The 72,089-nt window shown below is 47.4% G+C and overlaps 2 protein-coding genes across 3 annotated transcripts; one reads left to right on the forward strand and one right to left on the reverse strand.

The window, feature by feature from the left end:
* The first annotated feature begins 15,752 nt into the window (after positions 1–15,752).
* LOC122924495 (vomeronasal type-2 receptor 26-like) lies at positions 15,753–42,872 on the forward strand. Of its 2 annotated transcripts, XM_044275685.1 has the most exons (4): positions 15,753–16,650; positions 17,018–17,220; positions 17,590–17,713; positions 41,658–42,872. In XM_044275685.1, exons 2-4 carry the CDS (start codon positions 17,134–17,136, stop codon positions 42,563–42,565), a joined length of 1,119 nt encoding a protein of 372 aa, XP_044131620.1. In that variant the 5' UTR covers positions 15,753–16,650; positions 17,018–17,133; the 3' UTR covers positions 42,566–42,872. The 2 variants fall into 2 exon arrangements, with proteins under 2 accessions (XP_044131620.1, XP_044131706.1); XM_044275771.1 differs by lacking the exon at positions 15,753–16,650 and having other exon boundaries at positions 16,979–17,220.
* Positions 42,873–64,506: 21,634 nt separating this feature from the next.
* Positions 64,507–67,966, reverse strand: LOC122924345. Its single transcript, XM_044275342.1, has 4 exons — positions 67,324–67,966; positions 65,862–67,281; positions 65,608–65,806; positions 64,507–64,511 (listed from the first exon to the last, which is right to left on the reverse strand). Exons 1-4 carry the CDS (start codon positions 67,767–67,769, stop codon positions 64,507–64,509), a joined length of 2,070 nt encoding a protein of 689 aa, XP_044131277.1. The 5' UTR covers positions 67,770–67,966.
* Positions 67,967–72,089: the final 4,123 nt, after the last annotated feature.

Raw genomic sequence — 72,089 nt, forward strand, 5'->3', positions numbered from 1 at the left:
GTGGAATATCCTACACGTGTTATCTTTTCCCTCTCGACCCTGGACAAATCCGGATTGTTCATGTCCTATTAGGTTAGGCAGAAACTTGCTCAATCTGCAGGCCAAAATCTTGGCCCATAATTTCAAGTCCAGGTTCAAGAGGGAAATTGGCCTATAACTGCCGCAATTCAAGGGGTCCTTACCTTCTTTAGGCATTAGAGTAACGTAAGATTCGAGTGTCTGCTTGGGTAGGGGATGTCCCTGCAAGAGCGCATTACACACCTCCTTAAACTTGGGGATGAGAATGTCTTGAAACTTTTTATAATATAGTAGGGGAAGGCCGTCAGGTCCCGGGCTTTTCCCCGGGGGAAAAGTATTAAGGATGCTACTTACTTCTTCTACTGATATTGGCCTAACTAAATAACTTGAGTCTTCTGATGTTATAGTCGGAAGGTGAAGGGACTCCAAGAAAGTTTTTATGCGTTTCTCCTTCTGAGAATCCTCTTCGGGAGCACCTTCTTGATTCAAGTTATACAGTTTTGAGTAAAACTCCTTGAAGGCACTAGCTATTTTCTGGGGTGTCGCTAGTTATGTTACCGTTTGGCTGTTTGATGGAGGTGATGTGAGTGACATTTCTAGCTTTCTTAAGCAAAGATGTCATCAATTTTCCCCCCTTCTATCCATGTGCATAAACCCTATGCTGGAAGTTCATCATTTATTTTGCTACTCTATGCCCAAGCAAATCTCGTAATTTAAGTCTGAGTTCTGTCAGGGTTTTTAGATAGTCATTACACAGTGAAGCTTTATGTTTCTTTTCTATTGTCGCTATTTCTGCTAATAGTGTGTCAACACTTTTTTGCTGTTCCATTTTTACCCCAGTGCCTAGGGAGATAAAGCACCCTCTAATAAAAGCCTTGTGGGCCTCCCAGACCATGGGTTGCAAGCTGTGTGTGGGGGAGTTAAGCGCAAAGTACTCTGTAAGTTGAGCCCTGACCTGATCCAAATGGAGTTGACTGTACAGCAGAGATTCATTTAGCTTCCAGTTCCAATCCCTTTTTGGCAAAGAGGCGAGGGCGAAGGTCGCACAGCATGGAGCATGATCGGACAAGGTGATATTGCCCATTTCTGCCTTCCTGAAAGAGGGAAGAAGAGATGCAGAGGTTAAGACGTGGTCTAGACGCTGGTATGTTTTATGCGGAGTTGAGTAAAAGAAAAAGTCTCTACTAGTTGGGTGGAGGCTTTTCCAAACATCAATCAAACGTAAGTCATGCAGTTTCTTATGGAGTTTGCTAAGAAGCCTTTGTGTCACTTGGGATTTAGCTGAAGATGAGTCAATGGCCGGATTTAGAACTAGGTTTAAGTCTGCTCCTAGAATTATCTCACCCTCAGCGAAGAGTTTGAGTGTATCTAAATCCTGTAGAAGCCATTGTACAGGAGACTTATTTGGAACATATAGGTTTGCTAAAGTGAATTTTCTACCTGCCATTAAGCCTTTGACAAAAAGAAGGCGTCCCTCAGTATCTGTGTGTTGTTTTGACAATGTGAATGGAATGGATTGGTGAATTGCTATCGCTACTCCTTTAGAGGCTGAGGCTGGTTGGATACTATGAAACCAATGTGCAAACGGACGTTTAGGCATCCTTGGCATTTTCTTCTGGCGAAGGTGAGTTTCCTGAAGGAACACTATCTGAGATCCCAATTTTCTGAGAGCTAACATGACCTGGCCTCGTTTCTGTGGCGAGTTTAAGCCTTTGACATTAAATGTCGTAACCTTAATATTAGTCATCTTAGTGAATAAGCAATCCGCTGCTAAAATGAGATTGCGAACTTCAAGGTCTCCTTATAATATCTTTACAAACCTGAGAGAGATATCCACTAGAAGAAGGTGGTGGGAAGGTTTTTAAGGGAGGGGGGTGGGGGGGGGAGAGAGAAAAGAAAAGAAAAAAGAGAAAGGGTAAAAAAAAAGAAGGAAGAAGAATAATTAGTGATTCTAATAGGTACCGGGATTAAGACCGGAAAGTATGCTATCAGAACCGGAACAAATAGTTATGTATGCAGATAGCAAGGGGGAGAACACAAATATGTAACTAGCCTGTACGTGATACATAGACATCACAGCCACAGGGTTTAATACAACATTTGGTGACCTTGTTCTTCTATTTAACGTCTAGATCTCATGGTCAAACATGGAGATGCAAGGCATGTTTAAGGTGCTTTGTATTCAAATGAGTAGCAGAACAGAACATCTATATTGGAATAAGGTATAGAGAAGGGGAGCATATAACTATTGAGCTTATTATATTCGAGTAGACTGGTTCCGTATATAATCCACCAAGTGGGCCAAGCTTGAAGGATAAGGGTTCGCAAGAGCTAGTACTCAAGCCACATTAAAAAAAGGGGGGGGGGGGGGGGGGGGTTGGTAACTATTGGCCTCTATCCAATACGCTCCCTAATCAAGTTAGTCCCAATAGCGTTTACAGTGGGTATAACCTTGCTCTATCTCCCATCATGCGGGTAATCATTCTGTACATTTTGGTGTTACTTATAGCACCCAGTGCCCCCAGTGAGTTTAGCACAATGGGAACCCGATGCTTGTTTGGCACGTCAGGGATGCGGGACCAATCTGGAGTATAGCTCTTGCAGAACTCTGCTCTTCACCTCCTAGTAATTACATGTCTAACAGTAACAGGAATGCCCTGTCTCACTAACTTCATGCGTACGTAGGCGCATGCTAACAGGTCAAGTAACATTTTCTATATAACTGGTAGGAACAGGATCTAATACCATCGACCAAGACTATGTCTAATCTGTATCTCATGATATAGATGCCTTAATAGTCTCATGACTTGTGTTATGTGAGTAGCGGAACATAATATTCCTTAATGTGCGGTTAACAGTGAACATTGCGTACAACAAGTACAACTAAATGTTAAACAATGATAACATGATAGGATTACCACTGACGTCCCTCCATGTTACACTAATACTAGACCCGGAGCTGACAGAGGAGACTCAAGGAGGAAAGTCCATGGCTCCGATCAGTTGCTTCGGCGATTTCCCAGACTTGGTGCGGCTGAATCTTTTCCAGGGCTCTGGTTGCGGTAAATTTGGAAGCGCCGTCGGGTAATTCACAGGTAGCCATGTGGGTATATCGATGGGCTGGATGTCGATATGTTCCCATGCTTTATCCAAGTCGTCCGGTGTATGTATGATGATACGTTTCCCATTCTTGTTAATGGAGAGTCCAAAAGGATACATCCAGGTATATGGGATTTTCTTTCCCCTGAGTGCATTAAGCAGGGGTTTCAGTACGCGCCTTTTAGCCAGAGTTGACGGCGCGATGTCCTGATATAAGGCAATTTCAACATCTCCATATGCGATCCGACTCTTGGCACGAGCTGCTTCCATTATCCGTGCGGTGTCTACAAAGGACAGTAGGCCCCAGACCACGTCTCTAGGCCTCTCACTTGGCTTCGGCTGGGGTCTTAACGCCCTATGAATGCGTTCTATGATGATCGACGCAGCCGAGTCAGGATCCAGGATGTCTGCAAAGATCTCCATAGCTACCTTGCGCAGCGATTCAGCTGCCCAGATCTCAGCTAGGCCTTTTATTCGTATATTGCGCCGCCTGCTACGGTTTTCCTGGTCCTCCAACATCGAAAACGCTCGGTTAAGCTCTTCAGCGTGGCCGGTGAGACACTCGGCCACTCCAGTTGCGTGTGATCTTAAATCTTGCGTCGCTTGCTCCAGAGCTTCTACTCTGTTCCCCACCTGGGAGATCTCTGTTTTAATGTCCGCAAGCTCCGATAGGACTGGTTTAAGAGCTTTGTCTAGAGCCTGGCTAAGCACCTTAGTGAGGCAGGATTTAGACACGGGTGCCGGATTCCGCTCTTCCGATATGCCGCCATGCTCACTGTCTTCCCCTGAGTCTTCGGCTTCAGTTTCTTTCATGCGCACCGCCGCCATTTTGGCGCCAGCTCCCGGTGAGTGAGCGCTTCTCTTTTTCAGAAACTTCTGCATGTCTTGCTGACCTTTATGTGATCTAGGGGTATCTGGGGGGTCTAGGCCCCTATCTCTGCCATATTTGACCATTTCTGGCCTGGTCACCGCTTTTAATAAGGCTGTAGATGCTAGTACGAGGAGGAGCAGGTCTTTCACACAGCCATCCACGCCAACGTCCAGGCTCCGCCCCCAATAAATTAGTTTCGGATATCCTCTATTTTTAAACCTACATTTGAGGTCCGATGCTGCGGCCTTAAATTCACCAATCTCAGAACAGTTCCTCCTGGCCCTGAGATACTGTCCCTTCAGGATGCCACTTCTCAGGGCCAGGGGGTGTCCACTCACCCAATGTAGGAGACTATTAGTGGAGGTTTGTTTTCTGAAGAGTTTGGTGGTAATCCTCCTGTCCCTACCTATGGAGATGGTCAGGTCCAGAAATTTAGTCTGGCTCTCTTGTATTTCACATGTAAAGAAAAGGCCGACCACATTGGTATTCAAGATCTCCACAAATTCTAAGAATCCAGTTTTAGTACCATTCCACAGTATGAGTACATCATCCAGATATCTAATCCATAACTGGATACAGGATGTGTATTGATCCATCGTGTCCGTAAACACCACCTCCTTCTCTCACCAGCCCAGGAAGATGTGTTGGTAAATGGTAAAGAGGAAGATGTTTTGTGTCAGAATAAAATTCAAGAGTTGCATTATGAAGGTATTATGGCGGCGACACTGATCACCCCTCTGTTGGAGGAAAGTCCTCACAGCCTCACATCCAAATCATGGGGTATGGAGGTATATAGGGCTTCAACGTCCAAACTTGCCAGCCATATTCCCTCATCACAATAGATACCATCCAGCCACTGTAACACATCCATGGTATCACAGGCATACGATGGCAGGCTCACTACAAATGGACGCAGAATGATGTCCACATACGTGCTGATATTTGCAGTGAGGCTGCCAATACCCGAGACAATGGGTTTGCCCTTCAAGAGGGGGCCTTGTTTATGCAACTTGGGCAGACTATAAAACGTAGCAAGAACAGGGAATTTCGGTAATAAAAAGTCATACTCTGCCTTGCTAATCAGTCTTTCCTCCAATGCATCACTAAGTATTGTCATGAGTTGGGCCTTAAAGGTAGATGTAGGATCAGACCCCAGAATCTTATAGGTCTTTTTATCCTCCAGGAGTCTGAGACACATCATTCCATATTTATCATGGTCCATGACAACAATATTGCCGCCCTTATCCGAGGGCTTAATGACAATATTGCTGTCACTCTCCAACTGCTCCAGAGCGACCCTTTCCTCGTGGTTCATGTTATCATGTCCCATAGATACACCGTCAAGTTTCTGGAGATCACGAGTTACCACCGTTAGGAAAGTGTCGATTGGGGTGTTGTCGTTGAGGGGTGGGAACATTTTTGATGGATTCTTCAGATCTGTATATGGGCCATTACCTATGTTCCTATCCCCCTCCTCCGATAGACCCACCAAAAGGTTCAGATCCTGAAGGATCCAATCATATCTGGTGGCACAGTACCCTACAGATAAAAAAGCTATATAATTTTTTCTCTGTAATATAATTGCAGTTGCCTGCCAGTGTGTGTCAGGCCCACAGAGTGTACTGTGCCCACTGCCCACCACTCATATAGGGTGGCACAGCACCTTGCAGATAAAAAAGCAATATAATTTTTTCTCTGTAATATAATTGCAGTTGCCTGCCAGTGTGTGTCAGGCCCACAGAGTGTATTGCGCCCACTGCCAGTGCCCACCACTCATATCTGGTGGCACAGTACCTTGCAGATGATAAAAGCAATACAATTTTTTCTCTGTAATATAAATGCAGTTGCCTGCCAGTGTGTGTCAGGCCCACAGAGTGTATTGTGCCCACTGCCCACTGCCCACAACTCGTATCTGATGGCACAGTACCTTGTAGATAAAAAAGCAATACAATTGTTTTCTCTGTAATATAATTGCAGTTGCCTGCCAGTGTGTGTCAGGCCCACAGAGTGTATTGTGCCCACTGCCCACAACTTATATCTGATGGCACAGTACCTTGCAGATAAAAAAAGCAATACAATTTTTTCTCTGTAATATAATTGCAGTTGCCTGTCAGTGTGTGTCAGGCCCACAGAGTGTACACTGCCCAATGCCACTCATATCTGGTGGCACAGTACCTTGCACGCATAGTACCACTAATCTAAAAAAAAAATGACAAGCAGAGGCAGGCCATCCTGCAGGGGCCGTCGTGGTCGTGGTGCTGTGATTTCCTTTGGCCCTAAAATAATGCCCAGTGTTCAGAGGCCACGTACCCTGAACTCAAAAAGTTCTGAGGACATAGTTGACTGGCTAACACAGGACACCCAATCTTCTACAGCTTCCACTCAGAACCTTGATGCACCATCCTCCTCCAGCTCAGCTTCGGGCACCTCTAAATTTACCACTCGCCCGCCCGCTGCCACCACCAACACTAGCACCACAGCCGCTTCACTTGATCTGTCAGAGGAGTTATTTACACATCAGTTGGAAGAAATGAGTGATGCGCAACCATTATTGCCAGAGGATGTAGATAACAGGGATATGTCTCAGTCAGGCAGCATTACACACATGGACATACGGTGTGATGATGATCATGTTGTACCCGCTGCTGCTTCCTTTGCTAAGTTGTCAGATACAAGTGAAGTGGTTGATTATGACGATGTGTCCGTGGATGTCACGTGGCTGCCCGCTCGAATAGAAGAAGAACAGGGGGAAAGTTCAGATGGGAAGACAGAGAGGAGGAGGAGACGAGTTACAAGCAGGGAGGGTCGTCGCAAGGAGCTAGTGGCACAGTCAGACAGCATGTATCGGCACCCGGGGTCAGCCAAGCAGCATGCCAATCAACGCATGCTGTTGCCACCACCAGAATGCCGTCATTGCAAAGCTCAGCAGTGTGGCATTTTTTTTGTGTGTCTGCCTCTGATAACAGCGATGCCATTTGCAACCTGTGCCAAAAGAAACTGAGTCGTGGGAAGTCCAACACCCACCTAGGTACAACTGCTTTGCAAAGGCACATGATCTCACATCACAAACGCCTATGGGATCAACACATGATGAGTACAAGCAGTACAGAAACTCAAAGCCACCATCCTCCTCCTGGTCCAGCATCTTCAGCCATGTCAACCACTGCTGTCCTCCTTGCCCCCTCTCAACCACCCGCCACTCCGCCTCTCACATCCTCAGCAGTTCCTGCTTATCTGCCCACAGTCAAGTGTCTGTCAAGGAATTGTTTGAGCGTAAGAAGCCAATTCATAGATTCACCCCCTTGCCCGTCGTCTGACAGCTGGCTTGTCGGAACTCTTAGCCCGCCAGCTTTTACCATACAAGCTGGTGGAGTCTGAGGCCTTCAAAAAATTTGTAGCTATTGGGACACTGCAGTGGAAGGTACCCGGCCGAATTTTTTTTTCACAAAATGCAATCCCCAACCTGTAGTCTATTGTGGAAAAGGAAGTCATGGCATGTCTGGCACACAGTGTTGGGGCAAGGGTCCATCTGACCACTGATATATGGTCTGCAAAGCACGGTCAGGGCAGGTATATCACGTGCACTGTGCATTGGGTAAACCTGCTGACAGCTGCCAAGCATGGAATGCGTGGCTCTGCAGAGGAGTTGGTGACACCACCACGAGTTGCAGGCACGCCTGCTGCCACCTCCTCTACTCCTCCTACTTCATCCTCTTTGCTAACCTCCTTGGCTGAGTCCTCTTCTGCTGCTGTGTCTTGCTCAACATCAAATGCACTCCCCCAGCTCCCCAGGGGCTATTCCACATCCCAGATACGACAGTGTCACACCATCTTGGGGTTGACTTGCCTGAAAGCAGAGAGTCACACTGGACCAGCACTACTGTCCGCCCTGAACACACAGGTGGATCAATGGCTGACTCCGCACCAACTGGAGATCGGCAAAGTGATGTGTGACAACGGAAGCAATTTGTTGGCAGCATTGAATTTGGTCAAGTTGACACATGTGCCATGCATGGCACATGTGTTGAATCTGATTGTACAACGCTTTGTGCATATGAACCCAGGCTTACAGGACGTCCTCAAGCAGGCCAGGAAGGTGTGTGGCCATTTCAGGTGTTCCTACACGGCCATGGTGCACTTTTCAGATATTCAGGCAAAACAACATGCCAGTCAGGCGCTTGATTTGCGACAGCCCGACATGTTGGAATTCAACACTTCTAATGTTCGAATGCCTGCTCCAACAATTAAAAGCCATCAACAAGTATTTGTATGACCTGGGTGCTAGGACAGCCTCTGCAGAGCTGGGTATTTTTTTAACACGTTACTGGACGCTCATGCGCAATGCCTGTAGGCTCATGCGTCCTTTTGAGGAGGTGACAAACCTAGTCAGTCGCACCAAAGGCACCATCAGCAACATCATCCTATTTGTTTTCTTCCTGGAGCATGCCATGCGAAGAGTGCTGGATCAGGCCTTAGATGAGCGTGAAGAGGAAGAGTTGTGGTCACCATCACCACCAGAAACAGCCTTATCAGCAACGCTTGCTGGACCTGCAGCAACGCTGGAAGAGGAGTCTGAGGAAGAGGAGTCAGAGGAGGAATGTGGCTTTGAGGAGGAGGAAGACCAACCACAGCAGGCATCCCAGGGTGCTCGTTGTCACCTATCTGGTACCCATGGTGTTGTACGTGGCTGGGGGGAAGAACAGACCTTCAAATAGATCAGTAAGGACGAGGAACGGGACATGAGTAGCTCGGCATCCAACCTTGTGCAAATGGGGTCTTTCATGCTGTCGTGCCTGTTGAGGGACCCTCGTATTAAAAGGCTGAAGGAGAACGACCTGTACTGGGTGGCCATGCTACTAGACCCCCGGTATAAGCAGAAAGTGCCTGAAATGTTACCGAATTAACGGAAGTCAGAAAGGATGCAGCAGTTCCAAAACTAGTTAAAAAGTATGCTTTACAAGGGCAATGTCACAGCAAAACTAGAATCTAACAGGGGAAGAGGTGAAAGTAATCCTCCTCCTACCACGACCACGGCGGCAAGGACAGGACGCTTTACAGACATGTTGTTGATGGAGGACATGCAGAGCTTTTTAAGTCCTATGCATCGCCACAGCCCTTCGGGGTCCACCCTCAGAGAACGACTCGACCGACAGGTAGCAGACTACCTCTCCTTAACTGCAGATATCGACACTCTGAGGAGCGATGAACCTCTTGACTACTGGGTGTGCAGGCTTGACCTGTGGCCTGAGCTATCCCAATTTGCGATAGAACTTCTGGCCTGCCCCGCTTCAAGTGTCCTGTCAGAAAGGACCTTCAGTGCAGCAGTAGGTATTGTCACTGAGAAGAAAAGTCGCCTAGGTCAAAAAAGTCTAGATTACCTCACCTTTATTAAGATGAATGAGGCATGGATGCCGAAGGGACTGACAGTGGGCGATACATTTGACTACAAAAGGCCTGATGAGATGAGCTGCCTTGGGCTAAAAATGGTCCACACGCTGCTGTATTTAATCTCTGCATGCCGGATGACTTGCGTGACTTCTCCGCCACCAACTAGGGTTCAAGCCGCAATGTTTTAGTGCACTTTCTGCCTGGAAAACATGATTTTTTTCGCCCGCTGCAACAGCAGCGGCTGCAACAATACCTGATTTTTCAGGCATGTCTACATGCCTAATTCTTCTGGCCTCTGGTGCTGCACTGTGGCTGCAAAAAAAAAAAAAAAAAGGCACATACATGTGTCAATTCCCCTTCGTGATCGTTACCTTGTTGTGGTGAAGGGGCTTGCGTATCACAATGAAGTGACCACCTCTATGAGTGTGTTGGCAATGTTGGCACATCCCAGATGATGAGGTCGTTGCTTCATTGTTAACAGACCAAAAGCGATTGGCTGGATAATTTTGCATAGAAAAAGCAATAATTTTCTTTGTGATCATCTAAGGTGATCATTAAAGCCTACTAGGCCAACAATGGGCTCACACTGCAGAATCATTGTGTTCTGGGTCACTTAACTGTCACTGAACTACCTCAGCACGACCATAGGCTTTGAAAAAAAACCATTGCCTGCAATCCCCTAAACGTGCGCACGAGCACAGTCATCACTACACCAAGATTGACGCATAGAGGAATACAATTTATGTCATGAGTGTGTCAACTATTGACAGATTTTTGCGGTTGTCTAAAATCTATTCGATACAAGTCTTCTGATAGGGGATGTAACAGGGATTAAACTGATAAGAATAGTACTACTTAACACACCACTCATATTGGGTGGCACAGTACATTGCATGACGCACGCGCAGTGCCCCAAATTGGAAGTAGGAGGACCAACCAAGCATCTTTTTCCATATCCCGGTTCCTAAAATCTATTCCATAGACCGGCCCCTGATAGGGGATGTAACAGGGATTAAACTGATAGGAATAGTACAACATACCACTCAAATCGGGTAGCACAGTACATTGCACGGCGCAAGCCCAGTGCCCCAAATTGGAAGTAAGAGGACCGACCAAGCATCTTTTTCCATCTCCCGGTTCCTAAAATCTATTCCATACACCGGCCCCTGATAGGGGACGTAACAGGGATTAAACTGATAGGAATAGTACTACTTAACATACCACTCAGACTGGGATTGCACAGTACATTGCACGGCGCACGCGCAGTGCCCAAAATTGGAAGTAAGAGGAACGACCAAGCATCTTTTTCCATCTCCCGGTTCCTAAAATTTATTCCATACACCGACCCCTGATAGGGGACAAAACAGACATTAAACTGGTAAGAACAGATTTTTTTTAATTTAAAAAAAGAGGACAGCCTCTGCGGAGCTGGGTATTTTTTGGCCGAGTTACTGGACGCTCATGCACAATGGCTGTAGGCTCATACGTCCTTTTGCGGAGGTGACAAACCTGGTCAGTCAAACCCAAGGCAACATCATCAACCTCATCCCATATGTGTTTTTTCTGGAGCGTGCCCTGCAAAGAGTGCTGGATCAGGCCGTAGATGAGCATGAAGAGGAAGAGTTGTGGTCACCCTACACCAGAAGCAGCCTTGTCGTCGTCGATTGCTGGACCTGCGGCAACGCAGAGAGAGGAGTCTGAAGAAGAGCAGTCAGAGGAGGAAGGTGGCTTTGAGGAGGTGGAAGACCAACCACAGCAGGCGTCCCAGGGGGCTTGTTGTCACCTTTTGGGGACCCTTGGTGTTGTACAAGGCTGGATGGAGGAAGAGACCTTCAATGACGTCAGTGAGGACAAGGAAGGGACATGGCTAGATTGGTATCCAACCTTGTGCAAATGGGGGGTTTGCGGTTGTGCAAATGGACTGTTTGCGGTTCGTTAAACAGGGAGTTTGGTCTGTCAGAGTTTGGTCTGTCACTGTGAAGCAGGCGTAACCGTTACACTACCTGATCGATACAACATCATACCTGATGTTTTAAAGCACATTATTCAGGTGATTTATGCCCTTTATGGATTAAAACCCAACTCTGCGTCAACTATGTAATTTTCCATGGGAGTTTTGCCATGGATCCCCCTCCGGCATGCCACAGTCCAGGTGTTCGCCCCCTTGATACAACTTTTCTATCACTATTGTGGCCAGAAAGAGTCCCTGTGGGTTTTAAAATTTGCCTGCCTATTGAAGTCTATGGCGGTTCGCTCGTTCGCGAACATTTGCTGAAATTTGCGTTTGCCATTTGCAAACGGAAAATTTTATGTTCGCAACATCTGTAGTTATGACAGATTTGTGCTCCTCACAGTAGTTATGCCCAGATATGTGCCCCCTCACAGTAGTTATGCCCAGATATGTGCCCCTACACAGAAGTTATGCCCAGATATGTGCCCCCACACAGTTGTTATGCCCAGATATGTTCTCCCTCACTGTAGTTATGCCCAGATATGTGCCCCATCACAGTAGATATGCCATATGTGTATCCCCTCACAGTATTTGTATCAGATATGTGCCCCCTAACAGTAGATATGCCAGATATGTGCCCCCTAACAGTAGATATGCCAGATATGTGCCCCTCACAGTATTTATGCCAAATATGTGCCTCCCCCACAGGAGTTATGCCAGATATGTGCCCCAGGGCTGGTGCAAGGGTTTTTGCCGCCCTAGGCAAAAGAAAAGTTTGCGGCCCCCCCCCCCCATGTGACATCACAATGCCCCACCCATATGATCTGACATATTAACTGACGCCAGTGCTGCAGTGCCACCATGTTTACATTAAAAAGCCTGCAGGGACACGCTATAAAGACCACAGCCACTACATTAAGCTGCAGTGGTTCTGGGGACTATTGTGTCCCTTTAATGTGAGGTAAATTAGAGATTAGTGGCAAGAATAATATACTAGATTGCCTCCTTGCAACCAGATGAGGATGATGATGGGCTCTAGCTGCCGTCTGGCTCCACTGGTCTTGTGTAGAACAGGCTCTCCAGAGGCTTTATGTAGCTGTGGTCACAAAAATCTATGTTCTGGGAGAACGGGAAGCAGCTCCATTTTTGGGGCCCTTTACACAGCTCAAGGTCTGGGCTCCAGGGCCTGACGGTGAGTATGCCTATAAGGCCCACCCATAAGTCCACCTACATGTTCCACCCATGAGTTTGTTTACAGTGGGTGAAGTGTGTAGGGGATGTGTTATGTGTTGGTGTACAGAATCTAATGTGTGTGCTTATGGAATGTAGTGTATAGGGATACCAGTGTGTGTAGTGGGTTGCAGTGTGTTTTCGTGCAAGGGATAGAAAGAAGTTTGTGTTTATGTATAAGGCATGTATTGTGTGTTTCTGAATGTGTGTACGGAATGCTTTGTGTGAATCTGTTTGTATGTGTAAGGGCTGCAAGGTGTGTGTCTGTAAGGGGTGCATTGTGTGTAAGGGGTGCAAGGTGTGTATCTGTGTCTGTAAGGGGTGCATTGTGTGTAAGGGGTGCAAGGTGTGTATCTGTGTCTGTAAGGGGTGCATTGTGTGCAAGGGGTGCAAGGTGTGTATCTGTGTCTGTAAGGAGTGCATTGTGTGTAAGGGGTGCAAGGTGTGTATCTGTGTCTGTAAGGGGTGCATTGTGTGTAAGGGCTGCAAGGTGTGTATCTGTGTCTGTAAGGGGTGCATTGTGTGCAAGGGGTGCAAGGTGTGTATCTGTGTCTGTAAGGGGTGCATTGTGTGCAAGGGGTGCAAGGTGTGTATCTGTGTCTGTAAGGAGTGCATTGTGTGTAAGGGGTGCAAGGTGTGTATCTGTGTCTGTAAGGAGTGCATTGTGTGTAAGGGGTGAAAGGTGTGTATCTGTGTCTGTAAGGGGCGCATTGTGTGTAAGGGGTGCAAGGTGTGTATCTGTGTCTATAAGGGGTGCATTGTGTGTAAGGGGTGCAAGGTGTGTATCTGTGTCTATAAGGGGTGCATTGTGTGTAAGGGGTGCAAGGTGTGTATCTGTGTCTGTAAGGGGTGCATTGTGTGTAAGGGGTGCAAGGTGTGTATCTGTGTCTGTAAGGGGTGCATTGTGTGTAAGGGGTGCAAGGTGTGTATCTGTGTCTGTAAGGGGTGCATTGTCTGTAAGGGGTGCATTGTCTGTAAGGGGTGCATTGTGTCACGGCCTATGGTGTGCTTAGTGACACTTTCCTTCACTTGTGGTTGCCGTGGCAACATGTGGTGTTGTGTGCATGTGGTGGCAGTGTCTCGGCCTTCTGGCTGATTCCCAGGACATGTTTGCTACGCATGCCGTTGCCCGCGGTAACAGGTGGAGTGTGTGCTTGTTTGTGCTTTTCCCCTTTAAGTAGCTTTCATCCCTTGTCGGGTATTGGAAGGGTTAATTCCCTTCCTAGTGTGTGAACACTGGGTGTGTTTCTGTGTGGTTGTGGCTACTTGGAGCTATTTAGCTCCTGCTGGATGGCAGAAGCTGAGGGGTACTTCATCCATGTGGTTTGCTGCAGTCATCCTCTTGATATTATTCCAACTGTCAACTGAGGGCCACCCTTGTGGTCATAAGTTATGTTAGACATTATTGTTCTTGTATTATTATATGTCTAGTGGTGTCTTTATCTTTATTGCAGCTTATGGTCCTGGGTTCCTGTGTGATGTGTGGTGTGGGCTGTGTCCGTTTGTGTTCTTGTGGACAGCAGCACTCGTGCATGGGTTCCAGGCTGTGTGTCTGTGGCAGGTACGTGTGATACTTGTCTACTTACCTGCCATTGCCATATGCTGTACATGTTCTCTTTTCCTTTCAGCTTGGCCAGTGAGACTCCGGTTCCTCCATGATGTGGAGAAACAAGTCGTCTTACTCTGCTCCTAGTCGAGGGCCACCCTGAGGGCTAGTAGGGATCTTAGGTTCCTGAGTATGAGCCCTCCTACCATCAGGGTTGGCTCATATGGCTAGGAGACAGGGTCAGAATTAGGGATGTGATAGGAGGTGACCTGCTCCCTGATTCCTGTCCTGGCCTAGCAGCTATCGTTCATATTGACATCCCATGGATTAGAGTTACCCTCACTCTGATTCGTGACACATTGTGTGTAAGTGCTGCAAGGTGTGTGTCTGTGTCTGTAAGGGGTGCATTGTGTGTAAGGGGTGCAAGGTGTGTGTCTGTGTCTGTAAGGGGTGCATTGTCTGTAAGGGATACATTGTGTGTTTCTGTGTATGTGTGCAAGGGGTGCATTGTGATGGATATCAATCTTCCCCCTCGTCACTCTCATGTCTTAGCAGACAGTGGTGGACCACTCAGCGCTGTCCCGCTATAGCCGGCGATTGGCTGAGCGGACTCCACACAGATTGGCACTGTAAGGCCTCTGGCACATGAGCGTGTGCGCCCCATGGTCGTGCTGCGGCACGCATTTTTGGGGCCGCAATGCACGAACACCATCCGTGGGGCAGCCGCAGTGGATTGTGGACCCATTCACTTGAATGGGTCCGCAATCCGGCTGTTCCACAAAAAGATAGGACATGTTCTATCTTTTTGCGGAACGGAAGTATGGGACGAAACCCCACAGAAGCACTCCGTAGTGCTTCCGTAGGTTTCCGTTCCACACCATTCTGCATCTCCAGATTTGCGAACCCATTGAAGTGAATGGGTCCGCATCCGTGATGTGAAATGCACACGGAACGGTGCCCGTGTATTGTGTATCCACAAAAGCGGTCTGCAATACGGCCACGGAGCGCACACGTTCGTGTGCAATAAGCCTAAGATTCATGAAGTCACTATAAACACATAATGCAAGCAAGATGCAGCGCGTCCGAGCCTCCGCTACATAGCGCACAAACATACAGCACAGCCGGTTCCTACAGCCCTGACACAGCCTTTTAAAGCTGTTGATACTTTTTGGCTGGCTAGGGTTGAGAATTTATATGCGATTATTTGTGATCAATGATAGAAAACTGTTTGATCTCTCAGGTTGGATTTTTTTCAGGCATTGTCAGTATGGCAGGACTGCTGAATGTGGCTGATCATTTGATTATATAATTCTGCCTCTAGCCTGAGCATTTTTGATGCTGCTATTGAAGTATTTTCATTAGAAGCAGCATCAGTGTGTGGCTACTAGATGTCCTCACTCAGGCTCAGCCTCCTACCTGCCACACAACCCTGAACAGCCGGATGACAGCTCTGCACAAGCAGCAGCTACCATGCTAAAGGACCTTCCGTGTTGTCATGATCATGTGATCAGTCACATGTATGGGAGGAGTCAGGCTCCGGGCAATGTCTGTGCTGGAGCCTGCTGTTGGGGGCGGGGCGGGGCCGGGCTCCTCTCTCTGTCAGTCACTCTGTGTAATATACTGCACCAGCCAAGCAGCCTCCTCGCAGTTGGCATGGCCGGCCGTGCGGCAGTCAAGGCTACCGGCCGAACGGGAATTTTCCCAGTATCCCGGTAGGCCAGTCCGGCCCTGGGCCCTATTTATGACCGCCTCACACTGCTGACCAGGCGATTAATAGTTTCTGCTTGGAGTTGCTATAGCCTGTGTGTCTTGGATCTCCTGCTTCTCCATACATCTCAAAGCTAAGTACTTGTTACCTTCGCTGTATGTTGTTATCTGGTGTGTGTTGTTTCTAGGCCTCAGGGAGACGCGGGTTCCTTCATCGGGGAAGAATCCAACTGTCTCATCCCCGCCTACCTATCCTAGGGCTCGTCTGTTTTAGCAGGGCTTTAGGTATACGGCGTATGAGTATTTCCACCATCAGGATCTGCTCATACTGGCAGGAGTTAAGGAAAGGCCTAGGGATTACTAGGAGGTCATCGTCCCTCTTCCTTAGCTTTTGAAGCCTAGATTGTCGTCTATTCGTTGTGGTGTGTATTTGGTGTTTTCCCTTACCCTTATCTGTGACAATTAATTTCTGAGCCAGCCTAATTGTATGCTATATTATTATTCATGGGACACCTTAGACGTTTGTTTTGTGTCATTAGATTACAGATATAATATTTTAAAAAAAGCAATGAATATTTAAATAAAGAGTCCAAATTATGAAAAACATTTTTTTTATCATTTTTTTCTGTTACAAAAGATTTCAAGACAAAATATTTCTAAAACCATATGTTTTTACTGTGGAAATGGACACTTTTGTATAATTTATCTACTGGCTGGGCCCACCACAAAACTGGAGCGCATTTTGGATTTTGGCAGCCTATTTTTCTATTGCTGATTCTGTGGCACCATACCACCAGAACAAGTGTTGTACAGGGACAAAACATTAGAAACTCCTTCAAGGTGACTTTTATATGTTTTAAGTTTAAGTTTTTAGTTTTTTTTTTATCATTTTTAAATCAAATTTAAAAAAAGTGTTTGAACATTTTACATAATATATATAGCTAAAAATTACCTACACTTTAAAATTTGGAAGAAAAAAAGATACGCATTTATATATTTAACACAAACAATGTCTGCTATACTATTACTATTCTCTATATTTATACTATTCTTTATTCCATTTTTTTACATTGTTATTAATTTATATTTTTAACTATTATTTTTATTATTTTTATATTTTTTTCTGAAATCTGAAAAAAGTGAAATTAGCCCTTCCGGCCACAGTCAGGGCAGCCTGCAGGCTCACAATTACTTTAACTACCAACAGGGGGCACTCTGACATCGAGAAGAGCACGCCACTGATGGCTTTTTGACTTCACACTGCGATGGATCGCTGTACACCTGCCGGGGCTCTGGGATACTTACTGTGACCGGAGATGTCTAATGACAGCACAGCCACAGAGATCTACAACCCCATGGAGCGCTGACAGATCTCAATGTGACCTGACACTTTCATACGTCGGGCTACATGTAAGAGCTTACAGCCACAACGCAAATAGTATGGCGGGAAACAAAAGGTTAATGTATGCTGGTTGGTGTTTGATACCTTTGTATTTAGTCTGTATTTGTATGGCCTGAAAAAGTCTTATATGAAAGGGGTATTCCACATAGAGAAAGTGATCCCCTTTAAGTGGAGATGTCGCTATGCTTCATATATGTCTGTAACCTGAAGCTAGAAGAAATCGGACCTGCTGGCGTCACTCTTCTATGTAATATTCGGAGAACCGCTGGTGCTGTCTCCATTTACTTCTTATGATGGTGACATCACTTTCTGTAGTCCACCCTTCTAGGTCTCCTCATCACTATTATCACATTTGTGCATTTTCTCTTTTCCATCAGGTCCCGGTATCCCGCTGCTCAGACCCGTGTCTACCTGGAAGCCGGAAAATGGCGAGACCAACAATTCACACCTGCTGCTATGACTGCGTCCCATGTTCAGAAGGAGAGATATCCCAAATAACCAGTATGTGGTAGTATGAGTTGTAGTACTTTGTTACCAGTGGTGGTGATCAGAGATGAGCGAATCAAAGTGGAATTCAATGCAAATTTCAGGAATTATTAAATTCGCACCAAATTCAAATTTCCCCATGCTTTGTGATTTTTTTCCTAAAATGGCTGCTGCACATTAGGACATGGAGCAAGGGTCTCTGGGAACAAGGGATCACCCACAATGCCATGCATGCAGCCAATCAGCAGCCAGCCAGCCCTGTGATGTCACAGCCCTAGAAATAGCCTCAGCTATCTTGGATTCTGACATTTTCCAGTGTACTTAGTGCAGGGCGAGACGTCAGCAGCAGTGATGGCCAGTTCGCAGTGTTCGCCAGCGAACACATGCGGGCTGCCATCTTAACTGACAAGTCCGGCGATGCACAGGTAAGTCCTTACCTGTGCCTGTGTCGGGAGCCGGTCTGAAACAAATGCGGTCACAGGGAGCAGGCAGTTCCGAGAACAGCACAATGAAGGCCCCCCGCTGCTGTTCTTGCAACCCCCTGCTCCCGGTGACCGCATTTATTTCAGACCGCTTTGCGCACAGGCGCAGGTAAGGACTTACCTGTGCATCGCCGGACTTGTGAGTTAAGATGGCAGCCGCATGTGTTCTCAGGTGAACACAGCGAACTGGCCATCACTGGTCAGCAGGCGCTAGGGACAGTGCTAGGAAAGACATGAAACTTATGTTTTTCTCAATAGAAGTTCAGGGGAAGAGCATTAGAAGTGTATGGAAAGGATAGGGAGGAATCATTCCACAGTATTGAAGCAGAACAGGGTTCAGTCGGGGAGGTTACAGCCCGGGGAACAGGAACAATCCTATTACACCTTGCTGCACTGACTGCGGAGCCACATTGGTGTTATACTGCTGCTTTTAGGTTTGCACTATATGATACCTCTGTAATTCCAGCAAACAGTTATTGTTATTGGGGTCTTATTAACCCTTGTGCAGTGCAGTTTTTTAATATATATATATATATATATATATATATGGTATATGTTCTAAAGCCCTTTTTGGCGTGTATTAGTCGCAAAAAATATATATTGTTTGCCGTTCACGGCCGTAGTTATATGTTCTAAAGCCTTTTTTTGGCATGTATTAGTTGGGAAAAAGAAAAGGGTTTATTAGCCGTTGTGTGGTGAAGTGAGAAAATTACAGCCCTTTTTGTCGTGTATTAATTTCCTTTTTATTTACTTATTTGATCTAACAGTATGTCAGACAGAGGAGTGACAGGCCCTGCACAGGGGAGGGGCACAGGCCTAAATGTTTTGGGCGCAGGTACAGGTCACATCAGAGTAAGGAGGCGTAGCAGCAGGGTTCCTTTTTTTTTTTTGGTGGGGGGGCTTTGAGGGGTGGGAGTGTCACGACCATGGTCATGGTCGTGACTCCTGAACCGCAGGCTGTTGCCTGCGGTTTGGTTTGGTTGTTCAACCACAGGTGAGGGCCGCTAGTTTGTTGCCTCACTTGTTGTTGCCGCGGGCAACAAATTGTTATTTTGTGTGTGGCAGTATAGCAGCCTGAGCTGGTGCTAGGCAGCTTGCTGCAATGTGCATGCGGTTGCACCTGGCAACCTGTCTTTGTTAGATGTGTCTTTTGTATGTCTGGTGTGCACAGGGTTTTAGTTATGTGTGCACTTTCTCCTTTAAGTGGCTGTCTTCCGTTCCCTGGTGTGAGAAGGGTTAATTCCCTTTTGTGTGTGTGGACACTGGGTGGTCTGTGTTGGTGTGGCTACTTGGGCCTATATAGCCTCTGATGAGAGCAGTAGTCAGAGGGGTACTTCAGCCATGGTCTGCTGGAGGCGTCCTTCTACTTTATACCATCTGCCAGTGAGGGCCACCCTTGTGGTCATAAATGTTTTATGTGATGTTTAGTTGAGGTTGTTTTTCTTTTCATATTTTATGCACCTATGGATCTGGGTTCCTGTGTGTTTGTGTGTGTGCTGTGTCCATTTATGTTTGGGTGTGGACACTAGTTTGTATTGCACGGGATCCAGTCAGTGTGTCTGTGGCAGGTAGGTGTTGAAGTTCTTTTCATCCTCCTGCCATATCCATAGGCTGTTCATATTCCTATCCCCTTGCAGCTTGGCCACTTTAGACTCCTGTTTCTCCGTGTCCAGGAGAAACGGGCTGTCTACCCAGCTCCTAGCTCAGGGATCTGCGGAGGGTGAGTAGGGATCTGAGGTTCCTGAACATGAGCCTTCCTACCTTCAAGGTCGGCTCATGTAGATAGGAGTCAGGGTCAGATTAGGGAAGCTCTAGGAGGTGACCTGCTCCCTAATTCTGTGGTCCTGGCCAAGTAGCGACCTACCATCTTCTGGCATCGCACGCTGAGGGTTCTCCCCATCCTCAGCCCTGACAGTATGACCACAATGGCTCCTCACGTGGCGTAACCTTCGGAAGAGGGTGCAGCATGCATCACCATACATTTGTGGGGTGCATGCGCGTTCTCTGGAGGGAGAACGTTTTGGGGGTTTCGCCGCTGACGGCACGGTGAGTGGCTTTTCCCCACCATTCCTTCACCGTTGTCTGTCTTGGCGTCCCCTTACTTTTATTCCTTCTCTGTTGTTTGTTTGGTGTGCGGTTGCACACCTTCGAAAGAGGGTGCAGCATGCATCGCCATCTTTCTTTGTGGTGCATGCGCGTTCTCCGGAGGGAGAGCGTTTTGGGGATCACCGTTAATGGCGCGGTTGGTGGCCTATTCCCCGCCACCTTACCTTCCATGTCCGTGTTGGTGATCCCACGTCCCTCTCCATGTTCCTCTCTCTAGTCGGCTGCTGGTAGCATTCCGTTAGTGTTCCGGCTGTGTGCTGGTTAGGAGTGTCTGCTGGCAGCGACTGGAGTGGGGACGTGAGTGGAGAGTGGACGCAGTGTCAGTGCTCTCTCCCCGGGCTGTTTCTTTGCTGGTCTCCGATTCCTGTGTGTTGCTCCGAAGCCTGGCAGTTGGCTCCTGGTTCCTGTGTGTTGCTCCAGGGGCCGGCAGCAGTCCTGGGGAGATGCGCATGTTATGACACTGATTCCCCTTATTTTCCCCTTCTCCTATCCCCTTGTTGAGTCTCTCACCAGTTTTCCTTTTTTTTTTTGGTGGGGGGGCTTTGAGGGGTGGGAGTGTCACGACCATGGTCATGACTCCTAAACCGCAGGCTGTTGCCTGCGGTTTGGTTTGGTTGTTCAACCACAGGTGAGGGCCGCTAGTTTGTTGCCTCACTTGTGGTTGCCGCGGGCAACAAATTGTTATTTTGTGTGTGGCAGTATAGCAGCCTGAGCTGGTGCTAGGCAGCTTGCTGCAATGTGCATGCGGTTGCACCTGGCAACCTGTCTTTGTTAGATGTGTCTTTTGTATGTCTGGTGTGCACAGGGTTTTAGTTATGTGTGCACTTTCTCCTTCCCTGGTGTGAGAAGGGTTAATTCCCTTTTGTGTGTGTGGACACTGGGTGGTCTGTGTTGGTGTGGCTACTTGGGCCTATATAGCCTCTGATGAGAGCAGTAGTCAGAGGGGTACTTCAGCCATGGTCTACTGGAGGCGTCCTTCTACTTTATACCATCTGCCAGTGAGGGCCACCCTTGTGGTCATAAATGTTTTATGTGATGTTTAGTTGAGGTTGTTTTCCTTTTCATATTTTATGCACCTATGGATCTGGGTTCCTGTGTGTTTGTGTGTGTGCTGTGTCCATTTATGTTTGGGTGTGGACACTAGTTTGTATTGCACGGGATCCAGTCAGTGTGTCTGTGGCAGGTAGGTGTTGAAGTTCTTTTCATCCTCCTGCCATATCCATAGGCTGTTCATATTCCTATCCTCTTGCAGCTTGGCCACTTTAGACTCCTGTTTCTCCGCGTCCAGGAGGAACGGGCTGTCTACCCAGCTCCTAGCTCAGGGATCTGCGGAGGGTGAGTAGGGATCTGAGGTTCCTGAGCATGAACCCTCCTACCTTCAAGGTCGGCTTATGTAGCTAAGAGTCAGGGTCAGATTAGGGAAGCTCTAGGAAGTGACCTGCTCCCTAATTCTGTGGTCCTGGCCAAGTAGCGACCTACCATCTTCTGGCATCACACGCTGAGGGTTCTCCCCATCCTCAGCCGTGACAAGATGTTAATGAGCCTCAGCTCTTGTCCTCCCATGAGCACATCCAGGATCAGGCACCTTCCCATTTCTAGTTTGATTACTTTCCTGTATTCCACTCTTCCAGCGGTTTTAAAAAGTACCGCTACCCGGCTACGTGGCTCGGCCGCAAGAGACCAGAAGGATGGACCATGCCTCCACTCTCTCTTTGCTTTCTCCAATAACTCCGTGGAGGTCAACCAGGTCTCTTGCAAAAATAAAATATCAGCATCAAGCTAGCTGAAAAAATCAAAGGCCACATAACAAGCCATATCTGACTTAATGCTAGCAACATTAATGCTTGCTAGAGTCAACAGGGTGAGTTCCGCCATCATAAGTGATTGAACTAGATAGCTTTCTTCTTAACCCCACTGCCACCCTCACCATCACAACTATCTGACTCCCCACTTTCTTTCTGCCTTTTCAGGCATTGGGAGACATCCATATCACAGTTCTTTGCCCACAGGATCTGACTTGACCCCCCTTCCAGAAGGTTTCCCCTCTGAAGGTCAGGTCCCGGCAACCCGCGAGGAGGCCTTCTCACCCACCGGCACTGCATCCCTCATCCCCCCCCCTTAGCCAAGCCAGCCTCGGAGGTATCACTTAGAATGCCATACCGGTTGGAGTCCTCCACAAGAGTCCTCCTTGGTATCTGGTCATGGGAGAGTGGGATGGATGGATCCCACTCAAATAGAGGCCTTCCTGCCCTCTCTCTTACTGTTTCTCTTCTTACCCTGCTTGTTCCTCCTCCTCACCAACCATTCACTGTCCTCCTCATCCACACTATCCCCACCTGAGGAGAAAGAGACAGCAGAGAGGTCAGCCTCTTCGGGATGAACTCCGGGGTTCCCATCATCATCACTGTCATCTTGGCCTCTACTGGCCGGATTCTCAACTAGGGTACCAGTTGTGAGATTAGCTGCCTCCTGCTCCCTCTGTTTGCGGCGTTGTTCCTGCCGCCTGGCCCTAGCTGCCATAATTTTTTTTACCTTATCGGAATCCTTTTTGCTTCCTCCAGTGCTGGGATCCCCGGCACCTATCCCCTCATTAGTCTGCCCAGTCCCGGCAGCAGACTCTTCACCAACCTCAGGGCCATCCTTGCGACTAGTATCTGCCTGGTTCTGAGCCTGTCCCTGGGCCTGGTTGGCAAAGGCAAGCGGACAGCGACTAAACAAGTGACCCAGGTCTCCACACAGGTTACACCTGATCCTCCGAGAGGTTGCGGCAAGATGGTCACTCCCTCCACACCTCACGCACCTCTGGGTCTTACACTGTGCACTGAAGTGTGTGGGGTCGCCGCACCTGTGGAAGACCTTTTGCTGCCCCTGGTAAAAAAACATTATCTGATCCCTCCCTATAAAGGCCGAGGAGGGGATATGGGTAACATCATGTTAAAGGTCCAGGCCCCTGACCAAATACTATGCTCGTCCAGGACCTTGGCTGGGTAGCCCACTTCACCATAGCGACTAAGCCAGGTCGCTATGTCTACACTAGAAAGAGACTCATTGCAAGTTAACACAGTCACTTTCTTCACCTTGTTCTGGCGGGTGATGGCCTGGACAGCAAAACCCTGCCACTCCAGGGTGCTCTTTGTCAGCTCATATCTGAACCAGAAGAGCTCAAGCCCCTTCTGGCCGGACAAAGCTGACATCAAAGAACTTGGTCCCGTAGGGATGGATGAGGGCATAGATGTCTTTCGCCTCAAAACCCATCTGCGGGAAAAAGCTCCACAACAGTCTTCCTGGAAGGTGTCGCTTCCGTACCTTTCCAAAACAGACAGGCCACATTGCTACGGCCCCCCAGGCTGAGGGGTGAGTCCAGACGGGCTCACCCCCCTTTTCCTCTCGGAAGGCTCTCAGCCCGTGTCTCTCCGTCCAGAAAGACAGGTCAACCGATTTACTCTCTACTTGTATGGAGGTCTCTGCACCACCCTCTTTCAAGGCCCCCAAGAGGTGCCGTTGCAAGTTACGCTTGCATCCACACTTGGTCCTGCATTACTGATTCCATTCTCCCCTTCTTTCATATCTCTTTTTGCATAGTTCACTCCACATTTCACCACATGCTTATCGCTTTTTCCCCGGGAACCACCACTCACTCCCCCTAGACTGGCCGGGTTTTCCCCACTTCTACCCTTGTGTCTGTGAAGGTTCTCATTTATCCAGGTCATGGTATATATCTGTAAAGAATAAATCAAGGCAACTGGACGTACTGTAGATTTCTTGAAAATGTTTCACTCGTTCTTCCAACTAGCTTTCTCAATCACTCAGAATTGAGAAAGCTCGTTGGAAGAACGAGTGAAACGTTTTCAAGAAATCTACAGTACGTCCAGTTGCCTTGATTTATTCTTTACAGATACACTTCTACCCTTAATCACCACTGTATTCTATACTGGCTCCATCACTTTTCCATCACTTTTTTTTTTTTATCTTTCCTTGCTATTGTCTCTCCTGACCTCTCCACCCCCTCTACCGCAGAAGGAGCCACCTTGTCCGACCTTTTCGCAACCTTGTCTGCCCTGACCTCGTCAGTCTTTACCTTGTCTGCAGCCAAACTCTCCTGCTCTGTACAACCTAGCTCCACATCAGGAGCTAGGCTGGGCTCAGCAGCGGGTTTTGAAGTGTTTAAAGGGCCATACACCAACACCTTTCTCTTCATAACTTGGGTTCTATTTTTTTTCCTTTTACTTTCTCCTCTTCAGGTATCTCCTCATTTCCAAAATAGAGCCTACCTACCGGGGATTCCAGCTACCTGATGCTTTGCAATATCAATCCACCACCAGACTCACTTTCATCCCCGGAGGCTGCTCCTAAACTCCAAGAAGGGTCCCCCTGCCCTGTCATTTTTTTCTATGGCCAGTTTCTTCTCTTCCAGGATCATTATCTCCTCCTCTAGTTTATCCAGCTTAGAGGAGAGAAATTTTTTTATTTTATTTTTTTTAACGTTTAGGCAATAAGCCCTCCTGTATAGAGTTGAGCGGACACCTGGATGTTCAGGTTAGATAAGTTCGGCCGAACTTCCCGGAAATGTTCGGGTTCGGGATCCGAACCCGATCCGAACTTCGTCCCGAACCCCATTGTAGTCAATGGGGACCCGAACTTTTCGGCACTAAAAAGGCTGTAAAACAGCCCAGGAAAGGGCTAGAGGGCTGCAAAAGGCAGCAACATGTAGGTACATCCCATGCAAACAAATGTGGATAGGGAAAAGAATAAAAATAAAATAAATAAAAATTAACCAATATCAATTGGAGAGAGGTCCCATAGCAGAGAATCTGGCTTCACGTCACCCACCACTGGAACAGTCCATTCTCAGATATTTAGGCACCGGCACCCAGGCAGAGGAGAGAGGACCCGTAACAGAGAATCTGGCTTCATGTCAGCAGAGAATCAATCTGCATGTCATAGCAGAGAATCAGGCTTCACGTCAGCCACCACTGCAACAGTCCATTGGCATATATTTAGGCCCAGCACCCAGGCAGAGGAGAGAGGTCCCGTAACAGAGAATCTATCTTCATGTCAGCAGAGAATCAGTCTGCATGTCATAGCAAAGAATCAGGCTTCACGTCACCCAACATTGGAACAGTCCATTGGCATATATTTAAGCCCAGGCACCCAGGCAGAGGAGAGAGGTCCCGTAACAGAGAATCTGGCTTCATGTCAGCAGAGAATTAATCTGCATGTCATAGCAGAGAATCAGGCTTCACGTCACCCAACATTGGAACAGTCCATTGTCATATATTTAGGCCCAGCACCCAGACAGAGGAGAGGTTCATTCAACTTTGGGTAGCCTCGCAATATAATGGTAAAATGAAAATAAAAATAGGATTGAATGAGGAAGTGCCCTGGAGTACAATAATATATGGTTAAGGGGAGGTAGTTAATGTCTAATCTACACAAGGGATGGACAGGTCCTGTGGGATCCATGCCTGGTTCATTTTTATGAACGTCAGCTTGTCCACATTGGCTGTAGACAGGCGGCTGCGTTTGTCTGTTATGACGCCCCCTGCCGTGCTGAATACACGTTCAGACAAAACGCTGGCCGCCGGGCAGGCCAGCACCTCCAAGGCATAAAAGGCTAGCTCTGGCCACGTGGACAATTTGGAGACCCAGAAGTTGAATGGGGCCGAACCATCAGTCAGTACGTGGAGGTGTGTGCACACGTACTGTTCCACCATGTTAGTGAAATGTTGCCTCCTGCTAACACGTTGCGTATCAGGTGGTGGTGCAGTTAGCTGTGGCGTGTTGACAAAACTTTTCCACATCTCTGCCATGCTAACCCTGCCCTCAGAGGAGCTGGCCGTGACACAGCTGCCTTGGCGACCTCTTGCTCCTCCTCTGCCTTGGCCTTGGGCTTCCACTTGTTCCCCTGTGACATTTGGGAATGCTCTCAGTAGCGCGTCTACCAACGTGCGCTTGTACTCGCGCATCTTCCTATCACGCTCCAGTGCAGGAAGTAAGGTGGGCACATTGTCTTTGTACCGTGGATCCAGCAGGGTGGCAACCCAGTAGTCCGCACACGTTAAAATGTGGGCAACTCTGCTGTCGTTGCGCAGGCACTGCAGCATGTAGTCGCTCATGTGTGCCAGGCTGCCCAGGGGTAAGGACAAGCTGTCCTCTGTGGGAGGCGTATCGTCATCGTCCTGCCTTTCCCCCCAGCCACGCACCAGTGATGGGCCCGAGCTGCGTTGGGTGCCACCCCGCTGTGACCATGCTTCATCCTCATCCTCCTCATCCTCGTCCTCCAGTAGTGGGCCCTGGCTGGCCACATTTGTACCTGGCCTCTGCTGTTGCAAAAAACCTCCCTCTGAGTCACTTCGAAGAGACTGGCCTGAAAGTTCTAAAAATGACCCCTTTTCCTCCTCCTCCTCCTCCTGGGCCACCTCCTCTTCCATCATCACCCTAAGTGTTTTCTCAAGGAGACATAGAAGTGGTATTGTAACGCTGATAACGGCGTCATCGCCACTGGCCATGTTGGTGGAGTACTCGAAACAGGGCACACAGGTCTCGCATGGAGGCCAAGTCATTGGTGGTGAAGTGGTGCTGTTCCGTAGTGCGACTGACCAGTGCGTGCTGCAGCTGAAACTCCTCTATGGCCTGCTGCTGCTCGCACAGTCTGTCCAGCATGTGCAAGGTGGAGTTCCACCTGGTGGGCACGTCGCATATGAGGCGGTGAGCGGGAAGGCCGAAGTTACGCTGTAGCGCAGACAGGCGAGCAGCGGCAGGATGTGAACGCCGGAAGCGCGAACAGACGGCCCGCACTTTATGCAGCAGCTCTGACATGTCGGGGTAGTTGTGAATGAACTTCTGCACCACCAAATTCAGCACATGCGCCAAGCAAGGGATGTGCGTCAAACCGGCTAGTCCCAGAGCTGCAACGAGATTTCGCCCATTATCGCACACCACCAGGCCGGGCTTGAGGCTCACCGGCAGCAACCACTCGTCGGTCTGTTGTTCTATACCCCGCCACAACGCCTGTGTGGTGTGGGGCCTGTCCCCCAAACATATGAGTTTCAGAATGGCCTGCTGACGTTTACCCCGGGCTGTGCTGAAGTTGGTGGTGAATTTGTGTGGCTGACTGGATGAGCAGGTGGAAGAAGAGGAGGAGGAAGCTGAGTAGGAGGAGGTGGCAACAGGAGGCAAAGAATGTTGCCCTGCGATCCTTGGCGGCGGAAGGACGTGCGCCAAACAGCTCTCCGCCTGGGGCCCAGCTGCCACTATATTTACCCAGTGTGCAGTTAGGGAAGTATAGCGTCCCTGGCCGTGCTTACTGGTCCACGTATCTGTGGTTAGGTGGAGCTTGCCACAGATGGCGTTGCTCAGTGCACACTTGATTTTATCGGATACTTGGTTGTGCAGGGAAGGCACGGCTCTCTTGGAGAAGTAGTGCCGGCTAGGAACAACATACTGTGGGACAGCAAGCGACATGAGCTGTTTGAAGCTGTCTGTGTCCACCAGCCTAAATGACAGCATTTCATAGGCCAGTAGTTTAGAAATGCTGGCATTCAGGGCCAGGGATCGAGGGTGGCTAGGTGGGAATTTACGCTTTCTCTCAAATGTTTGTGAGATGGAGAGCTGAACGCTGCCGTGTGACATGGTTGAGATGCTTGGTGACGGAGGTGGTGGTGTTGGTGGTACATCCCCTGTTTGCTGGGCGGCAGGTGCCAACGTTCCTCCATAGGCGGAGGAAGAGGCCGAGGCGGCAGCAGCAGAAGAGGCCGAGGCGGCAGCAGCAGAAGAGGCAGAGGCGGCAGCAGCAGAAGAGGTAGCAGGGGGAGCCTGAGTGACTTCCTTGTTTTTAAGGTGTTTACTCCACTGCAGTTCATGCTTTGCATGCAGGTGCCTGGTCATGCAGGTTGTGCTAAGGTTCAGAACGTTAATGCCTCGCTTCAGGCTCTGATGGCACAGCGTGCAAACCACTCGGGTCTTGTCGTCAGCACATTGTTTGAAGAAGTGCCATGCCAGGGAACTCCTTGAAGCTGCCTTTGGGGTGCTCGGTCCCAGATGGCGGCGGTCAGTAGCAGGCGGAGTCTCTTGGCGACCGGTGTTCTGCTTTTGCCCACTGCTCCCTCTTTTGCTACGCTGTTGGCTCGGTCTCACCACTGCCTCTTCCTCCGAACTGTGAAAGTCAGTGGCACGACCTTCATTCCATGTGGGGTCTAGGACCTCATCGTCCCCTGCATCGTCTTCCACCCAGTCTTGATCCCTGACCTCCGGTTCAGTCTGCTCACTGCAGAAAGACGCAGCAGTTGGCACCTGTGTTTCGTCATCATCAGAGACTTGCTGAGGTGGTATTCCCATGTCCTCATCATCAGGAAACATAAGTGGTTGTGCGTCAGTGCATTCTATGTCTTCCACCGCTGGGGAAGGGCTAGGTGGATGCCCTTGGGAAACCCTGCCAGCAGAGTCTTCAAACAGCATAAGAGACTGCTGCATAACTTGAGGCTCAGACAGTTTCCCTGGTATGCATGGGGGTGATGTGACAGACTGATGGGGTTGGTTTTCAGGCGCCATCTGTGCGCTTTCTGCAGAAGACTGGGTGGGAGATAATGTGAACGTGCTGGATCCACTGTCGGCCACCCAATTGACTAATGCCTGTACCTGCTCAGGCCTTACCATCCTTTGAACGGCATTGGGCCCCACCATATATCGCTGTAAATACTGGCGGCTACTGGGACCTGAGGTAGTTGGTACACTAGGACGTGTGGATGTGGCAGAACGGCCACGTCCTCTCACAGCACCAGAGGGTCCACTAACACCACCACGACCATGTCCGCGTCCGCGTCCCTTACTAGATGTTTTCCTCATTGTTATCGTTCACCACAACAACAAAAATATTATTTGGCCCAATGTATTGAATTCAAATTCAGGCCTTTTTTTACAGACACCTAACACTATCTGGCATCTATTTAGGTACCGTATTACACTAATACAGGCACAGCAGTAACCACAGATTTAGCTGACTATGAATTTGAGGCGTAGTTTTTAGGCGCTGGGTGACAGGTATATATTTTACGGACAGAATTAGACTGGGATATGCACAGTAGCGTGTGTGTGAAGTTATTGAGAATGACCCTATCAGCACCTTGAATCTAATATACCCTTTTAGGGATAGATTTCAAATAGCTCTGATACAGCAGAAACCACTAAATTAGGAAATTGCTAAATTGGGAATTGTATTTCAACCCAGAACAAAAAATGTGCTTTGACAGACACTAAATAACTTGACCAGCCACACCAGTAACCACAGATTTAGATGGATGTAAATTTGAGGCTTATTATTTAGGCGCTGGGTGACAGGTATAGGTTTACTGACAGAATTAGACTTGGAAATGCACAGTAGCGGGTGTGTGAAGTTATTCAGAATGACCCTATCAGCACCTTGAATCTAATATACCCTTTTAGGGATAAATTTAAAGTAGGCCTGATACAGCAGAAACCACTAAATTAGGAAATTGCTAAATTGGGAATTGTATTTCAACCCAGAACAAAAACTGTGCTTTGACGGACACTAAATAACTTGACCAGCCACAGCGGTAACGACAGATTTAGCTGGATATAAACTTGAGGCCTAGTATTTAGGCGCTGGGTGACAGGTATGCGTTTACTGACAGAATTAGACTGGGATATGGCCAAAAAATAACCACACTATTGATAGTTAAATGCACTTGGTGTGACAGCTTGACCAACCACACTACTGAGGGTTAAATGCACTTGGTGACAGGCGCAGCTTGCCCCTGATGTAGTATATGGCCAAAAAATAAACAGACTATTGCTGGTTAAATGCACTTGGTGTGACAGCTTCACCCTGATGTAGGCTTTAGCCAAAAAACAACCACACCATTGATGGTTAAATGCACTTGGTGGCAGCTTGTGCTGGCGCAACACAAGACACAAAATGGCCGCCGATCACCCCAGAAAAAATTGACTGAAAAACGCTCTGGGCAGCCTAAAAACAGTGAGCAATTCAATAGCAGCAGTTCAATCATCCACAGCTGTAGATCGATCTCTGAATGAAGTCTTTTTGAGGAGTTAATCACTGCCTAATCTCGCCCTAACGTCGCAGCTGCAACCTCTACCTACGCTAATCACAGCAGAGTGACGGGCGGCGCTATGTGACTCCAGCTTAAATAGAGGCTGGGTCACATGGTGCTCTGGCCAATCACAGCCATGCCAATAGTAGGCATGGCTGTGACGGCCTCTTGGGGCAAGTAGTATGACGCTTGTTGATTGGCTGCTTTGCAGCCTTTCAAAAAGCGCCAAGAAAGCGACGAACACCGAACCCGAACCCAGACTTTTACGAAAATGTCCGGGTTCGGGTCCGTGTCACGGACACCCCAAAATTCGGTACGAACCCGAACTATACAGTTCGGGTTCGCTCATCCCTACTCCTGTAGCTTAATATGTTTGTGTTCCAATTACATTTTTCTCAAGTCTTTTTTAATTTCATCATATAGCTTTAGATAAAAAACAACTCCGGAAGCAAAAAAGTTCTGCAGTATCTGTGGGGCCTTGCACACTCCAGTTGTGGATCACCTTGGTCACATCCACACCAGCCCCACCTAGGTGAGACAAACCAGACTTTCCAGGGCGAGATATACTTGCTTCACTGACCCCAGAAATCACATTCCTAGACACCTTTACCGGCATCTTTGCCATCTGTTTGTCCATTGACACTTTAGGGCCAACCACCCTCTGCGCTGCTTGTTCAGCAGCCAAACCTTTTTTAACCGTGCCCACCACTTGTTCAGCAGTGGACATTTTTACATTACAGGGCTTAACCCAGGGGCGGATTAAGTGCATGATAGGCCCGGGGCTGTCTAACCAACTTGCCCCCCCCCCTCTCCATTTTAGTTTAGTTTTTGTTTGTATGAAGAGGCTGCGGTGCTTCATGAGCGCCACAGTCTCTTCTTAGGCCATATGAAATCTTCAGACAAAGAAAAATACCCCAAATTGGGTCCTAAACGGAAAAATGTGGTTGTCAAATTTAAAATACATATAATTATAATAAAAAAGACATGGAGGAGAATACAGCACCACATACCTCTTACATCCAATAACATCTCCTGTCATGTAGACCTTCTCTTTCCTCTTCTCCGTTTGACCTCCATGACAAATTCTTTTAGCCGCATCTCGTCTCTCGTCTTTTCCATCAACCTCCTCATCCTGGTGTCCCCACAGTGTCATCCTGCTGCCACTCCCAATACTGTGCCCGTTTTGCTCCCCCATGTCCAAGGTACTATACTGCTTAAAAAATAGTGACCCCAGGGGCGGAGCCTGACCGCTGAGCGTGATGGAGGTCTGAGACAGAGCTCCTGCCGTCTAGACCCGTGCTTTTCCACATAAAGACACCCAGAAGCTTTTAAATATGGTCAAGATCGGGAGAGACAAACCCAGAGACCACCAGGCTACCCCTAAACATAAAAAGGGGCAGACGGAGATGGACCACTTTATAAGAAAGAAGCTGGCACTTTCACCAGCGCGTCTAAGCAAAATGGCCGCAGCCCTCGATACCGGACTCAGAGGAGGAGGACGGAGAGGAATGTGTGGGGGCCGATGGAGGAGGTGAGGAAGCGGACGCCCTGCAGCCTGACGATAATAACACCATCCTAACAAGATCTTTTCTTAAAGACTCATTGGCGCAGGCAATGGCGCCGCTACTGAAGGAGGTGAGAGACATGAGGGAAGACGTAAAATCCCTAGGCCACAGAGTCGAATCCCTGGAAGGGAACCAGAGCTTGCTGACTGTCAGAGCATCGGCTGTCTCCAATCTCCTGGACGTTCAATCTAAGTCGATCAACAATGCTTTATTGCTAATAGAAGACCAGGAGAATCGGAGCAGAAGAAAAAATATACGATTTAAAGGACTGCCTGAAACAGTGGAAACCGCTGAGTTACAATACACTGCAGAACAGTTCTTTGTTGAAATACTAGGGGCAGACAAAGCTCAGGATATAACCATTGAAAGAATACACAGGTCCCTGCGCCCTGTCCCTAAGAAAGACGAACCGCCGCGTGACGTCATCTGCGGCCTACTAAGTTTTAGAAGCACGGCAGCTCTACTCCAAGTGATGCGGGAAAGAAAGGAGCTACGTTACGAAGGTGCAAAGGTCTCCTTATATCAAGACATTGCTCCGTCTACACTCTTCAAAAGGAGACTCTTGAAGCCTTTAACTGATTATCTGCGGGATCAAAAAATCTTATACAGATGGCTTTTCCCCTTCGGACTCACATTCAGCAAAGATGGCAGACGCTGCAAGATCCGAACCCCGTCAGATCTACCAGAGATGTGGGAACACCTTGGAACGGATCCGATACCAGTGGACTCCTGGTTGCCCTTGGATAGCTCCGCTAAACGACTGCCTCCACTCCCACGTGTGGAACCGTGGTCGACCCCTGCGAGGAACAAAAACTCCAGATCTAGCAGAAGATGAGAAGCGATCCGGTTCCCAGAAGGAACATCCATGCTTCCAGATGACTACCAAGAACTGATATGCTGCTTCTAAACTGTGAAGACGTCTCACCCATATGCTTCGGATCTTCCTATTCGATCAAGAAGTCATAAGTCATATGGTTCTTGCACCTTAGTCCTATTTTGCACTCTTCTTTTTCCTTTCTTTATAACTATCTCTTCCCCTGTCCCCCCCTCCCTTCTCACTTTAAGGGATTTCACGTACCTTTTTCTTTTTCTTTTATCCTCTCCCCTTCCCCGTATATCTTAATCCTCCCTGACCTTAACTATTGTCTGTTCTTCATTTCCTATTATGTTTCAGTTATTATCATCCTTTATTGATATCTCTTATTTTGCTATAGAGTTATCTCATTCCAGTATTGGTTAGCTATATGATTGTGTACGTATTTTGCATCCGCTGGTTGCAGTATGTATTAGCATCAATAGCAATGCACACATTGGTGTCTTTACATAAGTGTATGTCTATACAAGGAGGGCATATGTAAAGATTTTCAAGTTAAAGAGTTATTTTGACCACTGGCTGTTCAATATCTTAGCTGGTATCCATATAGATCATTCAGATAGGCTATTACTGTACCACCATTAAGAAGCCAACCTTACCCTTTCATCCATCTGTTCCCCTTCCCCTTTCCCACCACTACCCCCCTTCTCATTCCTCCTCCCTTCCACTCAGACTATTGTAAACCTTCAATGGTGTGATCTATAAACTCTGGATACCTGTACTCTGGAGTATATAAGTTGAAATCTTGCCCTCCTTCCCACTCAGCATGGGTCTACGGTGCCAGATCAGGAATCACCTTTGATTCTCTGTCCCCGTATACCTCTTCTGCATGAGGAAGGGCGAACAATTTCTTGGACGCTTTCTTATATGTAGAAAAAAAAGGTCCTCCTTAGAACCAGATTCAAGTATACTCTCCTTAGGACCTACAAATGTTGTTGAGTCAGAATTAACTGACCTTTTTGATGTTCTTTTTGTTTATAATTTATAACAGGCTGTTCTCAGGAGATCTAGCTCAAAAGACTACCTACCTCCCCAAATATCAAAACCATGGCGACCATAAATACATCCTCCTTCTACGTTAGAGGATTCAACACACCTCAGAAGAGATCTCAGGTACTTTCTCTCCTAAGGAAGAGCAAATCAGACATTTGCTTTCTTCAGGAGACCCACTTAAAATCCGGAAGGATACCTAACTTACCACATACACATTACAACAAATGGTTCCACTCCACATACAAAAAAGCAGCAAGAGGAGTTAGCATAGAGATAGCTAAACACATTCCCTTTGAACCTATCTTGACACTCTCGGATACGGGGGGAAGATACGTTTTTGTCAAAGGTAAGATCGGCCACAACTTAGTGTCCCTAGCAAGTGTTTACGCCCCGAATAAAAATCAATACTCATGGCTTAGGGATACACTTGACAAATATCAGACTTTTGCAGAGGGTTTGCAGCTGATAGGTGGAGATCTAAACATTTCCCTTAACCCAATATTGGACACTTCTAAAGGATTATCAGCGGTGTCACAAAAAACACTGGGTAACACTCAAAAACTGTTGACCAAATATCATTTGATCGATACATGGAGAACCCTTAATGCCTCCACTAAAGATTACTCCTACTTCTCGCAAGTTCACCAATCTTTCCAAAGAATAGATTATATATTTATCTCGAATAATCACCTAAACTTCCTTAAAAAAGCTGACATAGGATCTATAACTGTTTCAGACCATGCACCAGTCTCGGCCTGCATATCCTATCCCTCCCTTCCAGTGAGGGAGTGGACCTGGAGGCTTAATGAGACTCTGCTTGACTCAGATCGCTCTGTAGCTGATATCTCTAAAAAACTAACTCTATACTTCCAAGATAATAAACCTTCAGATACCTCCCAGACCATAGTTTGGGAAGCACATAAAGCCTTCGTTAGAGGAGAACTTATAGCGTTAGGTACAAAAATTAAGAAGGATCGGCAGAAAATGCTTAATTCACTACTTACACAAATAGCGGCTCTGGAGTCTATTCAGAAACAGTCAAAAGCGAGAATTATGCAAGGTGATTTAATTGCGCTGAGACACAAACTAAAGGAACTGCTTAACATCAGATGTGCCAAAGCATATCAATATGCACAATTCAAATACTATGCACATGGCGACAGAGGTAGTAAACTAACGTCCCATTTAATTAAAAAGCGAAAAGATGCCCAATTCATAAAAAGCATTAAGACCCACTCAGGCACTTTAACTAATGTTACAAAGGATATAGCTGCTGAATTTAGCCATTTTTATGGCCAATTATATAATCTCTCCTCCGACAGGCAGACAGATGCAAATCATCAGAAAATTGACGAATTTCTCTCCAAACTCAACCTACCTACTATCTCCAAAGAGGATAGCCTATCCTTACTAGCTCCTGTAACTACAGATGAAATCTCTGTCATCATCAAATCCCTCCCACATGGGAAAGCCCCAGGACCAGACGGGCTCCCCGCTGGATATTATAAAAAATTTCTACCGGTTTTGCTCACCCATGTTACAGCCTGGTGCCAGGCCCTGATGTTGGGCGCTTCCCCCCCAAAACAAACTCTGGCGGCTATTATTACGGTAATAGCTAAAGAAGGCAAAAATGAAACAGAATGTGGTAGTTACAGGCCTATTTCTCTCCTCAACCTAGACGTGAAGATATGGGCAAAGATTTTAGCAAACAGATTAAATAAAATTGTCCCAAAAATAATTCATCCAGACCAAGCCGGATTTGTGTCAGGTAGAGAAGGTAATTTCCATTCCTGTAGAGTCCTACACGCGATCAAGTTAGCAAAGGACAAGAGGAGACCTCTCATCCTTCTCAGCACGGATGCCGAGAAGAAATTTGACCGCGTTAATTGGTTATATATGCAAAGAGCCTTACACAGATTCGAAATACCATCTCCCTTTGTCAATGCAGTTATGTCCTTATATCAACTTCCAAGTGCTAGAGTGAGGGTTAATGGCATACTGTCTAATCCCTTTAACATAAGTAACGGCACACGCCAAGGCTGCCCATTGTCCCCCACTCTCTTCATCATCACTATGGAAACCCTCTTGCAGGCGATAAGAGATAACTCAATGATAAAGGGGTTAAAAACCAACCAAACAGAACATAAATGTGCCGCTTTCGCGGATGATCTCCTGCTCCTGATCACAAACCCAATTCAGGCTTTTCCACCGCTAATGACACTATTTGAACAATTCGGCACTTTATCAAATTTTAAAATTAATTACTCCAAATCTGAAGCGCTCAACATCTCGGTTCCAACACCCCAAATACAGAGTCTGAAATCTTCTTACCCTTTCACATGGCAACAGGAGAAAATTAAATACCTAGGTATTTTCTTAACAAATACACCGTCCAGCCTATATTCCATGAACTTCGTCCCCTTACTGAAAAGTATCAGAGATCAACTAAACTCACTATCTCTCCCTTTTATATCTTGGCTAGGCAGAAAGAACCTACTGCAAACATACATTATGCCTAAACTATTATACCTCCTCCAAATGATACCCATCCACCTCCCGCAATCCTTTTTTAATACTGTTAGATCTATATTTTTATCTTTCCTCTGGAAAGGGAAAAAGCCACGATTGGCTTATGACAAATTAAGCAGAGCCCGCATACATGGCGGCATGGGCCTCCCTGATGTCCAGACCTACTACAAAGCGATCCAATTGAAAAGATGGCTACAGCTCTGCATACCACACTTAAGAATATTGGGTTCAGACATTGAGCTGGTCTCTCTGACTAATCGTCAACAAGCGGGCTTATGGGGCATTGGGAAACCTTCTCCCGCTATAGAGGGATTGACCAAAGGGATTTACGCAGTGTTTAACACCCTATCCAAATGTACGAGCTTACTCTCAGATCCCCCAAGACTGTTACCCTCGACATTAAGCTCATACTTGATCTATCCCAACATCCCCAACCCCCCAGACTTTTGGAACTTATTTAAAGACTTAAATATAGAGGAACTACTGTCTCAGACAAACACAAGTGCTGCAATTAACACATTTTGTGCCCTTCGCTTGAGACAGAACCATTTTTTAGACTTAGAGATATTTAAAGACACATGTTCTAAATTACAAGATAAATATAAAACAATTAAAGAAAGTACCTGGTTCGAAAAACTAACACGAGGACGAACAACAACTAAACATGCGGTTTCTGATATTTATAGAAACTTATTGAGCTTACAGAAAACTAGCAAACCCGCATACATCACCCAATGGGAGAGAGAGCTTGGGACAACATTCAATGCAGCGGAGATTGATCAAATACATCTCAGATCCCATGGATTTTCCAGATGCGTAAAAATTCAGGAACATTCCTATAAAACAATGGTCAGATGGTATAATGATCCCAGCAAACTTCATGCTATGGGCCCTTCAAGCACAAATACATGTTGGAGATGCAGCGGAGATACAGGCACCCTAGGTCATATTTTTTGGTTCTGCCCGTTAATTTCCAGTTACTGGTCCGCTATTGAAACAAAAATAAATCAAATATGTGGTACCTCTCTCCAGCTTACTCCTGTCTCGGTACTACTATGGTTACCTTCTAAGGGTTGGTCTCCTAAACCTTTTGACCTTCCCACCTGGTTTATTCAAACAGCTAGGACCCTTATCCCACTACATTGGCTCAATGCAGTCCCCCCCACTGTCTCCCAATGGGAAATAAAGGTAAATCGAATATACCTAATGGAAGAACTTAGTAGTTGGGCAAACAGATCTCATTCCAAATTTTTACAACTATGGAAACCATGGATTGAATACAAGAAAACATAAAGTGAAAAAGACGCCTTTCCCACCCTTAGTCTTTTCACTTGAGCTAGATCTTGGCATTCGATGATTAACACTCCTGAGAACATCCTGCGTTCTACTCGTTCTATTTGTTCTATCTGTTCCACATGGAGGACAGCATTTTCCTCCATGAGTTACCTTGTTGTCTCACCTACGTCAAATCACACCAGACTGTCGTTGGGTATAAACACAAAGCTTGAGTTGTTATTGGTCTGATTATGTCAGCAAGAGTATTGTGTACTACTTTTACCGTTGTACTATCCCAATTCATATGCTTCGTTGTGAGAATGTTTTTTGCAATCAAATGCATTGTTTATATCTATATATATGCAAAAGTGTATCTGTAACTTTACGCTTCCCTATAAGACCGGATAATGTGCACTTATTCTCTTTGTGAAGAAAAACAATAAAAAGATATTTGATAAAAAAATAGTGACCCCAGTAGACATAATTGGAGTCATTTATCAAACTGGTGTAAAGTAGAACTGGATTTCCAAAAGAGCTGTCAAATATGAAAGGTGGAATCTGATTGGTTGCTATGGGCAACTAAGACAGTTCTGCGTTACACCAGTCTGATAAATGACCCCAAATGTTCCTATAGTGTCCACAGCAGCTATAATGTCCCCTAGAGTGCCCCGAGTAATAATACCACCCTCTATTGTGCTCCAGGCAATAATCCCTGTATAGTGTCCCCAGAAATAATAGAATTGCCCCTACAGTGCCTCCCCAATAGCAACACCCCCGTATAGTACTTTCCACCACACTGCCCCCACATAGTAATCCCCCATAGTAATTTGCCCCCACACAGTAATTTCCTCTACATAGTAATTTCCCCCACACTGCCCCTACATAGTAATTTCCCCCACATAGCAATTTCCCCACACTGTCCCCACATAGAAATTACCCCACACTGCCCCCACATAGCAATTTCCCCCACACTGCCCCCACATAGTAATTTCCCCCACATAGCAATTTCCACCACACTGCCCCCACACAATAGTTTCCCCCACACTGCCCCCACATAGTAATTTCCACCACACTGCCCCCACACTGTCCCCACATATAAATTACCCCACACTGCCCCCCACATAGCAATTACCCCACACTGCCCCCACACAATAGTTTCCCCCACATAGTAATTTGTCCCCACATAGCAATTTCCCCACACTGTCCCCACATAGCAAATACCCCACACAATGGTTTCCACCACACTGCCCCCATATAGTAATTTGCCCCCACATAGTAGTCCCTCCCATAATAATTTGCCCACGCACTCCTCCCACATAGTAATTTGCCCACACACTCCCCCCACATAGTAATTTGCCCCCACACTGCCCCATATAGTAATTTTCCCCCACATAGTAGTCCCTCCCATAAAAATGTGCCCCCACATAGTAATTTGCCCCCACGTAGTAGTCCCTCCCATTATAATTTGCCCCCACGTAGTAGTCCCTCCCATAATAATTTGCCCCCACATAGTAGTCCCTCCCATAATAATTTGCCCCCACATAGTAGTCCCTCCCATAATAATTTAGCCCCACACAGCCCCCACATTCCCCCTCCCATGTACTCGAGATCTCTTCCCTAATATGTCCTCCTCTGTGTTTCGTCCCCCACATGTCCCCCAAAGTAGGCACATGAAATAAATAAAAAAAATAAAATAAAATACTATAAGGGAAAAATACTCACCTGTCACCTATGTCCAAGGCCAGGCACTTGCTCGCAGACGAAGGTGGGATGAGGCAGGCGTGCACACGTCAATGTGCTGTGTCCTGGCACAGGCGCGTGATGACGCACACCTGCGCCGGTGTTCTGCCAGATTAACATACTTTAGCCAAATGCGCTTGCGCAGCGCGCACACCCCCTCCTCCAGCTGATTCCAACGCGTCCACGTGACTTCCGGTGCAGCTACATCACTTCCGGGAATAGACTTTTGTCCGGGTATAGAAAAGTGCCAGAACACCGGGAATTCACTACCGCATAGGCCTCAGGCCTACTAGGCCTGAAGCCTATGGCGGTGATAGGCGACGGGACAGGGAGCTATGCGCTCCCGTGCCCCGCCGCAGTATGTGGGCGTTCGGGGCGGCGTTTGGCCCCCCAGCGGTGCTGGGCCCAGGGCTGCCGACCCGAACGTCCCTATTGTAATCCGTCACTGGCTTAACCACATGGACGCCGGCCTGGTCAAGGGTCGAGTCCAAGCTCCTGACCTTTCTAATTTTTCCCTGGGAGTCGGGTTTCCGGGCCTCTCCTTCCCACTGCGCTCCTCTCTGGGGCACTTGATTGCAAAACGTTCGTAAAGGTCCCATGTCGCTTACCTCCTCCTGGCTGCGACACTATCACATACACCACAGGTGCAGGCATATCCTGTGTCAGATCCATTGCGAATCCTTCCATCGCTGTGCCACTGTTGCGGCCGCACAATATTGAACGCCGGAAGGCCGCAGCCCGGGTGTCCATACAGGGAGAGAACACCACCCCCTGGGAAAAGGGCAGCGCTCCCCCCGGCAAACACCGTTGGCCTCCCAGCCCTGTCTCCAAGTGCTGCAGTCCTCCTGTAGATTTTACCTTCCAGGACCTGCGATGATGTCACACTGGTCAGCTGACAGGAAGTGATGCAAAGAATACCCAAACTTGGCACTGTAGGTCACTGGATGACTGGGGTTAAAATTTATAAAAAGTGGGTGGAGTCTACAACGGCTAGGGTATGCCCCCATTGTCTGAAAAGTGAAGGTCCCACCACTGGGATCCACACCTATATTGAGAACAGAGCAGGGAGCGCTGTGGCAAGAGGACCCCAGATTTCTCAGGGTCATCCACTACCAAGCGCTAATCCCCACCTCTCCCATAAAAGTGAATGGGAGCATGCCGCGCATGCGTGGCCCACTTTAAGGTTTGGGAATCGCTTATTAAAGCGCAAGCAACTTACTTCACTATAGGTCGAAGAAATGTGGAAAGTTTGGCATATGCATCCCCAAAACTGTAGGAGGAGTAGCGTATAGAAAAAAAAGGGGGGGGGGGCGGAGAAGAATAATAACTAGATGGTGTCGTTTGGCTTGAAATCTGATTAGCTGTTTGTGGCTCCACCCACTTTTTAAAATTTGAACCCAAGTCACACAATGAATGACTGTGCCAAATTTGAGGACCCTGCCATTAACAGTCAAAGAGCGGCAGTAATTTAAATTTTCCCATATAAAACAAATGGCTGAAATGTGATTGGCTGTTAAAGGCTATTTTCGGCTATTTTTGGTGGCCCCATAGAAATGAATGGAGGGCGGCTGCGGGGCTCCGTTCTCAAAATAGGTGCGGGTCCCAGCGGTCCTAGCGATATGCCCCCATTGGCTGAGATGAGAAAACCCCCTTAAAGTGTTAGTCACTGGGCGACTGTGGTTCACAATTAGGAAAAAAAGGGGCGGGGCAACAACGGCCAATCAGATTTCAGCCAGTGACCTTAATGAAAAGCAGATAATCTGCTGCTATTATCAGTTTAAATGCCAAGTGTCCCAAACTTAGCACAATTACTCACTGGGTGACTGCAGTCAAAATTTTGGAAAAGTGGGTGGAGCCTAAAACATCCAATCAGATTTCACCTATTGACTTCAATGTCAAACTTTCAAATGCTTCCATTCTCACAGTTTTAAAGCCAGAGGCCAATCACATTTCAGTAATTTGTTTTATATAGGAAAATATAAATTGCCCCCGCTCTTAGACTGTTAATGGCAGGGTCCTCAAATTTGGCACAGTCAGTCATTGGGTGACTTGGGTTAAAATTTTAATAAACCAGGTTAAACAGACTTTGCTTATATCTCTACCATTTTTAAGCCAACATCCTGTGGTTTCTTCAGAAACGACACCTTCTAGTTGTATTTGCTATTTGAGTAATTTTGGTTTTCTAATATAACGTTAATAAGAGTCACTAAACAACCATCGCAGGCATATTATGTGGATGATGTAATAAACCGTGCTGTTTACCATCGCTACTACTGTGTATGAGATGGGGAGATAGATATAAGATGTTATGACGTTTTCCTACAGATTCTGACAGCTGCATTAAATGCCAAAGTGATGAATGGCCTAATGAGAAGAGAGACCGATGCCGGCCCAAAGGAGTGGAATTCATCTCTTACCAGAACGACACCATTGCTTCTGTCTTCTCCTGTGTCTCGGTCTTCGGATGTCTTGTGACCGGCTTCATATTTGGAATATTCATTTCCCATCGAGACACTCCTATTGTTAAAGCCAATAACAGGAACCTGAGTTATCTCCTCCTGGTCTCCATCATCCTCAGCTTCCTCTCTGTCTTCTTGTTTCTGGGTCGTCCCAATGATGTGACTTGTAGATTACGTGAAACCAGTTTTGGAATCTTCTTCTCAGTAGCCGTCTCTTCACTTCTCGCCAAGACTGTGATGGTTTGTGTTGCTTTTAAGTCCACCAAGCCTGGAAGCCCTTGGAGAAAATGGCTCAGTGTGAAACTACCATACACCATAGTGTCATTGTGTTCATCCTTTCAAGCTGTAATCTGTATTATCTGGTTGTCTATTTCTCCTCCATTCCAGGACCTGGACACTGACTCTTATCCTGGGAAGATCATCATTCAGTGTAATGAAGGCTCCGATATCTGGTTCTACTCCATGTTGGGTTATCTGGGGCTCCTGGCAGCTGTGAGCCTTGTTCTGGCTTTCATGGTGAGGACATTGCCGGACAGTTTTAATGAGGCCAAGTACATCACCTTCAGCATGCTGGTGTTCTGCAGCGTCTGGATCTCCATGATCCCGGCTTATCTGAGCACCAGGGGAAAGAACATGGTGGCTGTGGAGATATTTGCAGTCATGGCTTCCAGTGCTGGACTTTTAGGTTGTGTGTTTTTCCCAAAATGTTTTATTATTTTGTTTACATCTGAAATGAACAGAAAAGCTGACCTGCTGGGGAAAAGAAATAACTGACGGCAAAATGGTCACCCTGATAATAGTGATTAACTCTGAAAGAACAACTTGTAGATATCATCTTATACTAGAAAGAAATGAAAACATATAATTAGATTCCAATCATTACATTGTCTCAGCAGTGCATTTATTAGGAGGAGAAGGAGAGGACCTCCCCATGTCTACCTGCTGATATGTAGAATATACACAGGCATTACTGCTCCTTGCTATAGCTAATGAATTCATACATCTGACATGGTGTCAAAGACATCGGACCAAAAATATCAGTCCCTTGAGGTTACGGGGGCTTTGTAATTGTCTTTCTGTGTCTGGGTAAGGAATTTTTAAATATACAAATAAATATAAAAAAGATGAATTCTTTATCACAAGACTCTACATACATATACAGTGTATAACGTGCAGGGCAGAGGGATGTCATAAGGTCATTCAGGATAAAAACAGCAGACCTTGAAAACAGATCTAGGAGAAGCTGCAGCAGCCGCGGTCCGCAAGGGGTCCCTTTAAGATGGAATAAGTGTTTATTGTGACGCCAGATGCATTGCAGCAACGAGGGCACAGGGCCCCCTTTTAGTGATATGGTGGTCCCCAGGTGTAGGAATGTCAGAGTGGTGTAAGGTGGCCGAATGTCCCTTATAATGGAAAATAACAGCATTCTTTAATTCAGAATGCTTAGTAAAAGGTCCATTGTGGGGTTAAAAATAATAATAATTGTAACTCACCTCATCCACTTGATCGCGCAGCCGGGCTCGTCTTGTTTCTAATTCTTCTTGAAGGACGTGACTGGAAAAGGACCTTCGGTGACGTCATCGCGCTCATCACCGATCCCAAACCCGAACTTCAGTGAAGAAGTTTGGGTACCACATTCAGTTTTTTCTCCCACGCGTGCAAAACGTGTTGCACTCGCATGGAAAAAAACTGAGCAATGGCACACAATCGCAGGCAAAACTGACTGCAATTGCATATCTACTCGCATCATTTTCCCTGAAATTACCTACATCCTAAATGGCCCTCACACGCGATGCCCGTGTGAAAGAGGCCTTAGGGAAACATGGCGCCTAGATTGTAGAAATGGTTCTAGGAGTTATAGTTTGGGTGTTTTTTGTTTTTTTCTCTCAATTACTTTTTTCTCTCTGGTGGGGAGGCACCCCAGGTTTAAGAGGAGGAAAATAAGAAAAAAATATTTTTCATGAGACGTCATATCAGATCCTCAGATCAGAACCCCATAAATATCAGGATATCAGATCAGGCCCCTATATCAGGACATCAAATCAGCCCTCCATGTCAAAACCCAATCAGACCTCAGATCAGTCCACAATGTCAGACCTCCATCAGACCTCAGATCAGTCCACAATGTCAGACCTCAGATCAGCCCACATTTTAAGACCCCCATCAGACCTTATATCAGCCCACATTGTCAGACCCCCATCAGACCTCAGATTAGTCCACAAAGTCAGACCTCCATCAGACCTCAGATCAGCCCACATTGTCAGACCTCCATCAGACCTCAGATCAGCCCACATTGTCAGACCCCCATCAGACCTTATATCAGACCACATTGTGTGTCCAAAACTTTTGGTCTGTACTGTATCTACACATGACATACTGAGGACATGACATAGCAGCCAATCCTGTACAGTTTAAACACAAAACTAACCCTATTCAACAAACACAATGGTATTGTCTGTGATGCAATTAACTAACACACTGGCATTGTCTTTGACGCAATCAACAAAATAAAATTACCAACATAATGGGCTAACTTAATCACTCAGAGACAGAAACCACCAATTTTTCCCAAAACACAGAAAACACCTCAAAACCCCACATATCCCCATAATGCATCCATGGATAGCTCTGATCTGGGTGAACAACATATCCAAAAATCACCCAGATCCAAGCAGGGGTTCCCGAATTCCATGGAAGTCACATTTGGCCGGCCGCAAGCATGGCTTTCCTGCCCAAAACAGTTCCACAGATTTAAGCTGTGCGGCCGGTCTGTCTTCTCCTTCAAAGTTAGTATGGGCCATAATCCTGAGACAAGAGGCTGGTAGCCAGGCTTCTCCACCACCCAGTGGCAAGGTTGGTTTCGCCACAGGTTCTATATACCTGTTTACACACAACACTGGTAGAGGGCAGTGATGAACGAACATTGGCCGGGACGATTTGCGAATGAGATAAAATGTTCGCCACCGCATTCACTTTAATGGCAAGAGAACCTGAAAAACCTTCAGCTCATATAAGCAGCCACCAAATAATTACGAGAAGTGCACAAATCATCCCACAACATGGACAGTGACATACCAGAGGGGGATCAATGGCGAAAATTTCCCCAAAAAATATGTACTTTAATTAGGGGCCATTTTTATGCGCCTGAAAAGGGAAATTCTCAGAAATGTGTCCTGCTGGAGCCTAGAAAATGTTTTTTTTAGGTCACGGGGGTACGGTCCTTAAAAATTAGCCATTCACCTGACATAGAAGAAATTGTGATTATGTGGCTCGAGGTACATTATGCGGTCAATGGATACAAATTTTACTGCAGGCCACTGGACTATAGGCCCCAAACATTAGGCATTCACCGGACAGAAAATATCAAGTGATTATGTGGCTGGCGATATATTAGACGGTCATTGGATAAAAGTTTTAGTGATGAGCGGCAGGGGCTATATTCAAATTTGCGATATCTCACAAATATTCAGTAGACTATTCGTCATATATTCGAGAATTTGAGATTATTTTATTGAATGTGAAAAATCAGCAATGTAAAAATCGTGTAATGCAAATTTGTAACGCGAAATACAGGCGTGGGTCACTTTGGCTACATTTTTCAAGCTGCTAGAAGTTTCCTGAGTTTCTCCTAAAACTGGAGAAAATGGTCGGCACGGCAGAACATTGCAATAGCTTTATATGCAGATAGAGTCAAGTGCTCCAATATATTCGCAATTGCGCTAATCGGCAATGATTAGAATATTTTTTCGCACTACGTGCAACTTCACATTTTTGCAGGTCTGACTACAGATTACTGATTGATGCCCTAAGTATTGTTGTAAACTTGGCATTCCTTCCTTCTTATTGGCACACAAGCTAGATACACGGAGGAATCATGTGTTCAGATGGAAAAAAATTATCAATATTCAATATAACTAATATATATCGCTATATTCTAAATATTGGCAAATTCTCAAAGTGGCGATATTCACAATAAATATTCGTTAATCGAATATTCGCGCTCAACACTAATCAATTTTACTGCAGGCCAGTGAACTACAGGCCCTAAAAATTATTCATTCACCGTACAGAAAAGAACAAGTGATTATGTGGCCGGAGGTACATTAGACTGTCAATGAATATCAATTTTACTGCAGGCCAGTACTAATACATGTCAAATACATATGTTTAAAATAACTAAAAATATAAAATTGGATTAAAAACATGGCCAACAAAATTCCCCCTGTTGAAAAATGATAATAGTTGAAATTCGATAACACGTGGTCGTCACAGGTGTTGAATTCCTCCGAGGCCCCAAACATTAGGCATTCACCAGACAGAAAACATCAAGTGATTATGTGGCTAAAGGTATATTAGACTGTCAATGGATATCAATCTTACTGCAGGCCAGTGGACTACAGGCCCCAAAAATTATTCATTCACTGTACAGAAAAGAACAAGTGATAATGTGGCTGGTGGTACATTAGGCAGTCAATGAATATCAATTTTACTGCAGGCCGGTTAGATTACAGGCCCCAAAAATTATGCATTCACCGAACGTAATAGATCGAGTGATTATGTGGCCGGAGGTATATTAGACAGTCAATGGATATCAATTTTACTGCAGTCCAGTACAAATACAGCTCAAATACATATGTTTAAAAGAACAAAAAATATTAAATTGGATTAAAAACATGGCTAACGAAATCCCCCCTCTTGAAAAACGCCCAAATGATAATAGTTGAATTTTAATAACACATGGTCATCACATGTGTTGAATTCCTCCGAGATCCCAAACATTAGGCATTCACTGGACAGAAAAGTTCTTTTATGCTACTGTATTTACATAAGACAGGGACCATGATTTGCTCTGGGTGGTGGCGGATATTGTGGACTCTCATGAGGAAATTCAATTAAATGTGGTCGACTCGTCACATGTGTTGAATTCCTCCGACATCCATGTGTCATTCAATTTTAGAAATGTGAGGTAGTCCACACTGTCGTGGGCTAGGGGAGAGCGCTTATCGGTCACGACCCTCCCTGCTGCGCTGAACGTCCTTTCGGACAGAACATTGGATGAGGGGCAAGCCAAGAGTTCAATGCCAAATTGTGCTAGCTCTAGCCACAGATCAATCCTGCACACCCAGTAGTCAAGGGGTTCCTTGTTTCTCAGAGCATCCACATTGGCCATTAATCCGACGCAGTCGTACACCTGTCGGTCTAGGTGTTCCCTGAGGCTGGATCTGGAGGGCGACTGTCGATGGGTTGCCTGCAAGAATGATCTCATATCAGAAGTGACCAACATATCTTCAAACCGCTCTCTTCTTGCATGCGCTGTTGGATTGGTACCTGCAACTGTATTTCTGTGATTAGAAATTCCTCTGCCAGCGCCCGCAAAAGCAGAATGCAGCATTTCTCGAAGCAAGGCCTGGAAGTGCTGCATTCTGACAGCCCTCTGTGATGCCGGTAACATATCCGCCATTTAGTTTTTGTACCGGGGTCTAAGTACGTTGCCACCCAGTACTGGTCCTTGCCCTTTATGCTGTATATAAGGGCGTCCCTCTTCAAACACTGGAGCATGAAGGCCCCCATTTGCACTAAATTGTAAGCGGTGGAGCGCCCTGACTCCTGCTCATCGCCCAGGAGAATGTCGTCCTCGGTCTCCTCCCCCCATCCACGGACAACATCAGGGATCCCAGAAAAGTTTAGAGCCTGTTCTGCTTGGTTCCCCTCCCCCCAGCCATCATCCTCCTCTGACTCCTCTTTAGACTCCTGCTGTCTTGTCTCAGATGGAGTAGCCCCCCCTGGGAATTTTAGCATTGCGACTTCCTCATCTTCCTGCTCCTGTTCCTTGATGGCTTGATCAATGACACGACGCAATGCAAAGTCCCAAAAGAAAGCAATCAGTTTGGTGATCTCATCAAATGTCCACAGAAGTCTGCATGCGTCATGCATGAGCAGCCACTAATGTGGTGAAAAAAAAAAAACAAGCTCCCAGAACCTATCAGGCCGCAGAGTTCGTACAGGTAGTCGTTAATGGCACGTTTCTGCTGGAGTAGCCAATCAAGCATATACAAGGTGGAGTTCCAGCGCGTCAGACTGTCACAAATCAGACGTATGTGGTGTCGCTGCTGAACGTCAACAAAGTGAGCCATGGCCGTGTAAGATCTTCTAAAATGGCCAGAGATTTTCCTGGCCTGCCGCAAGATGTCCTGGACCCCAGGTTATTTGGCAACGAATCGATGCACGACTAAGTTCAGGACGTGTGCCATGTGTGTAATTTTGCCCTGTTTCAGCGCGATCAGCAGATTGGCACCGTTGTCGCACACCACTTTACCAACTGTCAAATTAAACAGATTTAGCCACTAATCGGCCTGTGACCGCAAAGCTTAAAGGAGTGCAGGACCAGTGTTGATCTTGGCTATCAGTCACAACAGTGGCAGCACAGCATGGCAACATCATACCTAGCACATCGAATAGGTTCTAGGGAGCTTGGGGGGTGCAGCGGAAGAGGTGGTAGCAGTGGCAAACGAGTCAGCCGAGAAGGAGAGATGGAGTAGGAGGAGGAGAAGAAGAGGCAGGCCTGCATACAATCCGTGGGTGCCACGGGTTGCATGCTTGACGCCAATCAGAAGGTTCACCCAGTGGGCAGTAAAAGTTATGTATCTTCCCTGCCTGTCTTTGCTAGACCATGTGTCTGTGGTCAGATGTATCTTGGCACCCACACTATGTGCCAGAGATACATTCACTTTTTCCGCTGAACTTATATGGCCAAATAGCTCCGGGATTCCCTTCTGGGAGAAATATTTCCTTTCAGGGACCTTCCATTGCGGAGTGCCAATGGCCACAAATTTTCTTAAGGCCTCTGAGTCGACCAGTTTATATGGCAGTAGTTGGCGGGCTAGCAGTTCCGACAAGCCAGCAGTCAGCAACAGGGTTATCCGACGACGGCACGGTGGAAGGTGAAGTGGAGGACAAATGGGAGTAGAGAGGAGAAAATGCAGGACGTGGAGCGCTGGGGGTGTGGCTTTGTGGGTTCTGACGGTGTTGCTCCCACTGGGCTCGGTGATGGGAGGCCAGGTGCCTTCTTAAGGCGGTTGTCCCTAGGTAAGTGTTGGGATTACCACGACTTATGCGTTGACTGCACAGCCAGCAGATGGCAACACTATTGTCAGCAGCAGACACGTTAAAAAAGCGCACACTGCGGAGCCATGTGCCGACGTCCTGGGAGCGCCAAATGTGACGGTGCATGGTGGATGGCTCGCTCCATATACATTAGCAGTCTGCTTTTTTGCCTCCTGTGCACTGCAAGTTCTGCCTGCTTCTCCTGCTTCTCCTCCTCCCTATCTGCCGCTCCGTCTCTCCCTCTAAACTCCAGCAACAGTGGGGACCACCCTCCTTGGGCTGATTTGGGAACTGTTGTCAGACACTGGGTGGCGACCGTTACTACCTCCTCTTTCTCATCCGATGCCAAGAATGGCTGTGCATCGGTAAGGTCTGGGAATGGATGGGAAAATAATTCCTCTGACTCGGTGGTGGTGGTGTCTTTGGGGGTGCACACAGCAGAGAGTGAAGAGGGTGCAGATAGAGAGGATGAGGAAGGTGCAAAAGCAGAAGGTGGTGCGTCCTTTGACATAATCGCATGTACCTTCTGCAACTTCCCACTGAGGCTCCGGCCTGGTGCACCTGCCCGACCCCTACCACCCCTGCGGAATGGCCTGCCTCTTCCTCTGCCTGTAATTTTTAAAATGATCCTGTGACAAAAGTCCCTATAGAAAAGCAGTATTTGTGGAAGAAGGTATATAACACCCCTGCCTCAACCAGTTTAGCTGTATAGCTGCACAATACAAATGCACTATAATATACTTTCTATGTAAGAAAGTATATTATAAGTATTGTAGAAAGGCACAAGGGACCATCATAGATGGAAGATATGTGTCACCAAGGTTCCTGGCCTCGGTGAAGTAGGAGCCAGTAGTGTATATGTCCGCAGCAGTTGCTGATGGACACTTTGATAGTTAGCATAGTTGTGAAAAGCTAATCCGGGCCGGCTCTTACTGGGAGCAGCCAAAGTGCAGGGGGGAGTGGCTGTTCCCCATGGTCCAGGCCGAGTTTTGACGGGTCAGGGGGTGATTACCTGGCTGATGGTGGAGCTCTGTGTAGCTGTGTGTTTTTAGAGCCGAGTGAAAACCAGAGGGTCTCTGCCGAGAGACAAAGGACAAAGCAAGGTTCCCATCCACTCCGTGGGGAGTACGGTACTGTGCCCTGTTTTTCTTTAAGTGTCAGCTGAAGTAAGCTGATCACTACCGCCTGTTGAATTTTGGTGTGCCAACAATAAAATACATTTATTACTTTGATTTCCACCACTAAAAGTCTACTGTGTATTTATCTGAAGGCTACCATTTGGGAAATCCCTACAGTATATCACACCCCTCAGTAAGTCACACCTATCGATAGCACACCTATAGCAGTCCTTAAAAGGACTTTTGTGGCCCTATCAGCTAGCATTTGGTGTCCCTAACAGCCTGTCCCTGCTCCACACAGCAACCTCTCCCTACACTGGCAAAAGACAGAATGGAAAATGGTGGCCAGATCAGGTTTATTTATAAGGTAGGGGGTATGTTCATGTGCTGAAACGTCTCAATTGTCTGTCCTGTACCACCTGATGGATGTGTCATGGGTCAAGTTATGACACTAGCGGACATCGCCATATGTTCGCTTGTTCGGCGAACAACGAACAAGCAAAGTTTCCAGCGAAACGACGTCCGGGCGAACCGCAAGGCCATCTCTAGTCACAAGGAGACAAAAGTTTTGGAAGATGGTGAAGGAATATATAGCAGATGGTGCAGCGTCCTCCATGGTTCCTCTGTGCCTTACAACTACTGAGTGTCCAAGCTGGACACGTGACACGAAATGGCGCTCTGCGCTTTGGAGGTGCTGGCCTGCCATGCCGCCAGCGCTTTGTCTGAGCGGGTATTTAGTGCTGCTGGTGGCATTATAACAGATAAGTGCATCCGCCTGTCAATTAAAAATGCTGACAGGTTGACTCTTATAAAAATGAACAAGGCCTGGATTGCCCCTGACTTCTCTACTCCACCAGAGGAAAGCCATGTGGCTTTTATGGTGTATTGAATACACTGTATTCCCATGCATCCCTTCCACTACAAAAAAGGGTATATGGTTACATTTTTCTTCTCTCCTACTCCTCCTCCTCTTTCATCATATCAACATGTTTATTAGTCTGCCCCCGCTCCTATTGTTGCAGAGGGTCAGCTCACCTGCAGACACTAACCTACAATCTTTTAGAAGGTCAGCTTACCTGCAGGCCCTCACATATAATATTTTAGAGGATCAGCTCACCAGCAGGCCCTCACATACAATTTTTTAGAGGGTCAGCTCACCTGCAGGCCCTCACATGTAATGTTTTAGATGGTCAGCTCACCTGCAGGCCCTCGCATGTAATGTTTTAGAGGGTCATCTCACCAGCAGGCCCTCACCTACAATCTTTTGGAGGGTCAGCTTACCTGCAGGCCCTCACATTTAATGTTTTAGAGGGTCAGCTCATCAACAAGCCCTCACCTACAATCTTCTAGAGGGTCAGCTCACCAGCAGGCCCTCACCTACAATATTTAAGAGGATCAGCTCACCTGCAGGCCCTCGCATGTAATGTTTTAGAGGGTCGGATCACCAGCAGGCCCTCACCTTCAATCTTTTATAGGATCATCTCACCTGCAGGCTCTTGCAGATAATGTTTTAGAGGATCAGCTCACCAGCAGGCCCTCACCTACAATCTTTTAGAGGGTCAGCTCACCTGCAGGCCCTCAACCATAATGTTTTACAGGGTCAGCTTATCAGCAGGCCCTCGCCCATAATTTTTTTCAATGGTCAGCTCAGCAGCAGGTACTCCGCCGCAAATTATTTGATGCTCAGATCAACAGCAGGCACTTGCCATTTAATGTTTTAGAGAGTGCATCAGACCATCACCTTTTATTGTTTTAGATGGTCAGCTCAGCAGCAGGTCCTCGCCCAGAATGTTTTACAGGGTCACCAGCTGGCCCTTGCTCCTAATGTTTTAGAGCGTCACCAGCAGGCCATCAATCATAATTTTTCAAGGGTGTGTATGATGCCCTCCTTTATGTATAATAAAGGGTGCATTGGAGTGTTGGTTCCTTGTAATTTTTGGAAGCTCTTTCTCTTAGGCTTTATGAGTGTAGGAGTCCCACTACCTGAACTATTGTACCACAATGTGAATGAGGCCCATCTTTATTAGATATACAGGTTGTATCGGAGTGCCTCTTCCTTGTAATTTTTGGCAGCACTTGCACTTTATATATAAGTAAATATACAGGAAAGAATGTTTCCTAAAATATTTTCCTCTAAAATCGATTTTATCTTTGGTTTTGTGCGTATTATTGTCAGTCTGTAAAAGTGGCGTACTACTTGGACAACATCGTTCCCATCAGCGACTTGGTAGTCCAAGCTGCATCCAGACATCCTCCCATGCTGTTCCCAACCCATTTTGGTGGCGTTTCCATCAATTTCTGACCTTTTCCTATGAACCAGACACCCTCCCCTCTTCAGAGCAGGGGTGCCTAGTTTAGTTTGCTCGGGTTCTCCCATTGACTTTCATTGTGCTCAGGTGCTCGGTAGAGCACCCTAGCATCCCGAACACCCGAGCATTTAGTGCTCAATAAACACTATTCATAATATAATCCCATTATTTCCACTATTATCACTAATGAATTCACAGAAATGTGAGATGCACTTGCATAGGGGAAAATGAGAAACTATCACTGAGCATAGACCCCTAAAATGTAACTTTTAATGATATTCAGATAAAATAATGACCAAACCCCAAAAACTTATATATATTGAAAGATAAACAAGATAGCCTAATATCTGATGCCTACACACAAGATGCAAAGTCAGTGTAGTGCATTCATCATATTATACAGCAGCAGGGAAAAGTAACCAGCCTATCGTCTGCATATTTGATAGAGCTTGAAACCTGCTGTTAAATAGCCAGCAGGTGTTTATTATAAAAACTCCCGGTTACTTGTATACAGATGGTCTCTAGATGTTGAAGGACTCACGGTTACTAATGACCAGGTAGTCTGTGGGCCAGCAGCCGAAAAAATGGGGTGGGAAAGGTGTCCTCACCCTGAGTTGTCCCTGCCGGCTATACCTGCGTAAAAGCAGACCCCACTTCTCGGTGGCTAGACCGTCAAAATCCCTAGGTGTCCCTACTGACTTAAAACACTCTTCCCGACGGGTTTCCCCAAAAGGAAATATCCAAGTAGTTCATCAGGGGACAGCGCTTAGTTGATAAATAAATGCTGCAAGTGATACAAAAGGCACATATGATATGGGCACCAAGATGAAGAAGTGGGGTCGCCCTTTCAGGGCGGGTGATCTGCTTTTAGGTAGGGATAGCCGGCAGGGACAACTCAGGGAGAGGACACTATTTCATCTGAATATCATTAAAAGTTAAATTGTAGGGGTTTATGCTCAGTGATAGTTATTATCACTAATGAATAGCAAATTTACATCAGGCAACTCTTAAATAAGCCCCTTTTCTATTCATTAAGAAAATAAAAAAACAACTCATTAGAACATTCCATTACTGGTTCATTATCTTTTTGTAGAGGCCTGCAGTATCTTTTATGATACCCTTCTGAGACCCCCCACAATTTACGATGTTTGTTAAGATTCTTGACTCTTTCTTGAAAGTCTTTAGCCAAACAGAATAAACTCGCATTGACCTTTAAGTAAGTTGACAAGATGGCTACTATAATGCCCATATACCAATCTGCAAAGTAATATGTATGAGCCTTTACAATATTGATACCTTTTTTGTCCAATATCTCTGACATAACATGTGCAGCAGCCATTTTAGAAAAACTCCAATTTGTTACCATGAAGTGCGAGGAAATTTGACTCCGGGACAAATAAAAATTTTCCTGAAATTCCAATCGAATTGTGCAGAATTGGAAAAGGCAGGGAAAGCTGTCGACCAGGGAGTGAGAAGTGAGGAGCTGAGACTGGGTGTGCCAAGCAGTGCCTTCTAGCTACAATCACTGCCTTATAATATAGCCGCAGATGCTGCAGAACATCAAAACCCTAACCCTAACGTGCAAGAACATTTCTTTTTTCCCCCCATATTAAAATAAAAAAAATCCTGGGGGGAATAAGCTCAAAACTGTACAACATGTGTTTTACCCTTCAGAGGATAGATAGCATTTGAAAGTGATAACACTTGAAATTTGAGCCAGAAATCTGTCGGGGAATTTCTTTCCGCCTTGTATTTCGCGTTATCACTCAGAGATTTCAGACGTTACCATCTGTATTATAAGACACACGTTGCACACATTCTGTGTTGCTATATTTCACAAACAAAAAAGAAAAGGCTGAGCAGTCTGGAGATGCCCCAACACAGATTTCAGACAGTATTTAAAATGCTACCCCTTGTACTGTAAGACACACATATATTGATGACAGTGTTGAGAGAACTGAATCATCTGAAGTGGAATTCAATCCAAAGTTTCTGAAAAATTTGATTATCCATAAAGCCAACTTTCCTTGTGCTTCGTGGTAAATAGAGATGATCAAATTTAAGTATTCATTCTTTAACCTCTCCAAGGATCTGGACTTCAGTACAGGGGAGCCACCAGGCTGCTATCTCTTACAATTTTCTTGGTGTGATTGACAGTTGACCCCTGAGGATCAGAGACACTGGTGCCAGACACCAAAGGGTCAGGCAAAGCTCATTGTCAATGGCAGGTTGAGGTCCAGCAGGCTGAGTACATGTGAATCCAAGAATCAATCAGAAGTTCAGGGCAGGCAGTTCAGGGTTAGTACAGTGAACGGGCACAGGTCAGGTCATATGGCACAGGGTCAGAGTCCAGAAAACAGACAGAGGTCAGTACACAGGCAGACAAATGACTTATAGCTCCTTTCCAGGATCTTAGCAAGCAAGAGAATCTATTGCTCAGACACCTCTCCCTTGGGAATGGTGCCTTAAATACCAACAGGAGTAGAGATGGCTTTGCGGTTTGCCCGACGGTCGTTTCATGGCAAACTTTGCTCGTTCGTGGTTCGCCAAACGGGGCAACATATGGCGATGTCTGTCAGCACCATATACTTTTACATTGTGAAGAACTATGACCCATGACACATCCATCAGGTGGTACAGGACAGCCAATTGAGACGTTTCAGCACATGGACACACCCCCTACCTTATAAATAACCCTGATCTGGCCGCCATTTTATATTCAGTGTTTTGCCAGTGTAAGGAGAGGTTGCTGTGTGGAGCAGGGACAGGCTGTTAGGGACACCAAACGCTAGATAATAGGGCCACAAAAGTCCTTGTAAGGACTGGTATAGGTTTGCTATCAATAGGTGTGACTTACTAAGGGGTGTAATATACTTATAATATACCTTCCAACATAGAAAGTATATTATAGAGCATCTGTATTGTGCGGCAGTCGTGTGCGGTTCTGCTGCGACACTGCAGCTACACAGAGTGACAAACGCTATTGGAACAAATTTCTACTGGTGTGATATACCAGTTGCCCCCCCAAAAAGTGATTGAAGCAGGGGTGTGAAATACCAAAAATATACTTTCTATATAGTGCATTTAGGTAGTGCAGGATTTGTTTGCGTTTTTTCTGCGTTACCTCGGCTACAGACAGTGACAAACGACATTGGAACAAATAATTTCTACTCGTGTGATATACCAGTTTCCCCCAAAAAAATCTGATTGAGGCAGGGGTGTGATATACCTTCTTCCACAAATACTGCTCTTCTATAGGGACTTTTGTCACAGGGTAATTTTGAAAATGACAGGCAGAAGAAGAGGCAGGCCATTCTGCAGGGGTGATAGGTAGAGTTAAGCGAACCCAAACTATAAAGTTCGGGTTCGTACCGAACTTTAGGGTTTTCGGCACCCGGACACGAACATTTACGTAAAAGTTCGGGTTCGGTGTTTGGCGATTTTTATGGCGCTTTTTGAAAGGCTGGACAGCAGCCAATCAACAAGCGTCATACTACTTGCCCCAAAAGGCCATCACAGCCATGCCTACTATTGGCATGGCTGTGATTGGCCAGAGCACCATGTGACCCAGCCTCTATTTAAGCTGGAGTCACGTAGCGCCGCCCGTTACTCTGCTCGGATTAGTGTAGGGAGAGATTGCAGCTGCTGTGAGGGAGAGATCAGGGAGAAATCTTTTCAAGAACTGGTTTATGGTTTTCAGCGATCTACAGAAAAAGCGTTTTGTGGGTGCAGTGCACAATTTTTTTAAGCCTGCCCTGAGCCAACTACTGCTGAAAACAAACTTTTTTTTCTTCAGTTAGTCAATATCAATACATGATCGGCAGCCATTTTATGCAACGACAGTGCACCAGCACAGGCTATCTGCAAGTCCAGAAATACTGCTTTTTGATTACTGGGGTGAAAAAACCCTCTAACATACTGCACATCTGGGATTACACGTGCATAAGTGACTGTCACATTTAGGCCAGAAATACAGCTTTTTGGTTACTAAGGTAAAAAAAACTCTAATATAATGCACATCTGGGATTAAGCGTGCATAAGTAACTGTCACATTTAGGACAGAAATACGGCTTTTTGGTTACTGAGGTGAAAAAAGACTCTAATACACTGCACATCTAGGATTAGACAAGCATAAGTGAGTGTCCATTTCGGCCACAAGTAACGCTGTCATATAGAGTTAAAAAAAAAATTTGAGTGCAATACCCTACATCAGAGTTTATATTGGCGGTTAATTATTTTTAACAGACTTAGACACCTTTTACTTTGCTTTGTGAACGCTAACTATGAGGCAAACATCTAATAAGGGTCATGGTCGTGGTAGTGGTGTTGATGGAGCCTCTGGTGCTGGGAGAGGACGTGGCCGTTTTGCCACAGCTATACGTCCTACTGAACTTCCTACCTCAGGTCCCAGTAGCCGCCAGAATCTACAGCGATATTTGGTGGGGCCCAATGCCGTTCTAAGGATGGTAAGGCCTGAGCAAGTACAGGCGCTAGTCAATTTGGTGTCCGACAGTGAATCCAGCACGTTCACATTATCTCCCACCCAGTCTTCTGCAGAAAGCGCACAGATGGCGCCTGAAAACCAAGCCCATCAGTCTGTCACATCACCCCCATGCATACCAGGGAAACTGTCTGAGCCTCAAGTCATGCAGCAGTCTCTTATGCTGTTTGAAGACTCTGCTGGCAGGGTTTCCCAGGGCAACCACCTAGCCTTTCCCCAGGGGTGGAAGACATAGAATGCACTAACGCATAACCACTTGGAATGGGAATACCACCTCAGCACGTCTCTGATGATGACGAAACACAAGTGCCAACTGCTGCGTCTTTCTGCAGTGTGCAGACCGAAAAAGAGGTCAGGGAGGAAGACTGGGTGGAAGACGATGCAGGGGACGATGAGGTCCTCGACCCTACATGGAATGAAGGTCGTGCCACTGACTTTCAGAGTTTGGAGGAAGAGGCAGTGGTGAGACCGAGCCAACAGCATAGCAAAAGCGGGAGCAGGGTGCAAAAGCAGAGCAGCAATCGCCAAAACAGTTCACCTGCTACTGGCCACCGTCACCAGGGACCGAGCACACCAAAGGCAGCTTCAATGAGTTCCCTGGTATGGCACTTCTTTACACAATGTGCTGACAACAAGACCCGAGTGTTTTGCATGCTGTGCCATCAGAGCCTGAAGCGAGGCATTAACGTTCTGAACCTTAGCACAACCTGCATGACCAGGCACCTGCATGCGAGACACGGGCTGCAGTGGAGTAAGCACCTTCAAAACCAAGAAAGGGCTCAGACCCCTCCTGCTCCCTCTTCTGCTGCTGCCTCGGTCTCTTCCTCCGCCTCTGGAGGAACGTTGGCACCTGCCACCCAGCAAAGAGAGGATGTGCCACCAACAACATCACCTCCATCACCAAGCATCTCCACCATGTCACACGGAAGCGTTTAGCTTTTAATCTCACAAATCTTTGAGAGAAAGCGTAAATTCCCACCTAGCCACCCTCGAGCCCATTTCTAAACTACTGGCCTATGAAATGCTGTCATTCAGGCTGGTGGACACAGACAGCTTCAAACAGCTCATGTCGCTTGCTGTCCCACAGTACGTCGTTCCCAGCCGCCACTACTTCTCCAAGAGAGCCGTGCCCTCCCAGCTATCAGATAAAATCAAGTGTGCCCTGCACAACGCCATCTGTGGCAAGGTCCACCTAACCACAGATACCGCGCACACAAATGTAGTGGCGGCTGGGCCCCAGGCGGAGAGCTGTTTGGCGCACGTCCTTCCGCCGCCAAGGATCGCAGGGCATCATTCTTTGCCTCCTGTTGCCACCTCCTCCTTCTCGGCTTCCTCCTCCTCTTCTTCCACCTGCTCATCCAGTCAGCCACACACCTTCACCACCAACTTCAGCACAGCCCGGGGTAAACGTCAGCAGGCCGTTCTGAAACGAATGTGTTTGGGGGACAGGCCCCACGCCGCACAGGAGTTGTGGCAGGGTATAGAACAACAGACCGACAAGTGGTTGCTGCCAGTGAGCCTCAAGCCCGGCCTGGTGGTGTGTGATAATGGGCAAAATCTCATTGCAGCTCTGGGACTAGCCGGTTTGACCCACATCCCTTGCCTGGCGCATGTGCTGAATTTGGTGGTGCAGAAATTCATTCACTACTACCCTGACATGTCAGAGCTGCTGCATAAAGTGCGGGCCGTCTGCACGCGCTTCCGGCGTTCTCATCCTGCCGCCGTTCGGCTGTCTGCTCTACAGCGTAACTTCAGCCTTCCCGCTTACCGCCTCATATGCGACTTGCCCACAAGGTGGAACTCCACCTTGCACATGCTGGAGATACTGTGCGAGCAGCAGCAGGCCATAGTGGAGTTTCAGCTGCAGCACGCACGGTAGAGTCGCACTACAGAACAGCACCACTTCACCATCAATGATTGGGCCTCCATGCGAGACCTGTGTGCCCTGTTTTGAGTACTCCACCAACATGGCCAGTGGTGATGACGCCGTTATCAGCGTTACAATACCACTTCTATGAAAACACTTGAGAAAACACTTAGGGCGATGATGGAAGAGGATGTGGCCCAGGATAAGGAGGAGGAAGAGGGGTCATCTCTAACACTTTCAGTCCAGTCTTTTAGAAGTGGCTCAGAAAGGATTTTTGCAACGGCAGAGGTCAGGTACAAATTTGGCCAGCTTGTCCTTACCTCTGGGCAGCCTGGCACACATGAGCGACTACATGCTGCAGTGCCTGCGCAATGACTGCAGAGTTGCCCACATTTTAACGTGTGCTGACTATTGGGTGGCCACCCTGCTGGATCCCCGTTACAAAGACAATGTGCCGTCCTTAATTCCCTCACTGGAGCGTGATCGGAAGATGCGCGACTACAGACGCACGCTGGTAGACGCGCTCCTGAGAGCATTCCCTACTGACACCGGGGAACAGGTGGAACCACAAGGCGAAGGCAGGGGAGGAGGAAGAGGTTGCCAACGCAGCTGTGTCAGCGCCAGCACCTCAGAAGGCAGGGTTAGCATGGCTGACATGTGGAAAAGCTTTGTCACCTCACCGCACCAATGGCCCCAACTGCTGATATGGAGCGTGTTAGCAGAAGGCAGCATTTGAACAACATGGTGGAACAGTAACTGTGCACTCGCCTACACGTACTTACTGATGGTTCTGCCCCATTCAGCTTCTGGGTCTCCAAATTGTCCACATGGCCAGAGCTTGCCCTGTATGCCTTGGAGTTGCTGGCCATCCCTGCAGCCAGTGTACTCTCTGAACGTGTATTTAGCACGGCAGGAGGCGTCATTACAGACAGACGCAGCCGCCTGTCCACAGCCAACGTGGACAAGCTCACGTTCATTAAAATGAACCAGGCATGGATCCCTCAAGACTTGTCTGTACCTTGTGCAGAATAGACAGTTCTAACAGCCTCAACCATCCATCCTTGTACTCAAGTGCAATGATTCTTTTTTTTTTTATTTGTCCCAATATTTTGAGGGCTACCTACCCTAATAAAAAAAAAAATTAAAAAAAAAAAACATTGTTGGCTACCTGTTCCTCCTCCTCCTCCATTGCTGCCTCCACCTACAACACCACATACACCGCCTCCTCAACCTCCGACTCCATATCCACCTCCTTCTCTGAGTTGCAGGTTAATAATTTGTAATTTTTAGTTATTTTATTTTAAGTTAATTCCCTATCCACATTTGTTTGCAGAGCAGTTTCCAGGCTCTTAAGCACATTTTACTGCCTTTTACATCCCTCTAGCCTTTTCAAGGACTATTTTAGAGCCATTTTAATTTAAAAAGTGCCAATTTTAGTGCCCTAAATTGAAAAAAAATCTTATTTTCAATTGTCGGGTGACATTTTACCATTTTTGTCGTATACAAACCCCTGCTGTGCCTGGGTGACAGGGGCCTAAATCTCTCAAAATCCTCTGTTGTATTGCTGGGTGACATGAACCCCTTTTGCCGTGAATGAACCCCTGCTCTGCATTGCTGACAGGGAACTAAATTTAGTGAAAACATCTGTTACTGATCGGAAGATGGACGACTACAAGCGCACGCTGCTGATGACATTCCCACCTGACAGCGGGGGCACAGTGGAGGCACAAGGCGAAGGCAGAGGAGGAGGAAGAGGTCGCCAACGCAGCTGGGGCACCGCCAGCACCTGAGAAGGCAGGGTTAGCATGGCCGACATGTGGGATAGCTTTGTCAGCCTTGGAGGTGCTGACCTGCCCTGCAGCCAGTGTATAGTGTGAACGTGTGTTTAGCCGGCAGAGAGCATTATCACAGGCCGCAGCCAATGTGGACCAGCTTACGTTTATTAAAATGAACCAGGCATGGATCCCACAGGACTTGTCCGTACCTTCTGCAGAATAGACATGTATACCAGCCTCAGACATCCATTCTTGTACTCAAGTGCACTTATTCTTAGTTTTATTTTGTTATATGTCCCAATATTTTGGGGGATACCCCAATTTAAAAATAAAAAATAACTCAGTATTGGCTACCTATTCCTCCTTCACCACCGCTTCCACCTACACCGCCACATCCAACTATCCACCGCCTCCTCAACCTCCTACTCCTAGATCCAGATTGTTATTTTAAATTTTTCTGTATTTTATGTTATTTTAATTCATTTCCCTATCCACATTTGTTGGCAGAACAGTTGCCATGCTCTTAAGCAAATTTTGATGCCTTTTGCAGCCCTCTTGCCCTTTCCAGGACTATTTTAGAGCCATTTCAGTGCGCAAAAGTTTGGGTCCCCATTGACTTCAATTGGGTTTGGGTTTGGGGTCAAGTTCATGTCAATGTCATGGCTGAGGATGGGGAAAACCCTCAGCCGTGCAATGCCAGAAGGTGTTATTGGTTTCTCGGCCAGGACGACAGAATTAGGGAGCAGGTCACCTCCTATCGCATCCCTAACCTGACCCTGACTCCTAACCATATGAGCCAACCCTGATGGTGGGAGGGCTCATACACCGGAACCTAATAGTCCCTGCTAGCCCTCAGGATTGCCCTGACCTAGTAGCAGGGTAAGACGACCTGTTCCTCCTAGGCACAGAGGAACAGGAGTCTAACTGGCCAAGCTACAAGAAAAAGGGGTATAAAAACAGACCTATGGATATGGCAGGTGAACTGCACTAGTTCCACCTACCTGCCACAGCCTTGCTGACTGGATCCCTGTGCTGACACACTGATATCCACACCATACTTAAATGGACACAGCCAACACACATACACACACACAGGAACCCAGATCCATAGCTGCAATAAATAACAAAAGGAATTCATCAACTGAACATATAAACATCTATGACCACAAGGGTGGCCCTCACTGGCAGATGGAAAATAAGAAGGCGGAAGTACCCCTCAGACTTCTGAATCACAGCAGAAGCTATATAGGCCCAAGTAGCCACACCAACACTCAGACACACCCAGTGCACACACACTAGGAAGGAAGTTAACCCTTCCAATACCAGAAGAGGGAAGACAGCAACTTAAAGGGGAATACACACACAATAAACCTCGTGCACACCAGACAAGGAAAGTGCACACATATAAACACACATTGCCAAGTCCAACCGCATGCACAACATAGCAAGCTGCCTCGCAACAGCTCAGGCTGCTATGCTGCCACATAAATAATGTTGCCAGCGGCAACCACAGGTAAGGCAACATACTACAGCCCTCACCTGTGATTGACAACCAGACCTAGACCACAGGCAACTGCTTGCGGTTACAGGAGTCACGACCATGACCATGGTCGTGACAGTCAAGTTCGGGTCCCGAACTCGAACTTTTTTTTCAAGTTCGACCGAACCTGCTGAAGCCGAACATCCAGGTGTCCACTCAACTCTACTCGTCACAATGAGTGAGTTATGGGGGTCCGCAGAGAACGCATCAAATTTGTCCAATCTTTAGTTCAATCAACACATACCCCCTAGACAACAAGAATCACCAGATAGTAAAATTATAGAAATATTGATAAGATTATTAATAACTGAAATGAGGAATCTATGGGAGGTGGACACATTAGAGGAATATCTAAACAATAATATTATACCAAAAGGTCTAAAGGTCACTAAAACACTGATGGGTGCTTTGGGGGACACAGAAACTTTGAAAGAATGGGATGATCTATTTCACACATTTTCTAGAAACGCTGTGTTATTTATATTAGAAAAAAGGAAAGAAGGGGTAATGAGAACCAACCATATAAGACCATATAAATATCATCTAGAGGTCATTAAAATCTCAAAATCAATCAGAATGAGAATCAGAATGAAAGAGGATGAGATTATTAATAGAATGAAAAAGTAATTAGAAAGAGATTTAATCTTGATAAATAATACACCGGTAATAAAACCAGAAGACCCATTAATGGCTGATATATCCCACTATGACACAATAGATTCTACCAACCGTAAAGGAAAAGAAACTATAGAAGACATATCGGTGTATGACGTCAGCATAGAGGACCCACCCCAGGATGGCAATATAATGAATGGGATTAATCCCTTGCCACTATCACCAGTAGTACCGATTCATAGGAATAGAACAAATGGCTCTATAATAACCAAAAACAGATATATAGTAAAGAGGAATACTGGTATAAGAACAAAGGCATTAAAAGCAGGAATAAAACAATCATCCACTGATACACACACTAATGTAAACACCCAAAGAAAAACGGTAAAGAAGGATTTTTTTTCAAGTAAAACCCTCTACAAGGAGAAAACACAGAGAGGAAGACGGGGGAAAGGACTAACAAAGAAAACAACAAAAAATAAAAAGGCCAGAGGACAGGGGTTTTTCTATTTAAGTAAATATGAATTGAAAAAGGGCGAACTAGAACTACTCAGGGCCGGTGCAAGGTTTTTTGCCAACACAAGCGAAGCTACATTTCTATTTCTGCGCAGCCTGCGCTCAATGAGATCACCTTGAACTACCTTCCTGTCTGTGCCACCTACGGCAGTCGGCAGTCCAGACGGTCTGGGCCTGGCTGTGTGAGTCTGTCGCTGTCTGATGTCTCACAGTTACTCACCACTAGAGTTGAGCGAACACCTGGATGTTCGGGTTCGAGAAGTTCGGCCGAACTTCCCGGAAATGTTCGGGATCCGAACCCGACCCGAACTTCGTCCCGAACCTAAACCCCATTGAAGTCAACGGGGACCCGAACTTTTCGGCACTAAAAAGGCTGTAAAACAGCCCAGGAAAGGGCTAGAGGACTGCAAAAGGCAGCAAAATGTAGGTTTGGAGAGAGGTCCCATAGCAGAGAATCTGGCTTCACGTCACCCACCACTGTAACAGTCCATTGTCATATATTTAGGCCCCGGCACCCAGGCAGAGGAGAGAGGTCCCATAACAGAGAATCTGGCTTCATGTCAGCAGAGAATCAGTCTGCATGTCATAGCAGAGAATCAGGCTTCACGTCACCCAACACTGGAACAGTCCATTGTCAGATATTTAGGCCCAGGCACCCAGGCAGAGGAGAGAGGTCCCGTAACAGAGAATCTGGCTTCAGGTCAGCAGAGAATTAGTCTTCATGTCATAGCAGAGAATCATGCTTCACGTCACCCAACACTGGAACAGTCCATTGTCAGATATTTAGGCCCCGGCACCCAGGCAGAGAAGAGAGGTCCCGTAACAGAGAATCTGGCTTCATGTCAGCAGAGAATCAGTCTTCATGTCATAGCAGAGAATCAGGCTTCACGTCACCCACCACTGTAACAGTCCATTGTAATATATTTAGGCCCCGGCACCCAGGCAGAGAAGAGAGGTACCATAACAGAGAATCTGTCTTCATGTCAGCAGAGAATCAGTCTTCATGTCATAGCAGAGAATTATGGGATTTTACTAAAGTATGACGTAAAGTCATGATTTTATTAAAGACACGGAGGCGAGTATTGCTTTAACCTTTCTTTACTTCTACCATAGCAGCAAAGAGAGAAAATGGTATACAAAAAAGAAACCATGGTAACAGACTCCTCCCCCTTATCCCAGTATATCCTTCCTTGTCTGTCTGAGCTCTTCCTCTTTCTTTGTGTCTCAAACAGCGCTGGTCAACCGGAACAACAGACGCCGAAACCACCGGGTAACGAAAAAAAAAAAACCTTGAACTCGTCGGCTTGGACCGCCACAACTGGACCTCCGACCGGAACTGTGTAACTCTAAAACATGAAGCCGTAAGCCTCTCAACCTAGGAAAAAAGGAAATAAGAGAAAAACCTTCTAAGAGTATAATCCAGTGCATTAGAAACATAGGATCCACTAGTTGGAAACACAGTAACAACTTTAAAATTCTGACCATACGGTAAATCAACAAAACATACTTACGTCAAAAACCCCAAGGGGTGGGTCCAGGGAGGGCAATACTCGCCTCCGTGTCTTTAATAAAATCATGACTTTACGTCATACTTTAGTAAAATCCCATAATTTTATAACAAGACACGGAGGCTCCTATTGCTTGTTTAAAGCTGAGCCACTATAGAATCAAAAGCATGCGAAGCCGGTCGGAAATAAAACTCCCGGAAAGTGGAAGATCTGGACCAATCCGCCAATCTCATAACATCCTCCAAACGAGCCCCAGATAACGTCATGGACGTAGCCGTCGCACTGCGGACCGAATGTGCCGTGAAGATAGACGTATCAATCCCGGAAAGGGATAGAATCCACTTGACCCAGCGAGATAACGTAACACTGGTAACCGGAGCAAACGGGCTGCGAAACGAAATGAATAAGTGGGGGAGAGAAAGAGACCGCAGTGGACGGGTTCTGTCCTCATACTCGCGTAAGCACGCTACAGGACATAGCTGTGGAGAAGTCGGAAAACGGGGGTAAGAGACCGACCGGATACTGGTTTTCGTGCGACGGGAAATGTTAAAGTGGACCCCCTCCGGGGTGAAGGATCTGGCGTCCCAATCCAAAGCACGCACATCCGAAACTCTCTTACAGGAGATTAAACAGAATAAAGTGACCAATTTGGCCGATAACTGACGTAACGACAATAGCTCATTTGAGGGCCAACTGACTAGAAATTGCAAGACATCCGACACATCCCAGGTAGACGAAAACCGTGGCCGAGGTGGTCGGGCCAAACGTGAACCCTTGAGTAAACGACAGACCAGGGGGTGTTGACCCGCTGGACGGCCGTCGACACCGTTGTGTCTGGAGGAAATTGCTGACCTAAAGACATTGATGGTGCGGTAAGCCTTCCCTGCCTCAAAAAGTGAGGATAAAAAGGCTAAGATGGAATTGACAGGGGCCGTAACGGGATCCAGAGTCCGGTCGACGCACCAGCGAGACCAAGAACCCCAGGCGGCTCGATAAGCCCGTCTCGTCCCGGGCGCCCAAGCGCAGTCCAATAAGAACCTAGCTGTTCCTGAAAGTCCAGCGCCTCCTCCTGGACTCCCGATATCTTGCAAGCTAGGAGGCGTAGCGACCCGTTCTGCAGGAGTGGGTGAACTTCTCCTGCAGGCCCTTGGAGTAGTGACACCTGAGTGGGAAGGAGAAACGGAAAGTCCACTAGAAGTTCCAGGATCTGAGGGAACCAAGGACTGGGTTCTCCAAAACGGAACAATCAGAACCAGGTTCGCCAACTGCTGACGAACCTGAAGGAGCACTCGTGGAATGAGCGCGAAGGGAGGGAATGCGTACATCAACGCTCCTCCCCAATGTTGAAGCAGAGCGTCCACTGCCTCCGCCAAGGGATCCGGCCTCCAGCTGAAAAACCTGGGCAGTTGGGTATTCAAACGGGAAGCGAAGAGGTCGACTGCAAAGGGACCCCACAGAGAAGAAATAGCAGAAAAAACCGTCTCGTCTAACTTCCAGTCGCTGGAGTCCGATATGTAGCGAGAACTCCAGTCCGCCAGAGTGTTGTGAAGGCCTGGAAGGTACTCGGCCACCACAGAGATGTTCCTGTCGAGACAGAATTCCCAAAAATCCTTCGCCAAATGGGTCAGAACCACCGACCGTGTGCCACCCATACAATTGACGTACCTGACCGCAGATATATTGTCCATGCGGAGCCTGATGGCTGAGCTGACCACACCATTGGCAAAACTGCGAATGGCAAACGACCCTGCTAGGAGTTCCAGGGCGTTGATGTGAAGATGGGATTCTTCTGGAGACCATGGACCGCCCGTGGACACACCACTGCAATGTGCTCCCCATCCGTGCAGGCTCGCATCGGATTCTATGATCAGATCCGGTTGGGGACCCACGATCGCTCTGCCATTCCACACTGACAGGTTGTGGATCCACCATCTCATCTCGTCCGTCGTCTCGGCATCTAATGAGACCAAATCTGCGTAAGAGGCCCCCGACCGAAGGTGAGCAATTTTGAGGCGCTGCAACGCACGATAATGGAGGGGGGCTGGGAAAATGGCCTGTATTGAGGAGGCCAGAAGTCCGATTATCCTTGCCAAATGCCGCAACGACATCTGAGGTAGGCGTAGAGCATGCTTCAACTCCTTGCGGATAGCCTTGACTTTCGAGAGTGGAAGACTGAGGGATAATTCTTCCGAGTTCACCTGGAAACCCAAGAACTCTATGGATCTGGAGGGGGTCAAACAGGATTTCTCCTGGTTGACAATGAACCCCAAGTCGGAAACGAGCGTCACCGTCAAGTGGAGGTGTCTCAACAAGAGAGCCCGTGATTGGGCCATGATCAAGATATCGTCCAGGTAGACGATCAGACGAACACCTCTGCTGCGAAGCCAAGCCACCACTGGGCGCATGATCTTGGTAAAGCACCAGGGGGCGGAGGACAGGCCGAACGGAAGGCAGGTGAAGCGCCAGGCCTGACCGTTCCACAGGAACCGCAGCAGGTCTCTTGAAGAGGGGGACACTGGGACCGTGAGATAGGCGTCTTGGAGATCTATCTTGGCCAACCAATCGCCTGGAAGGAGCAGATCCCTCAAAAGATGGATGCCCTCCATCTTGAAATGTCGGTATTGTACAAAATTGTTCAGGGCTTTCAAATTGATCACCGGGCGCATCTGGCCCCCTTTCTTTTGCACCAGGAAAATACTGCTGATGACACCCCCACGATTCTCCGGTGCGCGTTCGATCGCGCCTTTCTGCAGAAGATCCGACAATTCCCTCTGAAATTGGGACCGTGCCGCATAGGACAGTGGTACCGTAGGGGGGGCTGGGATGGAGCTCGGATCGGCAATCAGATCTATTGTGAACCCCTGCACAGTAGAAAGGACCCATTGGTCTGAGGTTATGCCTGACCACACATGAGAAAAGAATCGGAGTCTGCCCCCGACTAAATGGTCTAAAAAAGGAGGGGGACGAAGAACATAACTTACCGAATGGTCGACGGGAGCCTGGATTCCCTCGGAAACCTCGTGACCTGAAGGGAGCGCCTCGTGAGGGAAAAAAGGACGGCTGATGTCTCTGATCCTGGAGGGATGCTCTATAATTAAAGGAGCCTCTGCCGGAACCTCTGGCATGAAAGTTGGAACGGCCGGACAGTCGGCCCCTAGCACTGCCGGCCCTGTTGGAAAAACGCCCTTGAAAGACTCGACGCATCGAAGTCTGGGCTTTATCAAGAGCCGTAAAAGCTCCTACATATTTCCCTAGCTCTTTAATAAAAGAGTCGCCAAAGAGCAACCCCTGGGCGTCCTTGCCCGCTTCAGTCAATGCTAAGTTCGAGAGATTTGGCTCGATCTTAATTAGTATTGCCTTCCGCCTTTCAATGGCGAGCGAGGTATTGGTATTACCCGCTACGCATATGGCTCGCTGGGCCCAACCTCTCAATTCTATAGGGTCTACCTGGCTACCTGCCGCGATAGCGGACTCAGCCAAATCGAAAATCTTTGCTAAAGGACCTGTAATGTCCAGTAGCTTGTCTTGGACAGCCTTCAAGGCCGCGTCTAGCCCTTTACGGGGGTTAAACCCCGTCTTCGCCAGAAACTGGACCATCTTTGGATCCACTGATGGCGTCTCGCACACTTTGTGTGGTATTAAAGGACGAGGGCACTCCGCCCGCAACTTATTACGCGATTCCTTACTAAGCGGATTGCGTATGCGAGCCTCCATATACTGCGCCACATGTGTGGCGGGCATCCATTCCGCGGAGCGGGGATGATGCAGCTCCTCGGGGTTAAACAGCGGTTCCCCAGACGGATCCAATAAGAGATCCTCTGCTGATCCCTGTTGTAGTAACGGGGCTTCCGGGTCTAGATTACGAACCGGATCCACAGCAATATCCGCCAAATCGTCCTCCACCTCATCCGTCAATTCATAGACGTTGTCATGAGTCTCCTCCTCTGACTCCCTATCAGAGTCTGACCTAGGCTCAGGTAGAGACCTGGCAGTCTTCCATGCCCGCGTTTTTTCTGCCTGGCGGGTACAAGCTCGTTTACGCGACTGAAGCGCGTTGTCTTGGGATGGGGATGGCCCATCAATCTGAGGTGTTCTGGAGACAATAGGAGGTGGTCCTGGAGGTGGGACCAAAACCTGGGTAGTAGTAGCAGGGCGCGCCATAAGGGCCTGAGATATAGACTGGGTCAATGCAGATGACATCGAACCCATGGCGGTTATAATGGCATTAGATATGGATCTTTGCAGTGCCACCTCATGGTCGTCCGGGTGGATCACCTCGGACCTCCTATCCTGCGCAGGGGAACCCTGATCTACTTGGGGGGCTTCACTAGGGGCCACAGAGGCAACGGAATTCTTTCTGACAGACATGGTGAAGTAGCAAAAGGCAGGGGTTAGTCACCCCGACCGGAGCAGCAAAAATAGCACTAGAGGAGAAAAAGAGAAAAGGGGATAATGAAGCCAGGAATCATAGCCAGCTAGTGGGTAGACGAAATGGAATAAAACAGAACTTACAAGGCTCAAGAGCAGTGGAAAAAGACCGCCAGGAGATGCGCTGTGCAGAGCGGGATGTCCGGTGTGTGTAGAGCGGGGAAACGCACAGGGACGGCGAAATCTCGCGAGATCTCGCCGTCAGTAGCAGCCGAATGCGAAAAAATGCGAAAATGCGAAAATATGCGAAAAAACGCGCGCGAAATCTCGAACTCGCGAGACTTCGGGCGAGAAGGAGAGGAAGAAGAAGCAGAAAGCGCGCGCAATGGCGGCGCAGTCTGAGGTAACGAGGGACAAGGATGACAGGGCAGAGAACGGATCACACGGGGGGAAAGCCGCAAAAACTGTTATAAGGACAAACCCCTAGGCAGAACGGCCACAGAAGTACCTGAACGAAAAAACATATACATATATATACGTACCCTAGATAAATAAATATATATATATACAGGAGAGAAATATGTATCTACGATAAGAGTCTAATCAGAATCTAATAAAGAAACCGAACGAACCGATAATCCAAGCACATAAAATACAAATATACCAGACCCTGAGCAATGCCACAGAGCTGGAGAGTACTTATCTGCCTGGTAGCAGCAAAGAAAGAGGAAGAGCTCAGACAGACAAGGAAGGATATACTGGGATAAGGGGGAGGAGTCTGTTACCATGGTTTCTTTTTTGTATACCATTTTCTCTCTTTGCTGCTATGGTAGAAGTAAAGAAAGGTTAAAGCAATAGGAGCCTCCGTGTCTTGTTATAAAATCAGGCTTCACGTCACCCAACACTGGAACAGTCCATTGTCAGATATTTAGGCCCAGGCACCCAGGCAGAGGAGAGAGGTCCCGTAACAGAGAATCTGGCTTCATGTCAGCAGAGAATCAGTCTTCATGTCATAGCAGAGAATCATGCTTCACGTCACCCAACATTGGAACAGTCCATTGTCATATATTTAGGCCCCGGCACCCAGACAGAGGAGAGGTTCATTCAACTTTGGGTTGCCCCGCAATATAATGGTAAAATGAAAATAAAAATAGGATTGAATGAGGAATTTCCCTGGAGTCCAATAATATATGGTTAAGGGGATGTAGTTAATGTCTAATCTGCACAAGGGATGGACAGGTCCTGTGGGATCCATGCCTGGTTCATTTTTATGAACGTCAGCTTGTCCACATTGGCTGTAGACAGGCGGCTGCGTTTGTCTGTAATGACGCCCCCTGCCGTGCTGAATACACGTTCAGACAAAACGCTGGCCGCTGGGCAGGCCAGCACCTCCAAGACATTAAAGGCTAGCTCTGGCCACGTGGACAATTTGGTGCACAGTTACTGTTCCACCATGTTGTTCAAATGCTGCCTTCTGCTAACACGCTCTATATCAGCAGTTGGGGCCATTGGTGCGGTGAGGTGACAAAGCTTTTCCACATGTCAGCCATGCTAACCCTGCCTTCTGAGGTGCTGGTGCTGACACAGCTGCGTTGGCGACCTCTTCCTCCTCCCCTGCCTTCGCCTTGTGGTTCCACCTGTTCCCCGGTGTCAGTAGGGAATGCTCTCAGGAGCGCGTCTACCAGCGTGCGTCTGTAGTCGCGCATCTTCCGATCACGCTCCAGTGAGGGAATTAAGGACGGCACATTGTCTTTGTAACGGGGATCCAGCAGGGTGGCCACCCAATAGTCAGCACACGTTAAAATGTGGGCAACTCTGCAGTCATTGCGCAGGCACTGCAGCATGTAGTCGCTCATGTGTGCCAGGCTGCCCAGAGGTAAGGACAAGCTGTCCTCTGTGGGAGGCGTATCGTCATCGTCCTACGTTTCCCCCCAGCCACGCACCAGTGATGGGCCCGAGCTGCGTTGGCTGCCACCCCGCTGTGACCATGCTTCATCCTCCTCCTCGTCCTCCTCCAGTAGTGGGCCCTGGCTGGCCACATTTGTACCTGGCCTTTGCTGTTGCAAAAAAACCTCCCTCTGAGTCACTTCGGAGAGATTGGCCTGAAAGTGCTAAAAATGACCCCTCTTCCTCCTCCTCCTCCTCCTGGGCACACACCTCTTCCATCATCGCCTTAAGTTTTTTCTCAAGGAGACATAGAAGTGGTATTGTAACGCTGATAATGGCATCATCGCCACTGGCCATGTTGGTGGAGTACTCGAAACAGCGCAACAGGGCACACAGGTCTCGCTTGGAGGTCCAGTCATTGGTGGTGAAGTGGTGCTGTTCCGCAGTGCGACTGACCCGTGCGTGCTGCAGCTGAAACTCCACTATGGCCTGCTGCTGCTCGCACAGTCTGTCCAGCATGTGCAAGGTGGAGTTCCACCTGGTGGGCGCATCGCATATGAGGCGGTAAGCGGGAAGGCCGAAGTTACGCTGTAGCGCAGACAGACGAGCAGCGGCAGGATGTGAACGCCGGAAGCGCGAACAGACGGCCCGCACTTTATGCAGCAGCTCTGACATGTCGGGGTAGTTGTGAATTAACTTCTGCACCACCAAATTCAGCACTTGCGCCAGGCAAGGGATGTGCGTCAAACCGGCTAGTCCCAGAGCTGCAACGAGATTTCGCCCATTATCGCACACCACCAGGCCGGGCTTGAGACTCACCGGCAGCAACCACTCGTCAATCTGTTGTTCTATACCCCGCCACAACTCCTGTGCGGTGTGGGGCCTGTCCCCCAAACATATGAGTTTCAGAATGGCCTGCTGACGTTTACCCCGGGCTGTGCTGAAGTTGGTGGTGAAGGTGTGTGGCTGACTGGATGAGCAGGTGGAAGAAGAGGAGGAGGAAGCCGAGTAGGAGAAGGAGGCAACAGGAGGCAAAGAATGTTGCCCTGCGATCCTTGGCGGCAGAAGGACGTGCGCCAAACAGCTCTCCGCCTGGGGCCCAGCCGCCACTACATTTACCCAGTGTGCAGTTAGGGAGATATAGCGTCCCTGGCCGTGCTTACTGGTCCACGTATCTGTGGTTAGGTGGA

The sequence above is a fragment of the Bufo gargarizans genome, chromosome 1 (assembly GCF_014858855.1).
Source record: "Bufo gargarizans isolate SCDJY-AF-19 chromosome 1, ASM1485885v1, whole genome shotgun sequence".
NCBI classification, from domain to species: domain Eukaryota; kingdom Metazoa; phylum Chordata; class Amphibia; order Anura; family Bufonidae; genus Bufo; species Bufo gargarizans.

Bases quoted from the DNA above. Each gene is read 5' to 3' on its own strand.
- LOC122924495 (XM_044275685.1), top strand. From the start codon at position 17,134: ATGACAGCACAGCCACAGAGATCTACAACCCCATGGAGCGCTGACAGA. The intron at 17,221-17,589 runs GTAAGAGCTTAC...CTTTTCCATCAG, and splicing joins TTTCATACGTCGGGCTACAT to GTCCCGGTATCCCGCTGCTC. The intron at 17,714-41,657 runs GTATGTGGTAGT...GTTTTCCTACAG, and splicing joins AGAGATATCCCAAATAACCA to ATTCTGACAGCTGCATTAAA.
- LOC122924345 (XM_044275342.1), bottom strand. From the start codon at position 67,769: ATGCCAGAGGTTCCGGCAGAGGCTCCTTTAATTATAGAGCATCCCTCC. The intron at 67,282-67,323 runs GAAAGGGGGCCA...TTTGAAAGCCCT, and splicing joins AGTATTTTCCTGGTGCAAAA to GAACAATTTTGTACAATACC. The intron at 65,807-65,861 runs GTTCCCTCAGAT...CTTCCCACTCAG, and splicing joins TTTGGAGAACCCAGTCCTTG to GTGTCACTACTCCAAGGGCC.